The sequence below is a fragment of the Dendropsophus ebraccatus genome, chromosome 3, assembly GCF_027789765.1.
Source record: "Dendropsophus ebraccatus isolate aDenEbr1 chromosome 3, aDenEbr1.pat, whole genome shotgun sequence".
NCBI lineage: Eukaryota > Metazoa > Chordata > Amphibia > Anura > Hylidae > Dendropsophus > Dendropsophus ebraccatus.
The window spans coordinates 166,282,339-166,346,563 of record NC_091456.1 but is presented as its reverse complement, the minus strand read 5'-3'; the positions used below and the strand labels follow the sequence as shown (position 1 = coordinate 166,346,563).

The window sequence follows — 64,225 nt, the reverse complement described above, 5'->3', positions numbered from 1 at the left end:
CATCAATACACCGGTGCCGACATGGGAATGCTGGCGCCACTGTCCTTTTTTTGAATCGTGGCCTAGTTCCCGCACACGGCGCCTGTATATTCCCTTTCACCGGATGCGTGAAGCAGTGGAATCAATTCGAATCAATGGAGCCGCATCACAGAGGGGAGGGCTGATATAATATAATAAAGTTTTTTGGATACTCTTAATGCTTTGGCCCTCTACACAACCATTGCTTCACCTCTTTAGGTGATCGCCATTTATTAAAGGGTTTTCCCTTTAGAAACTACGACTTCCAGAGCTTTGTAAGTTTACAGTGGTAGTTTGACTAAAAGCTTTTTACACAAGGGAGTGATGGACACAAATACAGTTGAATTATGATGGAACCAGGTCAGTGTGCCGTTTCTCACTGGTTCTTTATTGGTGGGCCACAGGATTAGTTCTACATTGCACCCAGGTACCACAGTCTGACACTGCATCTGATCAGGTCACTACTATAGGGTCTCTTTACCTCTGAAGCTTTCCAATTACTTTATATCATCTATAGGTAGACATTGGGTTAAACTGCATTTATGTACATCCTTCAATGGTGTGTCTATTTCTCTTGGGGATTGTATTCCATCACTGATTATAGCAATGACATAGTTATTAACTCTTTGCATTCAATTAATTCTATAATAACAATAATACTCCCTTAAAGAGGTCACATAATACTGTTATATAGTTCCCAGAAATTAGCAATATGCACCACTAAATAATACAGGGTGGCTTTTGTATAACCCTAGCAAGGGATACATCTATACATTTACACAGTGTAGAATGGATGTGCATGGGACATGTAGTTCTTACCTTCGGTGAGACAAGCTGCGGAGAGAAGCAGAATGAGGAACGACTTCATGCCTGCCACGTCCACAGGACAGTCTATATGTACATATGTCTCAATACCCGTATTTAAATACTATAAGTTAATTATCAGAATAATCTACCACAAACCCATCAACTTACCAGACGGAGATAATGAGTTCCCTTCCTTCACATACTTTCCATTTCTGTATCTCTACTTTTTATATCTATGACGATGTTCTGAAAGTTGCACAAAAAATAAAAAATAAAACATGTATTTCATGATGTGTTGAATTACTAATCTCCAGAATAGTATGCCCCCCTATTTATGGTCCCCAGCATAGTATACCCTTTCATTCATGATCCCCAGCATAGCACACCCTCTCATTCATGGTCCCCAGTATAGTACACTCTCTCATTCATGGTCCCCAGCATAGTAGGCCCTCTCAATCATGGTCCCCAGCATAGTACACCCTCTCATTCATGGTCCCCAGTATAGTACACTCTCTCATTCATGGTCCCCAGCATAGTAGGCCCTCTCATTCATGGTCTCCAGCATAGTACACCCTCTCATTCATGGTCCCCAGTATAGTACACTCTCTCATTCATGGTCCCCAGCATAGTAGGCCCTCTCAATCATGGTCCCCAGCATAGTACACCCTCTCATTCATGGTCCCCAGTATAGTACACTCTCTCATTCATGGTCCCCAGCATAGTAGGCCCTCTCATTCATGGTCTCCAGCATAGTACACCCTCTCATTCATGGTCCCCAGTATAGTACACTCTCTCATTCATGGTCCCCAGCATAGTAGGCCCTCTCATTCATGGTCCCCAGCATAGTACACCATCTCATTCATGAGCCCCAGCATAGTACACCCTTTCATTTATGGTCCCCAGCATAGTACACCCTCTCATTGATGGTCCCCAGCATAGTACACCATCTCATTCATGGTCCCCAGCATAGTACACCCTCTCATTTATGGTCCCCAGCATAGTAAACCCTCTCATTCATGGTCCCCAGTATAGTACACTCTCTCATTCATGGTCCCCAGCATAGTAGGCCCTCTCATTCATGGTCCCCAGCATAGTACACCATCTCATTCATGATCCCCAGCATAGTACACCCTCTCATTCATGGTCCCCAGCATAATACACCCTCTCAATTATGGTACCCAGCATAGTACACCATCTCATTCATGGTCCCCAGCATAGTACATCCTCTCATTCATGGTCTGCAGTATAGTACACCCTCTCATTCATGGTCCCCAGCATAGAACACCCTCTCATTCATGGTCTTCAGCATAGTACACTCTCTCATTCATGGTCCTCAGCATAGTACACTCCCCATTTATGGTCCCCAGCATAGTAGGCCCTCTTATTCATGGTCCTAAGTATAGTACACCCTCCTATTCATAGTCCCCAGCATAGTACACCCTCTCATTTATGATCCCCAGCATAGTACACCCTCTCATTCATATGTCCCTAGCATAATACACCATTTATTATATTCATTTATTGTCCTCAGCAAGACCTCCCCATCGTTCCTTCTACCCTAGGTTACTTGACAAGGCAAAGTTACTGATCTTATTCCTATTCTAACACCTTTTATAAGGTGTTAGTAGGGTAGTGTAGAATGCTCGATATTGAGAAAAGATATTTGCAGGGTAGAGGAGTGAGCCAAGTCAAGTGCAGTTCAGTATCAAGAGTCACATGGGCCTACACCTTAGGGAACATACCCAATACAAGTAGTGTCCAAGGTTGAATCTCAAATAACCTTTTAGATGTTATTGACAATATCTCCTCTTCAAAATGACATGTTAGTTAAAGGCGAACTATCAGCAGGTTAGACGACTCTAACCTGCTGATAGCCCCCTTTAGCGCTGGGGACGGTAAGGAGGAAGGTATGTATCTTACTTTCCTCCTCCGCACTGGTCCTGCGCTGTTAGTCAAGGTAAACTCAGCTCCAGAGCATCCTTACAAGCAGTGCCACATCATCCAGCCCGTCCATTATCATTAGAAGGGGTGGGCCGGATGACACAGCAGTGCTCCTAACAGTGCTCCGGAGCAGAGTTTACCCAGAGTAACAGCGTGAGACTGGCACCAAGGAGGAAGATAAGACAAATACCTTCCTCCTCAGCGTACCCGACGCTATACGGGGCTATTAGCAGGTTAGATTAGTCTAATCTGCTGATAGTTCCCCTTTAAAGAGGGAAAAGTTTCCCAGTACACCATTTGTTCATATTTTTTTTCCAAAAATATGTATAAGTAAAAAAGTATATGACATAATATTTTCACAAAGAAAATTGCTTTGTTAGTGCACATGTCTTTTAGTCACCATGGAGGTCCATTAAGTGATTTGGAATGTAGTTTATAATCTCTTATTCCGATAATGATCTAACTGAATGTGTTCTGTTGGTAGAATCAGTGCCAAACAGTAATATACTATCTGCCTGCCAAGGGCCTACATGAGGATTCTGCTTTATTATTTAATCATGTGTAGTGCCCCACTAGGGGTGGTTCATTTTGCCTTTACACACCTAGATAAAACTAGTTCACTCAGGTGCCACAACTAGTGCAGTTAGTTGCTGTGCCCTACTCCAGCCACTAGGTGTCTCACTCCCCCTGTGCACAGCTACATTCATGAAGTAAGGTTTAGCCTGTTTTACACTCTTACACACTTCCTATGTAGGTAGTAGGAGTCTGACTCTAAAGAGAGAGAGACCTACAGCAGTTATGCACTGCTAAACCTACACTTGGGGTAACTGGGTAAATAGAAAATACCCTTGCCTATGCCAAGGATCCTAACTTCAGGACAGTCACCTGCTAAGAGGAAAGGAAGAGGGACTGATCTGCAGTAGAATACAGATTGCAAGTTTTCCGCTCTCTACTGACAACGCTCGACTACGTGGGAAAACTTTCAATAGTTAGCTTTACCCAGAGACAGAGGCCTGCTGCCTCACAGGGCAGACTCAGAGACTGTGTAGGCAGAAGGCGGTCAGATAACACAGATATATCTAAACATGAGTACAGGGATTGCTTCAAGATATAGTTTACACACATACCGGCAGAGTACTGCACTAACTAAGCAAGGCATCCTATTATTATTATTATTTATTTATAAAGCACATTTAATTCCAGAACGCTATACAGGCGACAGGGGTAACAAACAAGATCAAAACACATTACATGAAGGCAGATGGCAGGCTGGTACATGGGGGAAAGGACCCTGCCCGCGAGGGCTTACAATCTATAAGGTAATGGGAGAGAAACAGGAGGTAAAGTGCAGCCATTCAAGTGTGATGCAGAGTTATTGTAGGTTGTAGCCCTGTTTGAAGAGATGGGTTTTCAGGTTACTTTTGAAGGACTTGATGGTGGATGAGAGACAGATGTGTCGGGGCAGCGAGTTCCAGAGTATGGCGGAGGCTCGGGCAAAGTCTTGGAGGCGGTTGTGCGAGGTACGAACAAGGGGGGAGTGCAGACGGAGGTCACTGGAAGATCGAAGGTTGCGTGAGGTACGGTAGCGGGATATCAGGTCAGAGATGTACAGAGGGGACAGGTTGTGGACGGCCTTGAACATCATGGTCAACAATTTGGGGAGCCAGTGGAGGGATTGGCAGAGGGGAGAGGCAGAGGCAAAGCGAGGGGAAAAGTGGATTAGTCGGGCAGCAGTGTTAAGGATAGACTGGAGGGGAACAAGGGAGTTAGAAGGAAGGCCAGAGAGGAGGATGTTACAGTAGTCCAAGCGAGAGATGATGAGAGCATGTACCAGCAGTTATGTGGAGTCAGGGGTGAGAAAACGTTTGCAATACTTGAATACACTGTGTATGAGTAATACCGCCCCATATCATGTCTATAAAAGCTGAGGGTCCATTTTTACTGAAAGATTATCTGACAGATTATCTGCCAAAGATTTGAAGCCAAAGCCGGAAACAGACCATAAACAGAGATCAGGTCATAAGGGAAAGCCTGAGATTTCTCCTGTTTTCAAATCCATTCCTGGCTTTGGCTTCAAATCTTTGGCTGATAATCTGTCAGATAACACAGAGTCTGTGTAAATAGACCCTAACACAAATCAATAAAGAGGGCGCTTTCCCAAGTTATGTTACTGATACGTACATCAGCTGTCTGTGTCTGTGATTTTAAGTTGTAAGCAGAACTGCAGCTGCCAACTCTCAATTAGGAACCATCCTATCCTGGGGGAAGTTTGGCTTCATAAAGTCAGACAAAACAAAAGTTAACCTAATCATTGAGACCCATCCAGCAAAAGTTGTTTGTTGCTGCATAACAACTTTTAAGGTCTGCCAGCCTTTTCTTTGCTAATTCTGGGCAGCCTCTAGTCGGGCTGTCAGCCTGCTGCTTGTTTCCTCAAGCGTCTTTGCTGCTCTCACAAAAAAACGACAGTGTTGCAAAAAAGCCTGCCATGGACTTGTTTACATCATCTGTTTCAGTAGGGAGGGGGGAGAAGGGGGAGATGGAGAGGAAAGCTCACACACAGATTTTTTTGTCTTCAGCAGAAAGCAGCAGCTGAGAACTGAGGGAAGGAGACTGGATAGATAACACCATGTTTCCCGGAAAATAAGACATCCTCCATCCAAAAATAGGACCCCCTCTACCACCGCCGCTACCCTGTGCCACCCTCCAGCTACCCTGTGCCACCCTCCACTACCGCCGGCATACCTAATCCATGCCGCCGCCACGTCCAGGCCACAGGTCCCGCTGCACATCTGAGGTCATGTCACATCCAGGCTGCAGGTCCCGCCGCACGTGTGAGGTCACATACCCCTTTAATAGAGGCACCATTTTCTCCACCCCCTGCTATTTGTACCTGTGAATTAGGAGGCGGAGCTCCAGCTTGAGCCCCAGTGTAATGTTATTGAATGTTATTGTAATGTTATGTTATTGTAATGTTATTGGAGGAAGGCTGGAGACTTCTGTATGCTAATACACTATGTCTATGTCACTGACACAGGCTGCTGTTTTGGGTCACATGGCTGTAATGAAAGGAAGAACAGCACAGATAATCGTATAAGATAAACCATGAAACGATATCTGGTCTATCATCTCATTGTTCTGCAGTCATTAGATTACAGTTTATCTTAGAGGATTCTCTAACGGTGATGAATAATTATTCTTGAGGGTCCATTCACAGATATTTGATGTTGCCAATTTAAAGCTGCAGATTTAATGCTGTGTTCAGTCATTTGGTTACATTTTTCTCTTCAGCATAAAATCTGCGACATCTTCTGCAGATCCTGTATGTGGGAACGGACCCTAACGCACTTTTCCAACCCCACAAAATGTCTTGTTCTGAGCTCATCCTGAGTAGGAAAGGTTATACTTACCTGCCCTGATCCCACTTGACCAGTCAGGAAATTCTGACTGGTCAATCCCTGGATTAGTGCCCTGGGGGCAGTAGTCCCTTCTCCAGTGCACCAAAATTACTTATTGGCATTTGGATTAAAATTCTAATATCACAAAAATGGTGCAGAGGACTGAGGTAAGAAAACTTCATTCTCATCACCCTGTGTGCTATAGGGAGATATCAGCAGGTTAGATCATATCTGATAGTATGCTTTTAAAGTATAGTCTGTGGAGATAAAATGCACTGGACCCTTGTGGGCTTCAAGCCGGGCCTAGGGACCTGCATACCATGGTGCAAATTGTAGTATAATGGGAGTAAAGATATCTTGTGGTGCTTCTTTTGGAGCCGATTAGCACATGTTACATCAAGGATGAGACTTAAGGACTAGAGACCTACAAGTATCAATCACTCCCTTCTGTCGGCCCCCACCACTGCTTTCCGCAGCCTTCTGCCTACAGTCTCAGTGACTGCCCTGTGAGGTAGTAAGAGCACCAGGCCTTTACAACTGGGCGTAGCAGACATTTCGAGGTTCACCAGTCAGTAAGATACTTCAGCTTTCACACTATTTGTCTTACTGGGGATCAGTTCCTTGCTTTGGTAACTGTCCTGAGAATACTGGAGAAGGATCCCTGGCATGGACAAAGTGAACCCTAGAGGACAGTTACCCCTCCTGAGGGTTTAGTACTGCATCTTAGGATAGGTTACTTGCATAGAAGAATCTGTTGAGTCCCTAGTCCCTGATATGAGCCCTGGCCTGCGCCAGGCCTGGCTTTACTGCAGCAGGAACTCTCTAGTCTAGTTCTTTCTTCCCATACACTGACAAAAGACTCACTGAAAAACTTCCCACCAGGAACTAACCACCATTTTAAAGGGGACACTAAGGCTTAACCTGATTGACAGGGCTGTGTGGAGAAAGGAGAGAAAAGAAATATCATGTAGGAAAATGTGTTAAGCACCGGCACTTATGATTGGACAACTTAGTAAAACACATTAACCCTTTTTCTACCTTCAGCTGTGCTCAGTTAAGAAGACACAGATATACAGCAGAGAGTGACACCTAGTGAGGAAATACAAATAAGCACCCTTATCCCCTTTGTGTGATACCTGACAGAGGTACTTTACCCAAGTGAAATAAAACTTAGTGGACCACCTTTACCAGGACACTACAGTCCCATGAGAGTATTGGATTGCTGTTTGGAACCCTCTTACCTAATGACCTATCTGTGACAGCTGAGGAACCACTCTACCCAGCAACACCATGAGGTGTCCTCAGCTGTTGCTGTAGTTAAAGTCATTGCTAAGCTGATTTTCAAATTAGATTTTTAGTTTAGTACGGGGGAAGGGGTGGCAGAGATTCTTGATTCCAGCAAAGGCAAGCATTTTTGTCTGATAAGTTATATTACAAAGTGTCTTATATTCCTTTGGACTATTGATCTATGCAATGTTTGCTAAAACAATAGTACCTATTGAAGGACATTTCTTCTTGTAATTTTCCACAGAAGTCAGTATGACAGACTCCCCCACTGTAAAACAGTAAACTGTAATGTAATGACTGCAGACCGATAAGATGATAGACCAGATATAGTCTCATGACCTATCATTAGTTGGAGACTGCCCTGTGTGCTGAATGATCTGTGCTGTGTCCCCCTACTGTCACCAGCTCCATCTGAACAATCATGCATCCGACTGTTATACAGTAGTAGTTGAATTATGTGAATAAAATAAACTTTTGTGTTTTTATATAGAATTCTGTTATTGTGCAGAAAAAGAAGGGTATAAATCATGAGTGTATCTTTATTTCCAGTGTCTGTGGGCTTAAAATACAGAAAATGAGTTTTTATTCATTATGGTTGAACAGTCAGTGAGGCCGTAAGCTCCACATCCCTGAGCTGTTTTCAGGCTACCAACATTATAGAAGCACTGATGTGAAAATGAAAAAAAAAAAAAAATCAACAGGGGTTGTGAGATCGCAAGCAATTTTGCAATATATACTCTAATTATTATTTTTTTTTTTAAATCAATTTTATACATATGGCCACTAGGTGTCTCCCTTCCTGTCAAACTGCTCTGTGCTGATATTTGGTCTTTTCTTTGACTCAAAAAAAAGACACTAAACACAGGAAGGCTTAGTCCTTTGTGTGCTGGGACTTGGCTCGGTATTGATTGACAGCCATTCCTGAGTGTGTAAAAAGTCTTTACTGCGTGTGTAAGTGTGCATCTACTGCGCATCTACATTCAGTAGCTGAGAACTGCAGTGGTGCTCGCATTGTATGGTCAGCTCTCCTTTTAATTGCCCTCAGTTGATATACAACCTGCATGATGAACAGGTGTTTTTAATTGTGTGAGTGCACAAAGGACTGGAGCTTCCTGTGTTTTGTGGGTTTTTTTGAACAGAGAAAAGCCCAGATATCTTCATGGAGGGAGCATGAGCCACAGTTTGGCCATAGGTATAATGTTGATTTAAACATAGAGAACCTAAAGGGGTACAAAGGCAAAAATCTTTTTCTTTCCAGTCAACTGGTTTCAGAAAGTTATATACATTTGTAATTTACTTCTATTTAAAAATATCCAGTCTTCTAGTACTTCAGCTGCTGTATGTTCTGTAGGAAGTGGTGTATTCTTTCCAGTCTTACACAGTGCTCTGTGCTGCCACCTCTGTCCATGTCAGGAACTGTCCAGAGCAGTAGAGGTTTTCTATTGCAGTGCTTCTCAATTCCAGTCCTCAGGCCTCATCAACAGGTCATGTTTTGAGGATTTTCTTAGTATTTAACAGGTGATATAATTATAGTCAGTGCATCAGGTATTATCACAGCTGTTCTTTGAATGGGATAGCCTCAAAACAGGATCTGTTGGTGAGGCCTGAGGACTGGAATTGAGTAGCACTGTTCTATGGGGATTTGCTAAGTCTCTGGACAGTTCCTGACATGGACAGAGGTGGCAGCAGAGAGCACTATGTCAGACATTAAAGAAAACACCACTTCCTGCAGGACATACAGAAGCTGATAACTATGGGAGATTGAGATTTTTAAATAGAAGTAAATTACAAATCTGTATAACTTTCTGAAAAAGGTTGATTTGAAAGATTTTCGCTGGAGTACCCCTTTAAAAAAATAAAGCGAGTATACTGCAAAACTGCTTGCGATCAAAACCCCTGTTGATTCCTTCAGAATTTTTTTTTCCGTGACAGTGCCTCTTTAACCTGTTGCATGATAATATGTCACCTATGTGACGATAGAAGTCCATCACTTGCCATCTCAGTGATTCTTAGTCCAAATTAAATTTTAGGTCTCGTTCACATGGGCATGAGACTATTTTGCAGCACAAGCTATATGGCCCCTGGGTATAGAGCCCCTGTAAGTACTTTGATACCCTACAGGGATATGCTAAGCTATTACAAGCAGTTTTTACTATTTATTTGATCTAAAAAAATAAAATCTAAAATAAAATATTGATTTAGAGGTGAGCTCCTGTTTTAGTCTTTATCCACTCTATGTATTCCTCCGTTAGACGAGTATACACTGCTGCTCGATTTTTCTGTCCACAAGGATTTCTTCCAAAAGAGAGGATTCCTCTGTAGATGCCGTTACATATCAAGGGTCCGCCCGAATCTCCCTGAGAAAGGAAAAGTTACCATTTTAATAAGGATTTCATGTTTTTTTGTCCACCTTCTATCTCTGTAACACTTACTTCTGCTCTTCTGCACGCAATTACCAAAAACTGCACAATTTCGCTGCTGGACTAACACCTGCCTCCGCTTGTCTTGGCAGGTGTAATTCCAAGATGTGGAAAGAGTGGAAGTAAGTGCCAAAAAGCAGAAGGCAGGAGCCTACTCCCCAAACAACCTCTTTAAGGCTATGTTAGGGCCCTATTCCACCGGATGATTATCATTTAGATTATCGTTAAATCGTTCGAATCTAAACGATAATCGTTCGTTTGAATAGCAGTTAACGACTAACGACCGAACGAGAAATCGTTGATCGTTCAATAAGACCTGGACCTATTTTTATCGTTGCTAGTTCGCAAATCGTTCGCATTGAATAAGACATCGTTCGGTCTTTCGCAGTAGTGACAAACGCAATAGCGACGACAAGACGACCGCAAGAACGATCATAAGTAACGATTATCTTTCCATGTAAATGGGTGAACAATTTCAGGACTTTCGTAATAGCGGTCGTTTGGATCGTTTATCGTTAACGATTATACGAACGATAATCGTCCCGTGGAATAGGGCCCTTAGTCGTGTGCTTCACAGTCCGGTAAGGCTGTTAGGAGCACTTCCCGTCCCCATAACGCTAAGTTCTAGAAGCAGAGATGGATATATGAAAGGTACCATGCGTCTCCTTGTCCTAACAGCTATCTAACAGTGTCAGCAGTTTGAATTACACAAATTTATTAAATCTGAGCCACTGTTTCAACCAATCTCTCAAATACAAAAATAAAACACCTTTCCGAGCTTACCCTACAGGTGTCTTGTCCTCCGGGCCCCACACTAGTGCAGATCATGTTGTCTGTAATGTACTGATTGTCTAGGTGTCTCTCACATCGTCTTCTGTTTAGAACTGTGATGTTAACTTCCATAAGGTGGTCTGCAAATTTCTCCCTTTCGGTCCATCCCCATCCGGCCGTTTCACAGACTGTTCCTTCTATTAAGTCCTTAAATGTCTCCGGTAAGGAAAGGAACTGGACAAATTTTCCAAGCTTTGCCGTAGCATTCAACTGCAATGGAGATTATTCATAACACTTAGGGGCACATTTATCAAATATGGCGTAGAATAGAACTGGCTCAGTTGCCCCTAGCAACCAATCAGATTCCACCTTTCTTTCCTCACAGACTCTTTGGAAAATAAAAGGTGGAATCTGATTGGTTGCTAGGGGCAACTGAGCCAGTTTCACTTTACACCAGTTTGATAAATACCCCCCTAGTGTCCCTGTCCTTTAAACTATTCTTATTTTTTTATATGTCGCAGTCCCTATCAAGACTGCTTATTGCTGCTCTATGCAACCCTGGGAGTAACAGAAGTACGATAGGCAAAATGGCTACTCTGTTTACACAGCCAATAGTTATACAATCTGTGTAAAAAAGCCAGCTTGACTCTTATTTTTTGTCTCTGGACCACCTCTGGCAGCTTGAGGGGGCTGGGGCCTTTGTTCTAGAACAGCCTTCCAACTTTTGTAAAACTACAATTCCCATCATGCCTGGATAGCCAAAGGGGAGATATTCCCCTCTATGATACTCCCATTATGTGGCTGGTTTCCCATCAGGTATATCATATATGCTGTAATAATAAAGTAATATTAGATCCTATCACATGGAATGTGAAAAATACACAAAACATAAAAACATTTGACATCTTCCATCATTACTTTCATCAGCTGAATGTCATTTCTCAGGGTCCTGTCATTGTAATTCGGATGCCTGATGGATCTGGTAACATTGAATATCTGCCTTCCCTCTTCTTTCTCATTTTCATCCCTGGAATGAGCTCCAAGGATAACCATGGGGTTTGCTTCAGGCCTAAAAAAAGCAACATTTCATTACACAGAGACTAGGAAGAGAAATGGTGGTATTTTAGGTCTATAGGTAAATACCCTCTTTTTTATGCAACATGGGCCCCTCTGCCCATAATTTTTTGTGTTGGGAACTGCACCGATCAAGCACTGATCGCCACACAGCGCTATACAGAGGGTCCCGTATATAGTACCTGGGGGAAGGCTGCCCAAAATTATAGCATAGGAGCAGCAGCTATCACCAAACGGCAATCGGCAGTGATAACTGAGCCATACTTACCACTCCCTCGCTCCCCTGGTACTCCTGCTGTGCGATCTTCTAGTAACAGACGTGTTACCGTTCTGGCAGCCTCCGCTGGCATCCCGCTCCCTTCTCAGCCAATCACAGGGGGTCCTTCCAATAAAAAGATCTCATGATGTACAAAAGCTAGAAATCCAGCTTGCTACAATAGTAGTACCAGAGTGGAATAGGAACATACTGTATTCTGAGTGTGTACAGAATTCAGAGAGATTAGAAGACCTCTTAGGGTGCCTTCACACACTACGGATCCACAGCGGATTCCTGCCCTGTAATGTAATTGACATTCCTTTGCGTGTATGTTGGGAGACCGCCTCGTTAACCCCCGGCCGAGCGGAGCTTCTACATTACCTGCTCCGCAATCCGGCTTATTTAGGGGGTTCCTGGCAGCACACTGATTGGCTGAGCGGGATGTCCAGCTGGGAACCCCCAAAGCAAGCCGAATCGCAGAACAGGTAATGTATAAGCTCCATTCGGCCAGGGTTAACGGGGCGGTCCCCCGACATACACGCAGTGTCTGCCCATAGACATTACAGGGAAGGGATCTGCAGCGGAACTCGCTGCGAATTTACAGCGAAAAAATCTGCTGCGGATCCTTTATGTGTGATAGACACCTATTATCTTAAATAACTTTTGACCAGACCCCCACCGATTGCTAGATCGAGCCAGGAGAAGCATGTGTTTGAGCTCTTCTCTCCATGGCTCCCTGCTCTCCACATCTGACTGCAGAAGATGAACTTTATTGTAAATGTATTGAGCTCTTCTCTTGCAATGGAACAAATGATAGAGACAGGGGCATAGCTAGGATTCATAGCAAGAAACTGCATGCCCCCCCCCCCCCCCCATACACACATGCACTGGTGCAGTCCTGTGGCGTTCCATTCTCCCAGATCCCGGGGAGTTGGAAAAACAGAACGCAGAGGGACTGCGCTGGGTCATGTGAGAGTGCATGGGGGTAGGGGGCGGCCTCTTGTGGCTGGAGATGCAATGCTACAATGTGCCACAAGAAAGGCAGACTGCCAGTGGGTGCTGTGAGACATAGTTACCATGGAGGCAGACCATGTTATGCCACAGGGACCCTGCCTGGGCCCCCCTGCTGCATGAGCTGCATGAGCATGAGCTGCATGAGCCCCTCCCTACTGAGCCCCTGAGAAGTTGCATGGTCTGCCTCCATGGTAGCTACGCCGCTGGATAGAGAAACTTTAATACAGAACATTAGCTGTTCAAAGCAGCAACATCTTTTTAGAGTGGGACTCTAACCATCTTAACTCTGTATACTTACACTTCACAATGAGCTGCTGTTAACACCCAATTAGAATCTATCAAAGTTCCTCCACAAAAAATATCTTTATGAAATTGTATGTAAGCCATATAGGGTCTGGAATGAGGATGTGCGACTCTGCCATTTACTATTTCAGCACCTGTGAGGGATAGGATAGACATGTATTACTGATGGATGTCAGACACAAGGCCATGTTTAGGTTAGTTAAGAATTTATGTTTTTTGAATAATACTCTGAGCGTTACCTGCATTAGCATCAGACATATGAAAACTAGAAGAAGATTACATTGGGTCTCATTTCGAAGACCTGCTGCGATCCTGAGCTATAGCCGGGTGAAACGCATTGCAGTGTACTCCACTCCCTAGCCAGCCAGGAGATCTGATTCATTCGCTCCATAGACTATGACAGAGTGAATAAGTTGGATTTGATTAACAGCCTGAACATAAGTGTACTGCTAAATGCTTTACCCGGCTGTAGCTCAGGACTGCAGTGGGTATTAGGAGTGAGACCCAATGCAATCTAACTTTAAACATGTCTGACAACACTTCAAAAGTGCCTTCATCTGACACTGTTCTTGTGTACAGGTTCTTATTAAATAATTCATTAAAGGGGAACTCCGGATAAGGAAAACTTGTTTTCTATTAAAAGTACATTAAAAGTTATATAGATGTGTCTATTTAATGTATTACCATATCCGTACGGTTCTGCCACACTGGTAGCTGATTGACAACCAGGAAGTGAAGAAAAATGGCCTCTGTGCCAATTCACATTGTCTCGTGCTCCCACTGCTCTCCCACCTTAGGAGACAAATCTTCCATGCCTCTGTCTCACATTGTGTGTGTTTGCTGAGCGCAGGCTGATGATGCAGGGCATGATGTCCCAGGAGGCTTGGTTGGATCCCCCAATCCCCTGAGTGATTCACCATCTCTGACCAGCCAGAAGCAGCTGCTGCACTGATTTCTCTGATTGTGCAGAAGTGTGCATTGAAATTAGGCTGAGTTCACACATGTTGGAGTGTCATTGCAGTACTGCAGCCTATTCACAAAAATGATGCAGTAACACAAGTAAATGATGTTAAACGGCAGAGAGGATCAGAGCCTTATTGTGGGGCTCAACTTCAAAGATAAAAGATGCTTGATCATAATACATGCGTGGAAATGAAAAGAAAAAAAAATTCAAAAAGTTCTTTACTTTATTCCAATATCAGCGTTACTGGTAGAGAATACAGCGTGCTGTGTGGTGTTACAGGTAGAGAATACAGGGCGCTGTGTGTTGTTACAGGAAGAGAATACAGTGTGCTGTGTGGTGTTACAGGTAGAGAATAAGGTGTGCAGTGTGGTGTTACAGGTAGAGAATACAGTGTGCTGTGTGGTGTTACAGGTAGAGAATACAGCGTGCTGTGTGGTGTTACAGGTAGAGAATACAGCGTGCTGTGTGGTGTTACAGGTAGAGAATAAAGCGTGCTGTGTGGTATTACAGGTAGAAAATACAGTGTGCTGTGTGGTGTTACAGGTAGAGAATACAGCGTGCTGTGTGGTGTTACAGGTAGAGAATACAGTGTGCTGTGTGGTGTTACAAGTAGAGAATACAGCATGCTGTGTGATGTTACAGGTAGGGAATACAGTGTGCTGTGTGGTGTTACAGGTAGAGAATACAGTGTCCTGTGTGGTGTTACAGGTAGAGAATACAGCGTGCTGTGTGGTGTTACAGGTAGAGAATGCAGTGTGCTGTGTGGTGTTACAGGTAGAGAATACAGAGTGCTGTGTGGTGTTACAGGTAGAGAATACAGTGTGCTGTGTGGTGTTACAGGTAGAGAATACAGCGTGCTGTGTGGTGTTACAGGTAGAGAATACAGCGTGCTGTGTGGTGTTACAGCTAGAGAATACAGGGTGCTGTGTAGTGTTACAGGTAGAGAATACAACGTGCTGTGTGGTGTTACAGGTAGAGAATACAGCGTGCTGTGTGGTGTTACAGGTAGAGAATGCAGTGTGCTGTGTGGTGTTACAGGTAGAGAATACAGAGTGCTGTGTGGTGTTACAGGTAGAGAATACAGTGTGCTGTGTGGTGTTACAGGTAGAGAATACAGCGTGCTGTGTGGTGTTACAGGTAGAGAATACAGCATGCTGTGTGATGTTACAGGTAGGGAGTACAGTGTGCTGTGTGGTGTTACAGGTAGAGAATATAGCGTGCTGTGTGGTGTTACAGGTAGTAACTGTGTGCTGTGTGGGTACGTAAGACAGCAATGAAGTGATAAAGTATGATAAAGTTCAGTGAATTGCGGCCGCAGAAAGACCTGTCAGTTCACACAATGAAGCAAGCGGCTCCGGCCGCTTGCTTCATTGTGTCCTATGGGGAGTTCTGATGCGGGCATGCGCTAATGTGCCCGCATCAGAACCCTGCGGCCGGAAAGATCATTCGGCCAGTACTTAAGTACCGTCCGGGATGATCCGGGCAGAGACCGGCCATTCCGTGACCCGTCCGGGTCACGGAACCACCGGTCTGCTACGTAGTGTGAACATAGCCTAAGGCTGCATTCACATGTCTGTAGATTTTGCGGACCTATGCTGCGGCACCATGCGGCTCTGTCATTACAGTGCCGTGGAAATTCAAAGAGTTTCCCCGCTACCGGCATGACATTGAGACATCATGCCGGGCGGGGAAAGAATCCATTGCATGCATTCACCATCTATAGGTCTACAAAATCTACAGACGTGTGAATGCAGCCCAAGGCTTTATTCACAGGTCCTGTAATCTACGGATCTACATTTCTGTACTCGAGTTACTGCACATTGATGTCTATTTAGCCATTCACACGATCAGTAGATTACAAGGATGCAAACCAATCCTGGAAAAAAAAGGACATGTCCTAGTGTGGACCCACATTTTTTTGCGGATTCTCTCATAGAAATTATTGGGATCCACTATTTTCTACGGACTGTAACCTTCTGACATCCTTATTTCAGTAAAAAAAATAAGGATGAGTCAATAATCACATGTTGAAAGGTTATGTTTCTAAAAAAAAAAAAACATTTACGGAAATATGGATGCACTACAGATGGCCAATCCGTAATTTTTAGTGGATTGTATGGGTGGATAGTGGGAGGAATCCATAGACATGAAAAAAATATTGAACGTGTGCATTGGGCCTAAGAATATCAGCCAAATAACAGGTGCCATCTGTGGACAACAATACTTCAGTGTTTTTACTATCAGTACAGAGTAGGGGAATTCTTCCCTTGTTTAAGATGTCAATGATGCAGCTTTTGGATGGAATGTGTTCACCTGGATCTAGATGGTGTAGCGGTCTTTGGCACCAAGCACCCCAAGCAATAGCTTGGGGCCCCCAACATCCAGGGGGGCCCCCACACCCCGCCCTTCTCTTGTGCTCAAGACCGCTAGACAGGGCCGCTGCCCCGCTCGCTGCTGCGATCTGAACTGTAACTATGAGCACTCGTAATGAGCGCTCACAGTTACATGCAGCAGCACTGACAGGGCGGGAGCCATTGGCTCCCTTCCTGTCAGTCACTCTTGTGGCCGCAGTAAGTGTTTTCCCTGCGGTCACAAGTGGCCGCTCTGTCCTTGTGGTGCCGGTGCTCCATTGACATCACTGGAGCATCGGCGCCAGGACAAGGAGAGCGCAGCCTCTTGGGAAAACCCTTGCGGCCAGAAGAATGAAGAGGAGAGGAGACGCCCGGACCCAGGTGAGTATAAGTGTCTGTTTTATTGTGTTATATACTATATGGGAGGGGGAGCACACAGGGGCCTGTGTAACTGGGTGAGCGCACAGCGGGGGTCTATATAAATGGGGGGAGCACACAGTGGGGCTATATAATGGGGAAGACACAGGGGGGCTATATATAACTGGGGGAGCACACAGGGGGGCTATAGACTACTGGGGCTTCACAGAGGGGTCTATATACTATTTGGGTCAGCACACAGGGGGTCTATATACTACTTGGGGCAGCAGAATGGGGTCTATATACAACTGGAGGAGCACACAGGAGGTCTATATCCAAGTGGGGGAGCACACAGGGGGGCTATATACTATTTGGGGAGCACACAGGGGGTCTATATACTAGTGGGGTAGCACACAGGGGGTCTATATACTACTAGGGGAACACACAGGGGTCTATATATTACTGGTGGGGCACACAGGGGGTCTATATACTACTGGGGGAACACACAGGAGTCTATATACTACTGGTGGGGCACACAGGGAGTCTATATACTGCTGAGGCAGCACACAGGGGGTCTATATATAACAGGAGGCACACAGGGGTCTATATACTACTGGGGCAGCACACAGGGGGTCTATATACTACTGGAGGAGCACACAGAGGTCTATATACTACTGGCGGGGCACACAGGGGGTCTATATACTACTGGGGGAACACACAGAGGGTCTATATACTACTGGTGGGGCACACAGGGGGTCTATATACTACTGGGGGAAGCACACAGGGGGTCTATATATAACGGAGAGCACACAGTGGGTCTATATATAACTGGGGGAGCACACAGGGGGTCTATATATAACTGGGGGCAGCACACAAGGTGTCTATATACTGCTGGAGGAGCACACAGTGGTCTATATACTACTGGGGGAGCACACAGGGATCTATATAATACTGGTGGAGCACACAGTGGGTCTATATACTACTTGGGGAACCACACAGGGGATTTATATACTACTGGAGGAGCACACAGGAGTCTATATCCAAGTGAGGGAGCACACAGGAGGTCTATATCCAAGTGGGGGAGCACACAGGGGGGCTATATACCACTGAGGGAGCACACAGGGGAGCTATATACAAGTGGGGGAGCACACAGGGGGTCTATATACTAGTGGGGGAGCACACAGGGGGTATATGCAACTGGGGGCAGCACACGGGGTATATACGACTGGGGGAAGCACACAGGGGGTTTATATACAACTGGGACAGCACACAGGGGGTCTATATACTTTTGGGGGAGCACACGGGGGGGTTATATATAACTAGGGGAACACACAGGCGTCTATACACTACTGGGGAAAGCACACAAGGGGTATATACTACTGAGGGGAAGCACACAAGGGGTATATACTAGTGGCGGCTACGCACAAGGGGTATATACTACTGGGGGCAGCACACAGCGGTCTATTGTTGTGGAGTGCCTGTCGAGGGGGGGCCCAGACATAATAAACGAAGGCTTGGGGCCCCAGAAATGCCAAGACCGCCCCTGGGTGTAGGGCAGGGATGGGGAACCTTCGGTCCTTCAGCTGTTGCAAAATTACAATTCACTTTCGCTGTCTAGGCATGATGAGAATTGTAGTTTTGCAACAGCTGGAGGGCCAAAGGTTCCCCATGGAAAGTTAGACAAATTTCTAATGTACATTAATTATGGGAAATGCACATATACTGCTATTTTCCTTAATTTATTAGATCATGGAGTGTTAGAATTCTCTCAGAAACCAAGACGTCACGACAAAGGGTGTAATTCCTATGGAGTGTCCAGCAGGGGCGCACTATATATAGAAGTCAATGAGTACCATTGACTTCTATATATAGTGCACCCCTGCTGGACACTCTCTTGAATCAATGGATGTGTATGTAAAAATGTTATGTACACTACGTTTTGATTGAATACATTAATGGAATACTTTGGGGAGCAAGTGTCCTTGCTCCCCAAAGTATCCCATAAATGTATTTAATTAATACATTTGGAGGGCACCGAGCAGGGAGGGATAGAGGTGCCTAAACATCTACCTCCCCCTCCCTCCCTGCTCGGTGCTGGGCACATATACACAGTATTACTCCTCCCATCCTCTGCTCATAGTATAAGCAGGGGATGGGAGTAGTAGTACCTGTGCTATCCCCAGCACATCGCCGCCGCCGCCCGCGCCGCACCTCACACAAGGGGTCGCTTCATCATGCCCCTTTCTCCTCCCGGCTTCAAACGTGTAACCATCCCGGCCGCTGCTCTCTGCTCCTACATACTGGCTCCCGGTCCGCACTGCATGCTGGCCACGTCTGCCCTCCACCACCCTGCAGGGAGCACGGGGACACCAGGAAGCACCAGGAGCGCCGTGCTCCCTGCGAGGTGGGGGAGGGCTGACGTGGCCGTCATGCAGTGTAGGCATGTAGGAGCAGAGAGCGACGGCCAGCGGCGGGGAGTCAGTGGCAGGATAGTTACACGTTTGAAGCCGGGAGGAGGAGGAGGCATGATGAAGCGACCCCTTGTGTAAGGAGCAGCGCGGGCGGTGGCGGCGATGTGCTGGGGATAGCACAGATACTACTCCTCCCATGCTCTGCTCATACGTTTTGATCACTTTTTAATTATTTTTTTATATATGATGTAACAAAAAATCGGTAATCCTGGCACTTTTTTCCCTCTTTTCCTCTACGCCATTCGCCGTTAGTGATGACGCTTGTTATATTTTAATAGATCGGACAATTACGCACGCTACGGTATATTATATGTTTATTTATTTTTATATGTTTTATTTATATAATGGGAAAGGGGGGTGATTTCAACTTTTATTGGGGGAGGGGCTTTGGGGTACTTATAAAGACATTTTTATTTTCTTACACATTTTAAGTCCCCTTGGGGGACTTTTACATGCAACACTTGGATTCAACGCACTGATCATTGCTTTGCCATGGGCATAGCATTGATTAGTGTGATAGGCGCCCTGCTGATTAAAAATCTTTCTTTCAAATCAACTGGTTTCAGAAAGTTATACAGATTTGTAATTTACTTCTATTTAAAAATCTCCAGTCTTCCAGTACTTACCAGCTGCTTTATATCCTGCAAAAAGTGGTGTATTCTTTCCAGTATGACACAGTGCTCTCTGCTGCCACCTCTGTCCATGTCAGGAACTGTCCGGAGCAGAAGCAAATCCCCATAGAAAACCTCCCCTGCTCTGGACAATTCTTGACATGGACAGAGGTGGCAGCAGAGAGCACTGTGTCAGACTGGAAAGAATACACCACTTCCTGCAGGACATACAGCAGCTGATAAATACTGGAAGACTTGAGATTTTTAAATAGAAGTAAGTTACAAATCTATATAACTTTCTGAGATTTTCACTGGAGTACTTTATTCTGCAGGTCAGCACACAGTAGTGGTACACAACTTATTGTAGCTATTGTAATTTTGTATTCCTTTTTTTCCCATCACCATATCCTGACCCCAATACCTCTTTTTTTTTAATTTTATTTAAAGTGTCACTGTCATTTTTATTTGATATGTCCCATAGGCAGGGCATATGTTTAGATCAGTCAGGGTCTCAGTGCGGAGACCTTCTCCAATTCTTAATTATAGCTGGGTAAGGTGTGCTTTATTCCCCAGGTGACCAAGTGATTAAATTCATTGTAGGAAATGTATTTTATTCCTTAGGAAGTTGTGCTCATGTAAGATAGTGGTAAGATAATTTGGCCTATTTTACAAAATGCCTATCTGCTGTGTTTGCCTGGGGTGGGGTTGTATTACAGGGGTTACATTTTATTGTTATGTCTACCTTATCATGTTTCGATGTAAAATTTGGTGTTCTGGTTGCTTTGGAGACATATTGGGTCTTTTCACCAACCATTTACATCAATGGAATCAAAAAGCATGCACACAAATGCATCCATTTTTTGCATAAAGTTGATGAAAAAAAAACGGACTGCAGTGTGAACCCAACCTAATCTCTATTACATGTCAAAAAGTTCCAATAAAAATAATAAAAACAAAATAATGCAGGTCTGCAAAAAAATATCTTCAAGAGCTGTTTTGGTTACTCCATGTAATATTTATGTTTTCTGACAATTTAGGTAACTATGGTAAATGCCATATCGAAAAATAAATGGAAATAATTTTTCGACTGGAATGAGGTCACTAACACAAACTAAAATTGGTTCTTCATTGGTTCCCAGTCTGACAGTGCTCTCTGCTGCCACCTGTGTCCGAGACAGGAACTGTCCAGAGCAGGAGAGGTTTTCTATGGGAATTTGCTACTGCTCTGGACAGTTCTTGTTATGGACAGAGATGTCTGCAGAGAGCACTGTGTCAGACTGGAAAAAAACACCACTTCCTGCAGGACATACAGCAGCTGATAAGTATGGGAAGACTTCAGATTTTTAAATAGAAGTAAATTCCAAATCTATATAACACTCCAAATCTATATAGCTCTTCACTCAGCTCCCAAATTTTCAGGAAATTTGTCAAGGTGGGAATAGAGGAAATTCAAACCTAAAGCTTGAATTGCTTTCAGCATTCGTCCGACAATCTTTTTGTAGTCAGGATCATTTTGAGTTTAAAATGACATCACTTGTTTCACTGTTTGGCCGCCCGTCAGTGCAGTGACGGCTGCTGGTACATTGCTCTAGTTTAGGTGGACTAATTGGCTTTTGGTTGTGTCTTTAATTGAAAAGTCCATTGAATTTAATAGTAAAAACGTTAAAAGGATGGTGAAAAATGTTTGAGCAACTAAAAAATAGCAGCCACTGTTTGCAAAAGATGTCCGAAAGTAATTGTCGGGATCATTATTTTGACTACTGCACAGACAACGTCTATTGTTGTATACACTGTGTGCATTTGACGTCTGTCATTCCATTGACTTCAGTACATTGCATTGAAGTCAATCACATCACGGCCATAACGGACGTCTTTTCTCTTTTTTTGACGTTGTATGAACATAACCTACATTTTACTAAAATTTTGCATTTTGTGTTAAATCCGGATGTCTGGGATTTTTTTCATTTTCAGCACACCAAATGACATAGAAATTAGATGTAAATGATCAAACAGCTTTTTAGTTGCAGTGACCTGCGACCTGTGATTAATAAAATAAAAAACACCTAACTAAATACCCGCTGAATTAGCTTTGTTCCTTAAAGTGCTGTCTCAGACCCTTAGCTGAGCAGCTTGCCTGATAACCGCTCAGCATGACCTTTCACGACAAATGGTTCCAGATAGTAAATGACTAGGTGAATAGTGTAAAGTTGGAGATTCTTACCTTCAGAGATCAGCAGATAGGCTGCGGAGGAGAGCAGAACGTGGAGCAGTCTCATGGTTATCACAGTGTCTATTCGCATGTCTGGCTGTTTATCTTTAAATACTGCGAGCTCCAAAAACAATTATCTGAGCAATCTACCACAGGAATGGAAAATAAGCCCAGTAGCCATGCACGCGTCTCTTTCACGAGGCAATTGCTGTCACGTACTTTCTGGTCTTGCATAAAAGGGCTATGTGGCAACATGGTGTCAAGATCTGATCAATGTACCGCAGGTTTGCATGCAAAAAGTGCACATTTTTATTTTTGCATGTGTCTCTTACCATCTGGAACACATATTTCTCAGAAGGCTAAGCCCCCCTTAGTACATTTCTTTGAGAGGACATGACCCCTTTATTTATTTATTTATTTAAAATGGAAAAAGGGTGGTGATTTAAACTTTTATTAGGGGAGGGGATTTTTTATAAATAAAAAAAAACATTGTTTTTTTTTTTTTACACACAGCAATTAGAAGTCCCCTGGGGGACTTTTATATACACAGCCCTGATCTTCCATTAAGATCAATGCTCTGTATATAATAGAGCACTGATCCATTAGATCAGTGCTCTATTATTCTGGTCTACAGCAGACCAGATGCACTGATTGCCAAGCCCGGCCGGCTCAGTAGAAGGGATTTCCCCTCTGTGATCCCATCGCGGGGGGGAGATCGCCCCACTAGACACCAGGGACAGGGGGCCAAGGACTATTTAATGCAGCTGTCAGCTTTGACAGCTGCATTTAAATAGTTAATTAGCCGAATCGGCGAACGGCCGGGCCGGCTAATACCCGCGGTCCCCAGCTGCACATAGCAACAGGGGACAGCGGGATGCAGAGAGGGCTCACGCCGGGAGTCCTCTCTGTTTACCCTTAATGGCCGCATGACTGGTTTACTCATCATGCTTCATTAAGGGGTTAAAGAAGTCAGAGCCTGGCCTCTGGCCAGTGCACATGTCTGGTGGTTCAGCTCTTTTAATCAATTATTAAAGGAGAAGTCCGGTGAAAATTTTTATTAAAGTATTGTATTGCCCCCCAAAAGTTATACAAATCACCAATTTACGCTTATTATGGGAAATGCTTACTCAGCCTTTTAGCCTTTTACTCTTATAATGTAATCATCTACCTATATCATCATTACAATTCCACATATAAAGTTTCATTTGATTTCAATACCTCTCGTTGCATAATTTTTTGTCAATAAGTAAATTTAATAGCGTCAACATATTCCGCAGCACATTACTGCAAAATACTATTATATAGAGGGCATATAGTAATATATAACGATTCATACAAGAGGAATAAAGTAGAGTTGAGTATAACTGAAGCATGCTTGAGTCTGATTGTTCGGCAATTGAATACTGTTGCCTAAAGAAGTTGGATGCAGCCCTAGGGAGTCCAGGAAAACATGGATACAGCCTATCCCTAGGGCTGTATCAAACATCGTCAAATACTGCACCCTAGGACTGGAGCATGCTTGAGTTGTGCTCATCTCTAGAATAAAGTCATTGCTCAAAGACTTTTCTACCATCGTGTAATGACTGGACTGTGGCAGGATGCCTATGGGAAGGCCAGCATGAGAAACTTGGAAAGTTCTGGGTTGGGGGAGGGCTTAGCAAGGGGGCGACTATGGGAGGTGGTTTTGGGGTGGTGATTAAGGGGCATGGGTGTGGGAAGCCATAGGGGTTAGTGGTCAGGTATTGGTCAAGGGCAAGGTGGGGCTGATGCAGGGGGGCTGTTATGAGAAGGGTGGAGGTATAGGTATATAAGGTAAGGAAAGGGGGGTGGGATCAACCATTACCAGTTGGCAGAAGGAAAATCTGGCAACCCACCCGGGTTGTCATTATAGGAATGGTGTTTTGGAAGCGGGGGGAGAGTATTGGGGCCTGTGCATTTGAATTGGTGCAGCATGTAGGAGTTTATTGCAGCAGTGGAGAGCGTGGGGTCACAGGGAAATCACTGGTGGGCTATGGAGTTTAACCCCTTGGGGGGGAAGGAATATTTGGTGCACGCAGTTGTTTAGCTTTATGCCTCTGAGCCTGTGCGAACCGGCTGGAGGTTCAACCTGTGGGTGTGGTTAATAGTGGGTGACTGCCATGTCATTATGGGGCTTCGAGAACCACCTGGATGTTACTTATGAGGGACAGCTCTTATGTTTATATGTTTTGATGTTTTGTATTTAAAAAACTTGGCTGTGGCGGCCGATTTAAAGCCCATATGGCGTGTTGTTTTTATTGGTAGAGGAAGGATTGGGGAAGGACCCAAGTCATGTAATAAATACTGGTAGTTGTCTGTGGCATTGACTATAGGCTGCATGCGTGAGATAGGGATACTAATTTAGATAGGGTGTGGAGAATGGAAATAAATGGAGGTGTTTCTTGCTTATCAGAAAAGCATTATGATTGTTTATTCTTGATTTGTGTTTCTTAGTTTGATGGTGAGGATTCTAACTTAGCAATATCAATATTCAATATCTATCTATCTATCTCCTATCTATCTATCTCTCTATTATCTATCTATCTATCTATCTATCTATCTATCTATCTATCTATCTATCTATCTATCTATCTATCTATCTATCTATCTCCTATCTGTGTTTCTTGCTTATCAGAAAAGCATTATGATTGTTTATTCTTGATTTGTGTTTCTTAGTTTGATGGTGAGGATTCTAACTTAGCAATATCAATATTCAATATCTATCTATCTATCTCCTATCTATCTATCTATCTATCTATCTATCTATCTATCTATCTATCTATCTATCTATCTATCTCCTATCTATCTAGCTATAATTTGCCACTAAAGTGTTTGCAGCAAGGACATTTTCTATATTTAGGGGTATGTTGAAAACCTAAAAAGCATGTTAAACACAAGGAATAAGTGCCAGATTTGACTTTTTATGGTCACAATAAATCCTAAAGAATATAAGTTAAAAAGTCTTATCTACCCCAAAATTGTACCAATAAAAATACAGCTCACTGAGCGTCCAATAACTCAATTACAGCACCAAGAAGGAGAAGCCATAGAGTTATGCAGATTAAGGAACTAGGTGATGTCTCTAAGATCTGTAAGCTTTCAAGCCCTAAGCTCCTATGTGTGGCATGTAGAGGCTTTAATGGTATAAAAGCCAGATCGCAAGCAATTTCTTAACTTTGTTTGTGGCCAGTTATCGCCACTTGTTGCATACTGAGAGGGACAGAATCCTTAAACCGACAGACTTTGGTTTATCAGTGTTGTAGAGCACTATGTGTGTGGGCCATGATGTCAGCAATGACAAGCACACAGTAAGAAGTGTAGAGAGGTGAACCCCTGAACGGACAGTTATCAGAATGGAGCATAGTGATCAATTCTGTACTTTGCGTGAAATTGGACGGCACGCACAAAATGCTCTATTACACAAAGAGATATTTGGCTATACTTGGCCAATTACCGACCGTTCTGGCTGATAAACGTTTGGTGTAATAGGGCACGATGTCGGCTGATCGGGATCTTTTAACATGCTGAAACAAAACAATGTAGTCACACAGACAGGGAGCGGGGAACGAGGAGGAAGTGAGCACTGATCTGACAGCTTGGTGATCGCTTCCTCCTCCTCATCAGAATGTGCTTGCATGACATTGGGCTACAAGCCAAACATCTAACTACAGGTGTTTCATTGACCTCCTGTCATCACCCTCCAAGGCTATCATGGTGCAGAGCAAAAAGACCATGCGGGCTGGAATGGAGGTTATAGCTGGAGATTCTATTGAACACTATGAATATGGCGAGGGAGCTCCCTCTGTCTATCTGCTTGGATGCTATGATCATTAAAGACTGTAACATTATAAAGTGTTATAAAAAACATGGTTACTTTCTTCCAGAGACAGCAGCACTCTTGTCTTCTGTTTAGGTATGGATTGCAATTAAGTTCCATTCACTTCAAGGGACAGTGTCATCCCTTACTGCTGCTACTGCCAAAAATATTTCCTTCTTACCAAATCCAACCCGGGCGTTGCTTGTCGATTACTGTAGAATGTAAGTATCTTATCCTCTACATCTATGTTTCTATATATACATGTATCTATCAGTGTATCTATGAGACAGATGACAACATTCAGCCACGCTGCCGGCATAGATATAATCTGTCATATTACAATCTGGCAGATGTTACAGTATATCTGCTTCTCTTTTCCGATGATTTGGAGGAGAAGAAGCAAATATCATTGCATTATTTTATCTAGCATGTGATCTCCTTTTCCAAATAACATTATAGGAGCTGTACACCCCCTTTAATTTATGACTACTGTAATTAAAGCCAAGTTCACATGAGGCAATAGTGATGCATTTCATGTCGCTGTAAAATATATTGGTATTATTTAAATGATAAGTAATGAATGATGTATGTTGGGAAGTGAAAATAAAATAGGTAATTCCTTGAGTCATTTTGGCAGCAGAAAAAGAAATAAAGAAAGAGACAAACAACAAACAGATAGACAGACAGTAAAGGTCATTGTATCTTTCCAACCCAAGCAGTATGGCAGATCAGCAAACAGTTTGACATTACAATGCTACAGGAGAGCTTTTCCTTGTGACCACTATAAGGCTATGTTCACACTATGTATCTGTGCGGCTGTATTTTTTACGCGGCCGGAAATGTGCGGCTGAAACTACGGCCGTGGGAAAAAATAGACATGTGGTTGAAAACATACGGTTATTTACTTGGAAATCTGGTTCAACTAAAAAAAACAAATAAAATCTTTAGAAAGTGATGCAAACACCTCTGGATGCATCTGGGAAAGCAGGGAAACAGTTTACATGAATTGCTATTACCGGGGTTTGCGATCCTCTGCAGTAATGCCGATGACTCTCATGGTTAATATATTAAATTAATAAAACACATTTTCGTTGTAATAAACTCCCTTTCGTTGTTCAATAATTAAATTTAAACGAATCCATCATTTTGCAATTAAATATACTGTTAAAATAAATATATATATATATATATATAAATAAATGTATATTTATATATATATATATATATATTTATTTTTTGACAGTATATTTAATTGCACAATGATGGATTCGTTTAAATTAAATTATTGAACAACGAAACTGATTTTATTACAACAAAATTAACTAATTAATATACTAATTAACACTTTACTTTAATTAAAACATCAAATGTTTCTTCTAATTATGTTATCATAATATCATTATTAGAAGAAACATCTAGAATTATATGTGCGCTCAGCTGATTGGCTGATCGGCTGAGCGCACATATAAAGAGCCGGTCCGCAGCACAGGGACTTCATTGTGCTGCGGACCAGTGAAGAGGAGACATCGGGGTGAGTATACAGATCTCCCCACCCCCTCCCCAGCACTGCACCCATCCCAGTAAGGAAGGGGGGTCACTTAACCTCTTCCTTGCTGGGATGGGTGCAGTCTGACATCAGTCTGGCCCCCAAGGGGTTAAGGGGGATGCAATACATCCTCCCTTAACCCCTTGGGGGCCAGACTGTAAGCAGCGATCTGTAAAGATGCTGCATACTGTAAGGTGCACAACACCGCTCACAATGATGGGTGTTGTGCTCCTGTTTGTGTGTTTTTTGTTTTGTGTGTTTCTTCCTTTTTGTTTTTCATATATCGGTATCCTGTGGATTATGTCAGATTCGGTGGACTACGTCGATGACCAGCGGTTGTTTGGTGTTTTTTTTTTATAAAATGGTCAATGAGGGGAGTGGGGGTGTTTTTATTTGAATAAAAATACCAGGCTGCTTGGTTTTTAACCCGGCTGGTTATAAAAATAGGGGGGACCCTATGCGTTGTTTTTTTTTAAATAAATAATTTAAAAAAAACGCATAGGGTCCCCCCTATTTTTATAACCAGCCGGGTTAAAAACCAAGCGACAGGAGCCTGGTAACACCAGGGTGGGAAGAGCCATTGTTTTAGGCCTTCCCCAGCCTAAATGTTACCAGCCTGCTGCCGCCCCAGTCCAGGAGCGCCAATTTTGATGCTCCGGGACCACTGGCACCCGGCTCTTCCCAGTACCCCTGGTGGCATTGGGTACTGGGGTAATAATAGGGGGTTAGTGTTAGCCATTTTATACCGGCTAACACTAGGCCCCCACTTAGTAATGGATTCCGTCTATTAGACGGATTCCACTACTAAGTCTATAAAGTAAAGAAATAAAGACAAGACACAAGTGAAAATTTTTTTTTTATTCAAATAAAAACACCCCCACACCCCTCATTGACCATTTTATTTTTAAAAAAAACACAAAACAACCGCTGGTCATCGACGTAGTCCACCGAATCCGACGTAATCCACAGGATACCGATATCTGAAAAACAAAAAGGGAGAAACACAAAAAACACACAAACAGGAGCACAACACCCATCATTGTGAGCGGTGTTGTGCACCTTACAGTATGCAGCATCTTTACAGATCGCTGCTTACAGTCTGGCCCCCAAGGGGTTAAGGGATTATGTATTGCATCCCCCTTAACCCCTTGGGGGCCAGACTGATGTCAGACTGCACCCATCCCAGCAAGGAAGGGGTTAAGTGACCCCCCTTCCTTACTGGGAGGGGTGCAGTGCTGGGGAGGGGGTGGGGAGAGCTTTATACTCACCCCGATGTGTCCTCCTGACAATGAAGTCACTGTGCTGCGGACCGGCTCTTTATATGTGCGCTCAGCCGATCAGCCAATCAGCTGAGCGCACATATAATTCTAAATGTTTCTTCTAATAATGCTATTGTGATAACATAATTAGAAGAAACATTTGATGTTTTAATTAAAGTAAAGTGTTGATTAGTACAGAATGCTCTGTTTACCGGGAATATGAATTAACGGCTTAATGGAGCTTCCTGTACTAATTAATATTTAATTAATAAAACACATTTTTGTTGTAATAAAATCGGTTTCATTGTTCAATAATTTAATTCTAATGAATCCATTATTGTGCAATTAAATATACTGTCAAAAAATAAATATATATATAAATATACATTTATTTATATATATATTTATTTTAACAGTATATTTAATTGCACAATGATGGATTCGTTAGAATTAAATTATTGAACAACGAAAGGGACTTTATTACAAAGAAAATGTGTTTTATTAATTTAATATATTAACTATTAGAGGCATCGGCATTCAGCATTATTGCTGGCTATTTTTTAAGTACTCCGTACGGACCGCCTGTCAATCCACGGCCGTGAATTTGCACAGTTCCAGCCGCAAACAATGGACTTGTTCATTTTTTACGGGTCCGGTTACGATCGGGCCGTAGGCTCATACAAAGTGTGCACTGTGCAGCCATATATCGTATACTTTCCAGCGTACGCATGAACCGTAAAAATACGGCTGATGATTTACAGCCCGCAATACAGCCGCACGGATACATAGTGTGAACATAGCCTAATATCTCATCTGGAAAACTTTCATCCATTATTTTTTTTAACATTTTTGTATAACTTTGCATTACAACTTTATTAATGAAAATGTTATTTTTTTTACATTAAATAACAGCAGTAAAGGGTGACACTGTCCCTCTGTTGATACTAATGACTGTATCAGGAACTGCAAGGCCACTAAAGGAACGCTTATGTGGTGTCCCACTGTTAGTGTTTCTTTGCACCTGTCAAAAAGTTATCAGGTTAAGTGGTGGATGAGGTACTTTATAGTTTCCCCACCAGGTTCCAGTGATTGTTGTATTGTTGTTTCTATGCACAGCTGAAGCAAGTTATGGGTTAATATCTTTTATACCATGTGTTATGTGCTGACCACTAGGAGGTGCTCTTTCTTTTTCAGCCTATCCTGTCTTTGCTCTCTTACTCACCCCCTGTAAGAAGTGAGTCAGTTCAGTACAGACTAGGTATCCAGTGTGAACCGATGCAGCTAGTGACAAAGATTCCTTCTATACAAACTACCACTTACACTATGCAGGGCTAAACACCAACAAGGGAGAGTAGCCACCAAGAAACACCCTAGCTTACACCAGGAACAGGTCAAATAAGTGCAGGGCAGACTCCTCAAGAGATAGGAGCTGATCTCGGAAGGACAAAGCTACCAGTATATAATGGTCTATGCATCCTACTGTGCAGTGCAGGTAACTGGGACACCTTGCACACCTAGCTTCACCCAAATAACCACGGCTGGGCCTCATACTACCCTATTGGGACGGGTTCTACGATACCAGAGGGCAGAAGGCGGTCAGACACAGAATTGGCGTCATGGGCTATCTCAACTACTGGCCGAGTACCACACTTACACATTGCTAGCACTTGTGAACGCAGTGTTAGTGATACTGAGCCTCCCCTCATGACTATTTTAATGCATATTAGCATTAGAATAGACATTACATCTGGGGGAGCTGTCTGTGTCACTAGCACAGCAGAATTGTTTACGGTATAGTGTAGCAGAGCCAGAAGTGATTGACACTCACTGCCTGCATTGCCTGTAGCTACTATGAGAGTTCATGAACTACATGTGTAGACTTTACATGTGTAGAGAATTAGGGCAAACCAGATTCTTTGAATTAGTTGCCAAGGATTCCACTTTTCTTCCTTTTAAAAAAAAAAAAAAATTCAAAAATCATTCAACCTACAGAACAAAATACAGAAGTAAAGAACAAAATGCACCTGGAAAGGCTTGAGCAATAGGGTACATTAGTGGGACAACATCCAAAGAGCGATATAACAGGTCAGAAAGGAAGGTACATTTTACAGAACAACAATTGGCACAGCCGACAGGGCCAAGCCCCAAACTATAACAGAGAGAGAGAAAAAAGGGGGAAATAGAGAAGAGGAGAGATAAATAAAAAAAGGAGGGGGGTGCCCAGTAATACCATGTACGGAAGACGCGAGATGAGCGGTCGAAAAGCTGAGCGTGAGATCTTCCATTCACCTTATATCTTCAACTCTACGCAACCAACTGGAGATAGACGGAGGGCCAGAGTTTTTCCAGAGAGATGGGAAAAAGAGTCCTGGCTGTGTTAACCAGATGACATAGCTCAGAGTGATGATAAGTCTTTAAGGGGATATCGGACATGTGCAGGAGGAAGTATGCTGGGGTAAATAGAATATGGTAATCCTTCCAGAAGGAAAAAAAATTAGGGTAGCTCCAGAACGTGTGCAGTAGGGATGCCCTCTTCACCACAGTTCTTCCAGCACATTGACGATCTGTCAGGAAAAATTCTGTGGATGCACAAAGGGACCCAGTACCACCAGAAAGAAATTAAGGAAAAGTGGGTAGATTGGAATACCCAAGAGACCTGTGCTGGGTGTAGCTGTAAAGCTCTCCAAAATCCCAATGGGCAGAGGTCCGAGAGCTCTTTGAGAGAGTAAATGGAAAGGCAAGACTACTCATGAAGGAAGTTCTTGGCTCTGAAATTACCCACATTAGACCACCTACAAACCGTAGGGTCTTCTAAGCCAGATGGAAAAGCGGGATTGTGCATGATAGGAAATAGAGAAGAAGGGTGTGGGACTAGGAAGCCAGAGGAGAGATGCTTGAGGCATATTTATAAGGTAGGGACAATGGTGGGATGAGAGTTCAGTAAGTGAGCTGATGAGGGTAACCAGGGGGCAGCTAAAAGGGAGACAGGTGAGAGGGTTGCCTTACTGTTCACCCACAGTTTAGTTATATCCAATCTTGTACTCTGGAGAGATGGGCCGCTACATAGTAGTAGTAGATGATAGGAAGACCAACCCCAGCCTGGATCTTAGGGTGTTAAAGAATGGTTTTGGCTAAATGAGGCTGTTTATGATATACATTTTGTGAGGAGGGAGGAGAGTTGCCAGAAGTTGGACAAGGGTATACTGATGAGGAGAGTCTGAAATAAGTACAGTAGGTGAGGAAGCACACTAATCTTAAAAACAGAACAATGTTCGAACCAGGTAAATGTACCTCTGTCCCATGTGATTTTTTAAGCATGGTGGGGTGATTTGTCTTGAACAGGGTAGCAGTATGAGCAGTAAGCTGGACCCCGAGGTAGGTTAAGGAGGACTGTGCCCAGCAAAATGGGAAAGAGTACCCAAGAGTTTGAGCTGGGGTAGGGATATGTTCAGGGCTTCTGACTTTTGAAAATTAATCTAGGAATTGGCCAGGGATTGGTATTTTGCAAGTGTAGCGAGTAAGTTAGGGAGAGAGATGGAAGGATTGGTAAGAAAAAAGAGGAGGTTGTCCACGTATATGCCACAACCTTATGAATATGGCCACCTGAAGAGACACCTGAGATATCGGGATTTAGATCTGAAATCTTGGCGAGATTGGATGGTAATTCTGGCATAATGAGATATCTTTTCCCTCCTTAGGTATCACAGTAATATGGGTGTGGAGTGAGTCCCAAATGAGCACATGTGTGGTGTCCCACCACGGGTTTTTCGTGTTTCACACCTCTTTTCTATATTAAGTGGTGATACAGGTATTTCATAATTTCACCACAAGATGTCAGTGTTTTATATATATATATATATATATATATATATATATATATATATATATATGCTTCTATATAGTGCACAGCTGAAGCCAACTAAGGGTTACTCTTTCTTATGTATTATGTACTCATGTACTCTTATTGTCCAATGGAGATGCTCTTTTTTCCTAGCCTATCATTTTTCTTCTTTTTCTTTGCAGATATTCCTTTCCACCACTCACAGGGTCTCTTACATATCCCTGTAGGAAGTAGTCACTTGGTGGGAGGAAGTGTATCGTCATTTCTCCTCAGATTCTCGTGGGAAGAGGACACACAGAGCAGAGGTCCCAGCTGCAGCCAAGCCAGAGCCTGGCTGTTCTAGGATCCTTGTCCGGAACAAGTCAGTCTAGTCTATTGTGTTAAGTTAGTCAGTTTCTCTAGTCTATCCACTATATCTCCTATGCAGTGCTAGACACTAAAAGAGGAAGAAGAGTCGGTGATAACCCTAGCCCATGCCGAGAACCCCTCTACAAACTGCAGGGCAGTATCCTAAAACACAAGAGGTACTTGCCTGGATAGAACAAAGCTACCAGAAGGTCTACGTATTCTATCTCAGTACAGGTGAAACCGGGACACCCTCGGAAACTTCACCCTGGTAACCACAGCTGGGTCTTGTATCACCCTATTAGGACAGGAAGCTCGACACTCTAGGGCAGAAGGTGGTCAGACATTAGTCTAAACACGCGTACAAGTATCTCTAACGTTACGGCAGAGCACAAGTATTACATTGGTTTGGGACAAAGGAGCAGGCCTGTTGCACCCTAAGGGCATGGGCTGAGTTCTTGCCTAGCTTGTTGCCAAACTCAAAGAAGTGGAGGCGGCATTAGGCAACTGACGCTTTGGCGAAAGTCAGGAATTTAACAGAAAAGTAACTAGTTAATTTGTTACAGAGTTCCGTTAGGACTTCAGGGCGGTCTCAAATCAAGGCTTTCTCCTTGTCCTAGGTGGGGTGGGGCAAGGGAGAGGGTGAGGGAAATGGGGACTTGGTCCGGGAAAGAGATAGGGTTGATAGACACGGACAGGGCTTTGTTAAGGTATGCGTGTGAAAGGAATAGATAATCTATTTAGGTGTAGAGGTTGTGCGTGTGTGGGAAAGAAGTGTAGTCCTTATCCAGGGGATGGAGAAGCTGCCAGGCATCCATCAACTGGAAAATATGTAGGGACTGCTTAGCTCGGCGTAGAGCCCTCCTCTGGGGGTTAAGTGGAGATGCATCCCCCAGTTACCTCCCTGAACAGTCTGGCCCCCATTGCGTTCCCACTTAACCCCCTGGCAGCAGGACTGTTCTCTGTTGGATATACTTTACCCTCCTGGGCTCAGCTCATATCTTCTGTCTTCACCATCAGCTCCAGCAGTGTTTGCTCAACCTATCAGCGGTTACAACACTGTCTTGGCAGAAAACGTGAAATGAGCCCAAGGGGGTAAAGTATATCCAACAGAAAACAGTCTGGCCACCAGCTAGTTAATAGGGGATATAGTGCATCCCCACTCAACTCCCTGGGAGCCAGATTGCACCTCCCAGTTTGTTTTGGTCAAGTACAGGTACCCAAACCAGACTTTTTTTCAAGTTTGGTTGAGCCTGTTTAACCTAAACATCCATGGGTCTGCTCAGCACTTCCACTTCTCAGGAACTATAAGTATAGGATGGACCTTTATACAATAAACAACCCTTATTCAGTAAATAAGCAACATCCCTTTAACCCCTTAATGATCGAGGTAATTGGTTCCAGGATGTCCGGGTTAATTTAAGGCAATGTTCCTCCCCGCCTTCTAAGAGTCATAGCGCTTTTATTTTTCCACCTACAGAGCTAGGTTTTTTTAGTATGATATTGGTGTAAATGAAAAAATTGGATACCTTTTTTTTTTTACTGATATAAATTTTTAAAAATAAGCAAACAATAATGTTATAATTTAATAGATTTTTATAATAGGCAAGGAGGTATTTCAAAGTTTTGTTTCAGGGGGTTTATAAGGGATTTTAAAAAATATTTTTAAACTTATTTTTTTAATCACACTTTTTTTTTTTTACATATTTTACTGTATAACATGCAATCATTAGATTGCATATACTGATCTATGCTATGTCACAGCATAGCATAAATCAGTGTTATCGGCGATTTGTGCATAGAGCCTGCCTGAGAGCAGACTCTACACGCAGATCACCCATCTGACAGGATGGAGGTAAGTGTCTTACCTCCACCCGTCGGTACAAGTGATTGGGACCCCGCAGCATGGCTGTTAAGCACCTGTCACTGACTTCCTTAAACGCCGCAACTGCTATAGATCCTAGCGTTTAAGAGGTTAATGACAGGCAGCTGCCTGTCATTATCTCCGGCCCCTGGCCACATTGATGTGTGAGGAGCCACTCAGACTGCTCAGTCCTCACACACATCAAAAGCCCCTCGCTGTCAGGAACGTATATATATATGTATTAAGGGCGTGAAGGGATGAATGATGTTCAATAAGTCTGTGAATATCTTTAAAGGGGAAGTATATGAGAAATAGCTTCTGTGGTGTCCCACCACGGGTGTTGCTATTGGTTACACCCTTTGCAAAAGTCTGTACTTAAAAGAGTAAGTGGTAATGTAGCAGCACCAAAGTTTTACCACTTGATGTCGTTGTTACAAGTATTTGTGTCCAGATATTGTACAGCAGTAGGAGCTAAAGGGTTACTGTTTTCTTATGTACCACATGGATCTGTTCACCAATCACCAATAAGAGTTCTGTCTTCTTCTAACCAAACCCCTTTTCTTTACGTCTTACACACACACACTCCTCACCCACTCACAGCACAGTATACACATGCTGTAGGAGGGAAGTCACATGGGAAGAGGAAATCCAAGGGTGTTGGGGTCTAGACGTTGAGACCTAGACACAGTTGTCCCTCAAGCAACCTTACCGCACACTATGCAGTGTTAAGCTACTACTAGAGAGGACAAGTCAGGGATCATCTCAACCCACGTCGTGGATATCGTAACAGTGCAGGACAGTATCCTCAAGAAATAAAGGAACTGACAAAGTTGCTAGTAGCCCAAGCACTCTATCTTGCAGCGCGGGTGTAATCGGAGAACTCTGACCACTCTGCTCATCCCAGGTAACAAGGTCTGGGGCTCGTGTCAACCTCTAGGACGGGTCACCCGACATTGGTGGGCAATAGGTGGTGCAAAGACCAAGGAGTCAAAACACCCCCCCTTCTCCCCCTTCTGTGGGTGGCAGTGCCAATAATCCGGGGGAGTCACTACTCCACTCCGGACCACTGTGATAATTGCCCAAGGGACCCCCAAACAGCCCGGCAGGTTACTGTCCACAGGGGAAAAGGTATAGCCAGCCCAATTAAAATAAAGGGTGTGCCAGCATACCTGTGTGCCCAACCGGCACTGCCGTCACCTCGACCAACCACCACGGAGTGGCGTCACACTTCACCACCTGGCAAGTGACCACCCGCGCCTCACAGCGGGGCATCACCACACTTCCACATCTAGATTATGTAATCTAGTGGAACAGAAAGAGTGTACTTGTCTAACATAAAGAAAGTGTGGGGTAAAGAAAATCTAGTCATTATTTCTGCAGGGGTGAGCCTCAGACTTCTCCTTTAAGAAGATCCAGATCCAAACATAGCTGGAACCAAACTAAAGCTAAATTTAACTTTTTACAGATAAAATACATGAGAACAGAGCGTGCTTTCATATGTTGTAAATTAGTCAATTTGTGGTAGATTGTGTAGATAAATCCCATACAGTATTTAAACACCTACAGTCAGAGACATCTACATAGACTGTTCTACGTATCGCAGTCATGAAGCTTTTCCAGGTTGTATTTCTCTCCGCAGCGTGTCTGCTGATCTCTGAAGGTAAGAACTATGCATCCACTGTACCTGACTCCTGTATCGGGCAATAATACCATTTTACTCCTTCTACTCCTCATCCTGTTATATTTTGATTGGACATTATGGAGGTTTTCCACTTTGGACATCCTGTTCTTAGTTCACTGGTCTCTGGTGGACCTGCTGGGACCTGACATTAGTGTTCATTTTATTCTCCTTGTCTATATAACTAAATTAGGTACAGTTGTAGTATGTTACATTTTGAGGTGTATTGGGGAAAAAATGTGCACGGTATTTAGCTGTAGGAGAATTGTGCTTTTTTTATTGCAATGTATGCTTTTACCATATACAACACATGTCTACCTTCATGCAAACAGGAGCAGATTTGAGAATTATAAATGGACATGAAGCCAAGCCTAACTCCAGACCCTACATGGCTTACATAAAAATCAATGATAATATGATATGTGGAGGAATCCTGGTGACTGCAGACTGGGTGCTGACTGCTGCTCATTTCACAATGTAAGTACATGGAGATCTCATCATAGCTGGCACAAATATGGCAATGCCCAACAAAGGTAAATGACATAACACACAGGGACATAGTAACATAGTAACATAGTAAACAGGGTTGAAAGAAGACAAGAGTCCATCAGGTTCAACCTAGGAAAATCCTACTGTGTTGATCCAGGAAGGCGAAAAACCCCTATGGGGCAGAAGACAAACGCCCCACCACAGTGAGAAACTCCCCCCCCTCCCCCGACTGCAATGGCAACCAGAACAATCCCCGGACCAACGTATCACCAGAAATCTAATGCCCATAACTTGTAATATTATATTTTTCAAGAAAATCATCCAGGCCTCCCTTGAACTTATTTAATGAATCAGCCATGACAACATCATGTGGCAGAGAGTTCCACAGTCTTACCGCTCGTACAGTAAAGAACCCGCGTCGATGCTGATGATGAAATCTTCTTTCCTCTAGACGTAGAGGATGCCCCCTTGTCATTGTTACAGACCTAGGAGTAAAAAGACCACTACAAAGATCTCTGTACTGTCCATTCATATATTTGTACATTGTGATCAGATCGCCCCTAAGACGTCTTTTTTCTAGCGTAAATAACCCCAAGCGTGATAACCTGTCCTGGTACTGTAACCCACCCATTCCCTTAATGACCTTTGTTGCCCTCCTCTGCACCCGCTCTAGTTCAGCTGTGTCCTTCTTATATACCGGTGCCCATATACATGGCCTTACACCTACAGAGACCATGAGATGCTGACACGTGATTTTAAGCATATGTTTCTTCTGAAAATGTCTTATTTTTTCTCTAGGCGCAATGGTCACACAAAGGTTTTTCTTGGAATGAATTCAAGTGATTTTAAGGCTAAAGAACGAGATCGAATCCCTTACTATGTCAAGACACACGTCATCCATCCGAGTTATAATCAGACGACATACAACGATGACATCCAACTCATAAAAGTAATCTCCTAAACAATACATGATACTGTAGATGTATAGGATAGACAGACAGTTAGAGAACAGTCCATACAGCTTGTGCCGTGGCCTGGGACAGTGGGACTGGCGTTGAACCAGCTGGTGGCTTCTGGTGTTTTTGGAAGATACTTGTCATGGGGGACAGGAGTGGTAACACCCACCCCTGGATGCATGGCAACTGGATATTAGTTTGAACTTATGTGAGGTGCGGAGTGTAGGTGCAGCAGCAGAGATGACAGAGTCCCACTTGAAACAGTATTCAACTTTACTAGAATTAATCTTCAGTGAAATACAAAACAATAGTGCTCAAGTACTTGGTGCAAAAATCGATAGCAACAGTAGTAGCTTGAAGAAAAGAAATAGATAGGAACGCATAGCTGCGGTGGTGACTAGCTCTGGAACTAAACTCTACACGTCCCTGCTGTGTAATAGTAGCTGAAATATATGTACTGGATGGCTAGCTAAGTGCCATGTCCAGTGTTGCAGGTACTGATGTTGGACCTGCTGGTGGGTTTGGTGTTTTGGAGCCTCGCTCTGAACTGCTCTGATTTCTGCTGCTAATTAGGATATTTAAATGCAGCTGTCAAACATGAGAGCTGCATTTAAATGGACTACTTTGCCTACCATTCACCATGCGGGAACAAAAATGTTATAATTTAATAGAGTGGACAATTCCGCATGCTACGATATGTAATATATATATATATATATATATTTTTTTTTTTTTTTACATATTTTTATTTTATAATGGGAAAGGAGGTATTTTAAAACTTTTATTTTGGGGGGTTTATAAGGGTTTTTTATTTTATGTTTTTAAACTTTTGTTTTTTCAATTACACATTTTTTTTTACACTTATATTTTGCGACAAAAAATATTAAACTGTCTAGCCAGATAGAAACAGTCCTAATTGCGCCACAATCCTAGTAGTGGTGCTGCATGGGGGTATGACTGGACCTGTCATCCACATAAAAAACTGAAATTAGAGCTAAGTCACTGGTCAGGTGATCTAAGTGCAACCACCGGCGCAACTCACTATAAACAAGGTACACTTATTTCATTAGAATGAATGTATAAATTATGTATGTTACAAAGTATCGCACAAGCATGCCAGTATACTGAAAAATATTCAATACAAGGTCCATGCACTGGGATCTCGCTAATCCGTCTGACCGTGGTACCACAAATCACAGCTCGCCCCCTCCAGCATAGGACTGCACCTAGGTGCTCATACCTGGGTTACTGGAGCAAGTACTAGGAAATTAGGTCCAGTGGAGACAGTCCGCAGCGAGACATGGTAGGAGATGGTTCCTCAATATCGATGTATTTACATAGGGCACTGGACACAGTAGTTAATGTGGATATTCCACCAGAACTCAAGTCCAGGGACAGGCAGTGTGGTGGACGGCATGTGGGCATGCTCCGGCCGGCAGCGCGCACCAAAAAAACTTCCTCCCATAGATCTTGTGACGTCACAGACAAATAGTAAGGAGGTCGTAGGAGACCAAAAAAACTCTGACGCGTTTCAGAAAATAGTTTGTTTTCCTGACGATGGAAATAGTGAGTTGCGCCGCTGGTTGCACTTAGATCACCTAACCTGTGACTTAGTGGCTCTAATAAGTGTTGAGAAGTGTTCGAAGAAATCCTTGTACTCACGTATGGATAAGTCTAGTTATCTCACCTAACCGCCTTCTGCCCCACAGAGTCGGGTGACCCGACCTGGTCTCTGCTCTGGGTGGAACTGGCTTGTAGTGTCCCTCCTACAAAGCTGAGCGCTTGCCAGTAGAGAGTGGCTTTCTGGCACTGTGCTCCTATTCAGTTGTTCTGTCCTTGGCATAGGCAAGGGTTGAGATCTCCCTTGGCTCCAGTTTCCCTAGGAATTTGGTCTAGCAGTCCATAGTGGTCAGCTAATGTCTAGAACAGCTATACCCACTTCCTGCCTGGCCTGTAGCAAGGCACTAAAAAACTGACTAAGGGGCCTAGTCCATGGAGCGATAATCGGCCGAGCCGTCCTGATTTTGCTGATTATAGCTCCGTGGAATAGAGACAACGATCGTGTCATAGAGATAAACGATCGTTTATTTAGGTTCAAACCTAAAACCATCTTGCTCGGACCGCGCATGGCTGCGTGTAATAGTGCTGTGAAGTCGGTGCCCGATGATTTCAAAAGCACCATACATTACCTAGCATGTTGCAGGTCTTCTCCTGCCCCTCTTCTCCCGGTCAAAGCACGCAGCAGCAGCTTCGGAGCGGCCGGGACCGCCATGGCTAGTGATTGGCTGAGTGGTCTGCTAGCTCAGACAGGCCGCACCAAAGCTGTTGCTGCGCGCGGGACAGGGAGGAAGAAGGAGCGCAGGAGAAGCCCTGCAACATGTGTAGGTAATGTATGGTGTTTAAAACAAGGACTGCAAGGACATCGGTAACAATGTCCCTGCAGCCCTCGCTAAATGGGCCGTGGAATAGGCCCAGTAAACGATCATGGATCTAGCAGATCGGCGCTCGTTTACATTATTGATCAGGCCCCCATCGACCCATGGAATTGGACCCTAAAGAAAGTGGTTACTGAAAAGGGAAGTGTAAGGGTTGCTAGACCTAAGTGTTAACTGCAGCTGTGCTGTGTGAGAGTGACATTTAGTGGTTGGAGTGAGGAACAGCGGCTAACCTTTCCTATCCTGTGATACTAGAGTGATACAGTTTTACCAAGGTGTAAGAAGAGAAAATAAAAGACGTAGTGGGACACTACATAAGGAATAAAAAGGGCTTTTTAAAGTGAATGTACCACTTTTGTTTGTTAAATAAAAATTATACTTATTTAAAAAAAAAAAAAAAAAAAAAAGCGAATGTACCATCAGGTACATTCGCTTTGAGGTTTGCATATGAATAGAACAGCGCTGGAAAGCCAGTGCCTCTGTCCTTTTTATTGAGCTGCTGCCCGGTCCCCACGCATGGCGCCAGTCTGTTACGGAGCACCGGCCCGAGCTGAAGCATTGGGGCCTGTGCTCCGGAATAAACAGTTTTAAAAAAATGGCAAAAGACCCTCTTTTATCCTGCATGTATACTATAGTAAGCAAGTAACCTATAATAAGAAGATAAAGAGGGATTGGTTGTGTTGGATTACAACATGCCTGATCATTTGGTCCCATGAGAGATACAGTACAATGCCAGAGGTGTCTAAATCCCTAGTCCCAATGAAATAAGCAAACACATAGAATTTCCACCTTGTTTGTAGGGCAGGTGGGAAAAATAGTTTATATATGAATATGAAATCTCATCTTATTGTTAGGCTTGGTGGCCAGGTTAAAAACTGCAGTATTTCAGAATAGGGATGAGCGGACCAAAAGTCCGACGGCATCTTCGCTCCATTACTATGCCTGCGATGCCTACGATCCCGGGTGCATAGTTGTGCTCCTGGGAATCTGCGGGCAGGATCTTCCAGGGAATGTGTCTTGAATTCCCTGGAAGATTCTGCCCGCAGATTCCCGGGAGCGCAACCATGCACCCGGGATCGCAGGCATCGCACTGGAGTGAGCGGCTTTCGGACCGAAAGTCCGAAAGTTCCGCTCATCTCTATTTCAGAACTTCATTACAAAATAAATAATAAAAAAACAAAACAAAACATGTTTTACATAAAACTTAATTTAAACAATAGGTTATTTTCCAATTACACATTCCCTTTAAGACATTTATAGGCAGCTCTGGTTACCGTCACATCTGTCAGTACCAAAAAACCCTGAAACTTTTACTAATCTCTGTTACAGTTGTCTCGTCCAGCAAAGCTTGATTTTAAAGTGAAACCTCTTCCATTACCAAAGGCATTTAAAGATGTGGATGCAAAAACAGTCTGTCAAACAGCGGGATGGGGAGAGACGAAGGAAAACAAAAATGCTAAACATCTCATGGAAGTCAGTGTCTCAACCATAAGCAGAGAAGAATGCCGGAAACGTTTGACTGTTCAGATGGAAATCACAGAAAACAAGATTTGCACCAGTGTGGGACCTAAAGGACAGGACACCTGTAAAGTAAGTTTGGAGAAATGGTTTATTCAGATATTCAGAAGATCAGAAGCTACACCGAGGCAGATATAATAATGCAAATGTGCCAGAATACAGGCGTCACACATACACACGTCACTTAAAATCTTAGGTGTAGTCCATTGTGATGTGGACTATACGACTTAACCTATTAACAGCTTTTACTGGTCAACTAGTTATAGGAACAATAAAGGCAGGGGCGTAACTAGAATTGACTGGGCCCCATAGCTAACTTCTGATTGTCCCCCTCCCCCCCCCCCCCCTTAACCATATTACCATATTTAGCAATGTCTCACTGTAACTGACCAAATCCTGTATACCGAGACCAGTATGCAAGGGGCAACTATTACCATCACACCATGACCACTAACATTACCACCATATTGTTACCAACCAAATCCAGTATACTAAGACGAATACTACAAACAGTACCGATTTACACGGGACAAATATTATCACCACATACTGACTAATATCACCACATAGTGAATAATGCTACCACTGCTACGGAATAAAATCCACAGTACATAGTCTACAGTCCAATATCACCAGTGACCATATAGCAGTGTAGTGTCCCAGCAAAGGTGGGCCACTAATGATGCGTTTAAGCAGAGAGATTTATCTGACAGATCTTTGAAGCCAAAGCCAGAAACAGACTATAAACAGAGAACAGTTCATAAAGGAAAGACTAAGATTTCTCCTCTTTTCAAAACCATTTCTGGCTTTGGCTTTAAAAATCTGTCAGATAAATCTCTCTGTGTAAATGCACCATAAGGGTACGTTCACACGTACCAGCTCCGCAGCAGATTTTCTGCTGCAGATCCGCAGCAGATTTCATCTAAATAACTGAACAAAGCATCAAATCTGCACCATCAGATCTGCTGCAGATCTGCTGTGGATCCTATACGTGTGAACGCACCCTAAGGGGGACATTTATGAAGTCCGGCGTTTTTTACGCCGGACTTATAAATGTCGATTGAAACTTAGAGCCTAGGCCTGAATACCCTACTTGCCCAAAAGGTAAAACTTAACTTTTAATTATTGCTATAAAATATACATAAAGAAGGAAAATGTGATTATTGTGTATATACAGTGCTAGTAAAAATAGATACACACTGCTGAGTATATGATGAGATAATGAATTCAGAACAGTAATTTTTCACTGGGTCTTGCAACCACTTATGAGGTTCAGGTTTATAACACTCTGGGAGGTATGTGACCTTTGCAGTTGTTATGCTGATTCATACTGTATGTGCTAGTGACACATGACTGATCTGTTGTTCATTCACTTTGAAAAAATTTTTTTCCACTCTTTTTTATGTGGTTATAAATAGTAGCAAGGCGTTGTGACTCTTACGGAGGGGATTGGAAACACGATACGTAACTGTCTTGTGTTTAATTACTTATAGTTATCGAGTCAGAAATAGTGCACTTGGAATGAGTGTCACTGTATTCTATAAATGATGTAAGCGGCTTGGTAACTGTAGCGCTGATTCTCCTGCTACCAGTTATACATATACCGCTTACGATCACTTTGGATGCGGGACCAGGCTGTGAGATATGGGGGGAGGGCTTGGACCGCTGTGTCCGCTCTTTGCCTATATTCCACCCCGTAGTCAGCAAGGCTGGGTGCCCGTTATCATGGGTATCGCTACTTATAGTTTGACTCCAGTTAACTGTGACGGTACTGAGATGGCACTAAGATGCTTGCGCTATTGTGCTCTAACGGCGAATGTACAATCGCTCGCTATCTGATAGTCACAGTACACTACGGCAGATGCTGATTCAGATGCTGCCGCTGGAGTACTAACCGCTCACAACGGCGGTGTTAACCACTCACTACAGCGGGTACTACTGGGTGAGTGGTACTAAGTATCCAATTCTCTCCGTGTCACAATTGCTACTTCATGTCTGAAGGTTCACATACTCTTCACATAATCTACTCAGTTCAGTGTGATGCTATATTAAAATTGCCTTAGCCATCCTGCTACTACTGACTAGTTTCGTCGGCTGCGCCGACTTTTTCAAACTTTTTCATACTTTGAAAAAGTCGGCGCAGCCGACGAAACTAGTCAGTAGTAGCAGGATGGCTAAGGCAATTTTAATATAGCATCACACTGAACTGAGTAGATTATGTGAAGAGTATGTGAACCTTCAGACATGAAGTAGCAATTGTGACACGGAGAGAATTGGATACTTAGTACCACTCACCCAGTAGTACCCGCTGTAGTGAGTGGTTAACACCGCCGTTGTGAGCGGTTAGTACTCCAGCGGCAGCATCTGAATCAGCATCTGCCGTAGTGTACTGTGACTATCAGATAGCGAGCGATTGTACATTCGCCGTTAGAGCACAATAGCGCAAGCATCTTAGTGCCATCTCAGTACCGTCACAGTTAACTGGAGTCAAACTATAAGTAGCGATACCCATGATAACGGGCACCCAGCCTTGCTGACTACGGGGTGGAATATAGGCAAAGAGCGGACACAGCGGTCCAAGCCCTCCCCCCATATCTCACAGCCTGGTCCCGCATCCAAAGTGATCGTAAGCGGTATATGTATAACTGGTAGCAGGAGAATCAGCGCTACAGTTACCAAGCCGCTTACATCATTTATAGAATACAGTGACACTCATTCCAAGTGCACTATTTCTGACTCGATAACTATAAGTAATTAAACACAAGACAGTTACGTATCGTGTTTCCAATCCCCTCCGTAAGAGTCACAACGCCTTGCTACTATTTATAACCACATAAAAAAGAGTGGAAAACAATTTTTTCAAAGTGAATGAACAACAGATCAGTCATGTGTCACTAGCACATACAGTATGAATCAGCATAACAACTGCAAAGGTCACATACCTCCCAGAGTGTTATAAACCTGAACCTCATAAGTGGTTGCAAGACCCAGTGAAAAATTACTGTTCTGAATTCATTATCTCATCATATACTCAGCAGTGTGTATCTATTTTTACTAGCACTGTATATACACAATAATCACATTTTCCTTCTTTATGTATATTTTATAGCAATAATTAAAAGTTAAGTTTTACCTTTTGGGCAAGTAGGGTATTCAGGCCTAGGCTCTAAGTTTCAATTGTTAACCAATACCTCCCTTAAGGTTGGGATCACCTACCCCAATCAAGGACTTATAAATGTCCCCGCATCTCCGGTGCTACGGAGATTTATGTAGAGGCCCGTGCGCGTCGGTGCGCACAGCCGAAAACCTACACCACCTGAAAAGTGGATTAGGTTTTCGGCATATCTTTGCACTGCAAAAATGATAAATTGCGTGGACTCTGAGTCCGCGCCCCCCGTAGCGCTCCCTCCCCACCCCCTCCCCGCCCCCCGGTGTAATCGGCGGAAAGTGCTGATATGCAAATATTTTAAAAAAATACGCAAATCTGCACTTTCCGCCGAAAATCATCCGTACACCGGATGATACATGTCTCCCCAAGTCTTTATTGCACCTGAGCAAAGTAACTCACTCAGGTACTTACAGTGGGATGAAGTCAAGATGTACTGTGTGTTTTCCCCACTAGGTGTCGCTGATGTACTTAATGTCTGTCTTATATTGAGCACAGTTGACGGAGGTATTGGGTTAACTGATTTTGTATCATAATGTTACAGGTGCAGTCATGTTTCCATCCCTTTTCTATCCTCTATTCTCTCTTCTCTTTTGCACACTCACAGCCCCACCAATTACAAGGGAGTTTAGTTTTCCCTATAGGAAGGAGGAAAGGAAGGAGGTTAGTTCCTTGGTGAGGGTTCTGTAGTTTCACTAACTACACAGAGAGCAACACAGAAACAGTTCCTGCTGCAGTAAAGCCAGGGACGTTATTCTGGTTAAGCTACTGAACTCTGTCTATCATTCTGCACCTACACACCAGGTTATCCAAATCTGTGAAAGCAGTGCCCGTGGGTGGGTACCAACGCCACTCCAGGCTACGGTGACAAGTGCCCAAGTGACCCTACACCCACCTAGCAGTCATAACACAGCCAAAGCTACCCCAGCCAACGGCAACCCATATATAAGCTCTACACAGGTTCTGACTTACAAGGGGCATCTTCTTTGAGTGCATCATAGGGGGTGTCTTCTCCAATTAGAGTAGCTCACTTTTCCTTTTCTTCTCCATTCAGCCTGGGCCATCATGAAGACTTCTCAGCCACAAATCATAGGATCTTCCAGACAAACATTTTAGGCTCCTTACTCATGCACCATTATCCTCCACATCTATTTGCTCCATCTGTTTCCTCATATAGTAGTTAGTCCCCTCTGTATCCATATAGTAGCTGGATCGTTGTGTACCCCATATAGTAGTCAGACCCTTCTGTGCCCCCCATATAGTAGTTAGGCCCCTCTGTGCCCCTATACAGTAGACATACACCCTGATGTGCATCTGTATAGTAGTTAGGCCTCCCTGTGCAGGTAGACTCCTCTTGTAGGTAGTATCACCATGTAGCTATTTCTCCCATAGGTTGTGTCCCTAGTAGGTAAGCATCCTCCTGTAAGTTACTTCCCTGGTAGTTACCTTCCCCCTATGTAGTACCAGTTATCTTCTACAAAAGTCTTGGATTGATTATACCTGACTGGAACAGTCTCTGAGATAGTTTTGGCTATAGTGACTAGGTTCAAGAGACTAGGGGGCTACCAGAAGGGACCTGTCTAATAGTACTGTACTCTGCCAGGCTGACTCTAGTGAGACTTTTGTAGAAGATAACTGGTACTTTGAATATACCGCCTCTTGCAGTAAGAGATCACAGAGTTCCAGATCCAGGAATATGGGCCCCAGGCTAGGACATCTGAGTGGAGCAAATGCCTTGAGAATACCCAAGGCAATTGAGCAAGGTTCAGTAAGGTACCTCTTTGGTTTAGTAGCCAACATGTTTGGGATAGTCCTTTTCAGCTGAAGGACTTCCTGGTGAAGCGGTAAAGAGAGCTGGTCACCCCACACCCTTTAGTGGTAGTGCTGTATGCTGGGGTAGCTGTGTGGTGTTGTGGCTGCTGCGTGGGTGTAGGGTCACTTGGGCACTTGTCACGGTGCCCAGGAGTGGTGTTGGAACCCACCCCCGAACAAACAGGCACTGCGCTTGAGGTTTGGGTAGCCCAAGTGTCAACTGGTGTACAAGTCCAGGTGCAATAAAGAACAGACCAGAGTCCAATGACTTAACCAGAAGAACTTCCATTTACTTATAATCTTCAGTGCAATACAGGATAATAACAAAACTTTGGCATGCAGGTGCAGGCAGGAGGTAGTTACAGTAGACTTTACGAAGTGAGAGTAAGGTGTAGTAGAGGAGCGTCTTGAGGGCCCTGCCCAATGTAGTAGTGTACTCTGCCGGGATAGCATAGTTAAGAATAAAAGTGAGAGAAAAAGAAGATACTTGTACTCATTTATAGATACTTTTGATCTGACCGCCTTTTGCCCTATAGTGTCGGGTTACCCGTCCTGCTCGGGTAGTATGAGGTCCCTGGTCCCTGTGCTGGGTTGAGTAGACTTTCCAAGACTTCCTAGAATAGCAGTGCGTTACAGTAGCATACATAGGCTTTCACGCTGCTTTGTTTTACTGGGGTTAGTAGCTAACTTCAGGTATACTGCTCTGTGTGTTGCTGAAGGTATCCCTGGCGTGGACAAGGTTTTCTTTAGAGGACGTCATTCCCTCCTAAGGCTTCTAGCGGTGCATGCTAGCAGTAGTTAACAGAAGGAAAAACGCAGCTTGCTCAGGTCTCTGTCTCTCTCCAATGACTCAACTAGTAGAAGACACTCCCACCAGGAACTAGCTCCTTTTTATAGGGGTTTCCTAGCTAGTGGGTAATTGGTGGGGCTGTGTGTGTTAGAGAGGATAAAGAGGATAGGCAGAAAAGTGAGGGAAACAAGCCTACACCTGTGACTGGAGAAAACATAACATGTGACAGAAAACTGTTAACCATGAGATCTTCAGCTGTGCATTGTACAGTACATCCAATAAATACCACAGTGACCCCTAAATCAACTGCTTCACTCCAAGTGTTGGATTCACAGCAACACTTTATTGCTTCTCTATAATGTCCTCCATGCTACTGCTGCTTTAAGGATATATTATAAAGATGTTGGGGAGCAGAATGCCCTCTACTGTCTTTGCATTATACAGAAGACATCATGGCAGCTAGTCTACAACCTGTCTGGAGCTGAGCTCAGGGAAACGGACAACTAAAGATAGAGTCTGAAGAGAGGAAACAGAAGCAGTGTCATTACTGTATATATATGTAATGGGTTATTCTGATATTAATATTATAGACAATTTGGAGGAGATTTATCAAACATGGTGTAAAGTAAGGCTGGCTCAGTTGCCCCTAGCAACCAATCAGATTCCATCTTTTAATTTCCAAAGTGTCTGTGAGGAATGAAAGGTGGAATCTGATTGGTTGCTAGGGGCAACTGGGCCAGTTTCACTTTACACCATGTTTGATAAATCTCCTCCTTTAATTACAATGCAGAAATGGGGCTGGATATTGGAAAAAGTAATTAATAAATTATCTTTATTTAAACAGGGCGATTCAGGCGGACCCTTGATATGTGATGGTGACCTTAGAGGAATCCTGTCTTATAGAGATTATCCTTGTGGAGAAGCTAATGGAGCAGCTGTGTATACTCTTCTAACCAAGGAATATGGAGACTGGATCAAAAGTATCACAGCAAATAAGCCCTAAAGCATCTCTACTTATAGCTTGCTTTTTCTTGTATTACTTCCTTTTATATTGATAAAGTCTACACTGACTGCAAATACGTTTTTGAAAAGTTCACGCTAGATCGGTTCCTTCAAAACACTGGACAATTGTGTGCAATGGAGAAAAATATTACCCAATCTTTCTTAGTTACTCCTTTAGGTAGGTACCATCAGCTACAGTGTATGCTCTACGTTCCCAAAATACTTTTGATAAAGATGTCCTGATTCACATTAAAAAATACTTTTAATCATTGGTGGACAGTGTCGGGGCTTCTCAGCTGTTAAGTCCCCTCTCCCAGCCCCAGAGCCAGAGCTGTAATCCTAAGGGCTCGTTCACACAGAGCAAAAGCAGCTGCTGAAATTTCAGCCGTTAAAATAGGTGCAGAGCTAATTTCCATTGTGTTGAATGGAAATTCTGCTCTGCAGTTCACACGGTGGAATTTCCGCACTGAACTAATCCGCTTTCCACCAGAAGAATGAACATGTTCATTCTTCCGCTAACGGAAGCCTATACAAACCAATGGGGCTCTGATTTTCTGTTTCAGCGCGGAATACGCGCGTATTCAGCGCGGAATACAAGCGTAATACAAGCGGAAATTATGCGCTGAATCAGCGCGGAAATGGAGAAAAAAGGGGGGGAGGAGGATTCTAGTATATATTCTGGTATAGTCTAGTTTACTCGCCAAATACTCGATGAATTTCAGCACTGAATGCATGCAGATTCAGCGCGGATTCCTCGAGTATTCCGTGCTGAATGTGACAAGAGCGGATTACGAGCTGAACACTTTCCTAGCGGAATACGCAGGGATCCTGCTTACATTCTGCTTATATTCTGCTCGGAATTCAGCGTCAGTTGATTTCAGGCGGAAATATTTCCTTGCGTAATCCGCCCCTTTTGCTCCGTGTGAACGTAGCCTAATGCAGCAAGCGCTGGACTGGGAGAAGCCCCGCCTTGGTGACACTGTCCACTAATGATTAAAAGTATTATTTTCACCTAAAGGACACATTTGTTAAAGATATTGTGGGAACATCCAGCAGACACAGTAGCTGAGGGTGCCAAGAAGGCGCCTACCTGAAGAGGGTAACAGTTTTACCTTAGACATGTAAAAACACCAGAATAATAGCACATACAAGTTAACATCAGGCAAAACATGGGATGGCCACCTAACTTCTTCAAGCACACAGAATACCATGCAGTTGTAAGGATCAACTATATCCTGGGTCTTAATTTTTTCAGGTGATGAGATTCTGGTTGAGGCTGGTTATTCTATAATTCTTTGCACTTTCGCTCAAATTGCAGGGACTGAAAAAAAATTGCTAAAGCAAACATACCCTCTAAGAAACATAATAGAGTTATATAGATTTATATATATATATATATATATATATATACAACAAAATCGCAATTGAAGACAGCGTCTTTTAGAATATCAAAAAAGTTTCTTCTTTTATTTTATTTTAGCCATATGCGTACAAAAATATCAGACAACGTTTCGGCCCTTCAAAAATACATACTGAGCCTTTCTCAAGTATATTACAACAAAGTGCAAACAGAAGTTTTATATATCAAGTGACCAATCACCACCAACATACAATTAAGAAAGTGCCAATCATAGGAGACTAGGGGCGGGGGCATTCACCGGTTAACCAAATCTTCACAGTTATATCCAACTGTGAAGATTTGGTTAACCGGTGAATGCCCCCGCCCCTAGTCTCCTATGATTGGCACTTTCTTAATTGTATGTTGGTGGTGATTGGTCACTTGATATATAAAACTTCTGTTTGCACTTTGTTGTAATATACTTGAGAAAGGCTCAGTATGTATTTTTGAAGGGCCGAAACGTTGTCTGATATTTTTGTACGCATATGGCTAAAATAAAATAAAAGAAGAAACTTTTTTGATATTCTAAAAGACGCTGTCTTCAATTGCGATTTTGTTGTGGATAAAGTACTGGGAACGAGCCAACCTGGTGGAGGACTGTGCGTCTATATGGGAATACCGCTGCTTTCACCTGGGAGATATATATATATATATATATATATTGTGACAATCTGCTGGGTCTGAGACGGTTGGCACACTATAAACTTCAGTCCAGTCAGTGCTGTATGCTTTAAACTGACCACAGTCAGATTTATTGTCCGTTCAAGGAAAAACGTAAGACATAGACAACACTTTGCAAATAAAATAAAACCTAGGCCGTCTAGCCACTGACTAACACCACAGCTTCCCTGGCTGTCACTTCTGAGCCCACTGCTCAACGTTACCAGTTCCACTGGTCTTACCAAGACCACTGCCTGTGTTCTCCCACCCTGGGAACCATCAACTGGGAAGCTCTGAGGTCTCTAATAGAGCTCCACCAGGTGGGTTTCAGAGCCTCATCAGCTCTAAGGTTGGAGTGGAGTATATGGACCAGGAGCTCCACCTGAACCACAATCCCAACTCCAGAGGCACAGTACTGCCTCTCAAAGCCCCACCATGCCACAATATTTATTCCTTTTTAAAAATCCAAAGTCTTTCAGTACTTATCAGCTGCTGTATGTCCTACAGGAAGTGGTGTTTTCTTTGCAGTCTGGCATGGTGATCTTTGACAGTTCCTGACATGGACAGAGGTGGCAGCAGAGAGCACTGTGTCTGACTGGAAAGAATACACCACTTCCTGCAAGACATACAGCAACTGATAAGTACTGGAAGGCTTGAGATTTTTAAACAGAAGTAAATAACAAATCTGTATAACTTTCTGGCACAAGTTGATTTGAAAGGAAAACATCTTTTGCTGGAGTATCATGCATTAGATTGCATATACTGATCAATGCTAGGCCATTGTATATCATTAAAGTGTAACTGTCTTTTTTGTGTCTGCAGAAATCAGTAGTATAAGTGATTTCAAGATACTCTATAATAGGTTTTATGAGGCAAAAAAGCCTCTTTCTGTACTCAAAAAGCAATTTCCAACCCCCCCCCCCCCCCCCCCCCCCCCCCCACGTCTTATCTGTGCATTATCAGGCAAATTTGTCTACATTACAGAGAAGCCTGTGAAGTCGGGTTCTGCTGTGTCCATTATTTCCCTATGGAGGGGGGAGGGGCCGAGGGAGATGAGTGAGCAGGAAGAGGAGACATAAGGGTCAGCTGTTTGTAGACTGTCTGGGCACCTAAAATGCTGGATTCAGAGGTAAGAAAGGTCAGTGCTTATCTAGGAACTTGCTGAGAGAAGATTGCAGGGTGTTGTGCTGTGCAGGACTGCTCCGTGCTCACTCACTCCTCTCAGCCCCTCCTCTCTTCATAGCCACATAAAGGACACAGAAATCCTGCTTCTTCTGAAGTCAGGGGGGACCTAGGAAAACTGCTTTTTCATTACAGAAGGACACTCTTTTGCTCGATAAAACCTATTACAGAGTTTCCTAAAATCGCTTGTACTATAGATATTTATTGTTTTCAGAAAAATGACCCTGAAATGACAGTTTTGCTTTAATCAATATTATGAGAAGATCACTTATCTGACATGACGTAGGTAAGTATTATACCCCCAGGGAAAGGGATTTGGACCCCCACAGTTGGACCCGCTCAGTCTCTATTGATTGTGGCTTTTGACAGAGTTAATGGCAGGCAGCCTTATAATTGCGGATGCCTGTCATTATCCCCGGCTCCTAACACTAATGTGTGCTGGGCTGCTCACAGTAAAGCAGCCCCACACACATTAAAACTCCTTCACAATCAGGAATATATACACACGATCCTATATATATATATGCATGAGGCGTTCCCTGTGTGAGACTATGAAGGCCCATTGTTCTTTGATACAGTCCTGACACCGGCATTCGACAGCAGGGGTAGGGAACCTTGGCTCTCCAGCTGTTACAAAACTACAACTCCCATCATGCTTGGACAGCCAAAGCTTTAGCTTTGTTCGTCCAGGAATGATGGGAGTTGTAGTTTTCCCACAGCTGGAAAGCTAAGTTCCCTACCTTTGCTCTAGAGCTAGTTACATTTATGTATCAAAGTGTATCAAACTGTGAAGCCAATAATATTTACACAGCTATCCATTGTCTAAAATGTTGAGTCTTTTCTTTTGTATTATTTCTATGCATGCCCAATGCTGGTCGTCTGATAACCAGATACTATAACCATAACTGTATTTTGAATAAACGTAGTAGTAGTAACGCAGACGCCACCGATGTTGTGTGTTCCTGTCGGTCGACATGAGATTTCTCCTAGAAGGATATAATTTAATAAAAGGTAATTTTACAACTCTAACACTTGAAACCTAGTGTCACAGTCCCAGCTAATGTCGGACAATACCCACTGAACATTGCACAGGAGCTGGCATTAGGGAAAGATATAAACCAATTATTGGATCTTATTGTAACTACAAAAAGTACCAAGGGGAGAAGAAAAGTTCATATGGCCAAACTCCTATATATAGGCTTGTGCAGGATTAGGGTATGTGCACACTGAGGAATAGGTGAGGAATTTGAAGAAGAATCCGCTCTTAATTACAGCTCGAAATTCTTCCCTTAAAATATGAACAGAGCAATGTCCCATTGTGTTCAATGGGATTTCCGCTCTGTTGTTCACATGGCAGAATTTTCTAGTAAAATTTCCTGGTGTGGATCCACTTTGAGGGTATGTGCACACTACAGAATCCCGACAGAACACCATCCGCGGATTCCGTAGCTTGCAGCCGTGCGCGTCTCCGCTGCTCCCATAGACTTCATTCTATGGTTTGACAGATTCCGCCGCCCGCCTGAAGAATGAACCCGCTAATTCATTGTGCGGATGGCGGAATCTGGCAAACCATTAAATGAAGTCTTTGGGACCAGTGGAGACGCAGGTGGCCACCAACCTCTGCGAGCAGAGGAATCCACGGAGGGTGTTCCATCGGGATTCCGTAGTGTGCACATACTCTTACATGTCAATTCTTTGGGTGGATTCCGCTAGAAGAATCCATTCTGTCAGAGGTCTAGTCTGTCAGAGCTAAATAGGAATTTCAAGTAGAAATGATACACTTGAGAGTTCAGGTGCTTACAATAGGTGAGCAGGGTGAGGAGGGAGGACTGGGCCTTGGCTTAACTGGACGCAGCCAAGGACTTCGACTCCAAAGGGTGGCAGTACCTATTTGAAATATTTCATAGATTCAAAATTGGTCATACATTTATTAAATGGATATCATTATATTAGTGCCCGAAAGCACGTATAATGGTGAATGGTGTGTATTCTTCCTATTTCTCCTTTTCCATTTCTCGGATGTCCAATAATGTTACCCCTTGTGTTTGCCCGGGCTATAGAGCCTTTAGCTCTCAAAATCTGGAAATATTCCCTTTATAATAATGTTTTTATTTGTACAGCGGCAACGGATTCTGCAGCACTTTTCGTAGTAAACATAGTCCCCATTAGGGCTCACAATCTAAATTGACCTATCTGTATGTTTTAGGTGTGGGAGGAAACCAAAGTACCCGGAGAAAACACACACAAATATGAAGAGAACATACAAACTCTTTGCAGATGTTGCCCTTGGTGGGATTTGAATCCAAGATTCCAGCACTGCAAGGCTACAGCCTTTATAGAGATACAGTAAAAGCGGCACTGTCAGCAGGTTCAGCCAAATGAACCTGCTCATATGCCGCAAAAGATCTCTACCTGGTAATGAATCCTCTCTTTTCCCCCTGCAATACAAAGACACAATGTTAGAGATTCCCATGTGATTCCACCACAATTAGAACCTCCGTTCTGGATTCAACATGGGATTAGTAAACTGGAAGATATATGTAGATGTCCAAATTTCTGTTCTTTCCAGTTGCAGGAGAAAAGTGAGCTGGCCAGAGGATCTATATATAGGTACCTTCAACTGCGACATGCTTTCCAATTACAGTTTCTGGGCCCTAATCTTTATTTTTCACAATACCCTCTTATTGACATATTAAAATCACAAGGTCCCAGGGGTCTGATATCTGCTCTATATTCATTTCTTATCCAAGCGAAACTGAAATCCAATACGCCAAAGGTAGAGGACAGGTGGCTGCAATCTCTTGGGGATATAGTGGAACAGGAATGGTCTGATATCCTAACATCTCATTTATATGTTACCCCGGCAGTCAATAAAAGACTGACCCAGCTTCTTATGAGGGTATGTGCACACTGCGGAAATCACGCGGATAACGCGTCTCGCCCCCCGCGCGCGCTCCCACTTGAATTTCCGCTGGTCCTATAGACTCCATTCTATGGTCAGGCAGATTTCGTTGTCCGTCCAAAGAATGGACAGGTTCATTCTTCGGGCGAATGGTGGAATACACCTGACCATAGAATGGAGTCTATAGAACAGGCAGAGAGTGAAGCGGGAGCACACAGGGACAAGCGGCGGAATCTGCTGCAAGATATCCAAGTGATTTCCGTAGTGTGCACATACCCTTATAGATCAAAGCTTTCTTACACCTATTTGTATGCATAAAATGGGCAGATACCAGTCAAGTGAATGCTATAGATGTAGACATCCCAAATTGGATTTTTGGCATATGATTTGGGAATGCCTCATAATATCTGAATTCTGGCAGAAGATTACCACCCAGTTATATTAAATACTGGGAATCGCAGTACTATGCCATCCCAAACAGTGCTTGCTGGGTCACCTGGGTGAGGAAACTTGGCCTCATTATTGGCCTCATTATTGGCCTCATGACCTCATTATCCGCTCCGGGCAGTTTAACCCGTTAAATGCCGCTGTCAAACCATGACAGCGGCATCTAACGGGTCCCGATGGATCCCAGTCCGGGGTCCCGATGTCTCCATGGTGATCCCGGGGTCCTAATAAAGGTCCCCGGGGTCACCATGGAGATGCCTCATGCTGACAGGGGTGGCTGTGGCTATTGCCTGTCAGCATGAGGCATGATACAATACACTGCAGTACATCAGGTACTGCATTGTATTGTATCAGTGATCGAAGTATTTTACACTAGTGTACAGTAATGTACACTAGTGTAAAAGTTAAAAATAAGTGAAAAAAAAGTGTGCACCAAACACAACACAGTCCCCCCCCCAGCCCCCCCCCCCCAATAATAAAGATGCATTACATTCCCTATACCAAATAAAACGTAACATAAAAGTGATCAAAAACACAAATCCTATACATATTTGGTATCGCCATGTCCGTAAAGACCCAATCTATAAAACTATATCAATAATTATATCGCACTACACACGCTGTAAAAAAAAAAAATACGTCATAAAAGAGATCAAAAAGTCATATACATATAAAACTTGGTATCAATAGAAACTACAGATCTTCCCGCAAAAAATAAGCCCAAAACCAGCTCTGTTGCATCAAGATGAGAACGCTATGGATCTTGCAATGTGGCGACAGTTTTTGTGGAGTTTTTGCTAGGAAGATAGTTTCTATTGCGCCAAAGTGATAATAGTTAAAAAAACCTATACAAATGTGGTATCGCCGTAACCGTAACGACCCAGAGAATACATGTATTATGTTATTAGTGACCGCCGATACGGATTTTTACGGCGATCACTAATGGGCTCTATTCTGCTGCCATCAGCTCTTTATGGCGATGGTGCAGAATAGTGCATCGGCGCCGGTAATGCCTGCAGCCCCCTCCTCTCAGCTACCGGAGGTAGCTGAGGGGTTGGGGCAGAGTGTGGGGTCAGTCCCGGCAAGTCCCCTCACCGGCGATCGCCGTTATTACGAGTATAACGGCGGCCACCGGTAACAGACATTGCCAGCGCAGCTGAACGCTTTCATCTCTTCTCACCGTGAATCCACAGTGAGAGGAGATGAGAACATGTCCCCCCCTGTCCCCAGAATTAACCCTAGTGACCTGGTCACTGACCCTTCCCTCCCAGGGCGGCCATCTGATCCAAGATGGCCGCCGCCATCTCTGTGAACAGACTCTGTTCACAGTGATGGATTCCTAAAAATGATCAAAGCTTCATTCTCTCCACCACCGGAGGTGGCTGAGAGCATGGGGCAATGATCGGTGACCACCCGGTGTGGTCCCAGTACAAGTGATCAGCGGTATATACTATATACCACTGATCGCTTGTTCCAAATGGTGCCGGCACTTTTTTACGCCTGTCACCAAAGTCAAGTGCCCTGGATTACCCGTAACCACCCTGGATTACCCGTAACCACCCTGGATTACTTGTAACCACCCCAGATTACCTGTAACCACCCCAGATTGCCCGTCACCACCCCAGATTGCCCGTAACCACGCCAGATTGCCTGTAACCACCCTATATTGCCTGTAATCTCCCCAGATTGTCCGTAATCTCCCCAGATTGCTCGTATCCACCCCAGATTGCCCGTATCCACCCCAGATAGCCCAGAACCATCCCAGACAGCCCCTAACCATCCCAGACAGCCCATAACAACCCCAGATTGCCCGTCACCACCCCAGATTGCCCGTCACTACCCCAGACTGCCTGTTACTACCCCCGATTGCCTGTCATTACCCCAGATTTCCCGTAATCTCCCCAGATTGCCCGTAATCTCCCCAGATTGCCCGTATCCCCCCAGATAGCCCATAACCATTCCAGACAGCCCGTAACCACCACAGATTGCCCGTAACCACCCCAGATTGCCACAGACTGCCTGTAACTACCCCAAATTGCCTATTACCACCCCAGATTGCTCACAACCACCCCAGATTGCTCGCAACCAGCCCAGATTGCCCGTCACCACCCCAGATTTCCCGTCACCAACCCAGATTGCCCGTTGCAACCCCAGATAGTCAGTGAACACCACCAGATTGCCCGTCACCACCCCAGATAGCCAGTGAACACCCCCAGATTGCCCATCACCACCCCAGATAGCCAGTAACCACCCCTAGATAGCCAGTAAACACCCCAAGATTGCCCATAACCACCCCATATAGCCAGTAAACACCCCAACACCACCCCGTTACAAATTTTGGGGTGCTTTTTCTCCCCTGTTCCTAGTGAAATTGAGAAATTTCAAACCAAACAAACATGTTATTGGAAAAATTCTATTTTTTTTTCATTTTTATGGTCTAGTTTTGAATACTTTCCTCCAATACCTGTGGGGTCAAAATGCTCACCACACCCCAAGATGAATTCCTTGAGGGTGTACTTTCCTAAATGGGGTGACTTTTGGAGGGGGGTTATTCTGCTGACACTACAGGGGCTCTGCAAACGCACCTGGCGCTCAGAAACTTCTTCAGCAAAACTGAACTGGAAATGCTAATTGGCGCTCCTTCCCTTCTGAGGCCCGCTGTGTGCCCACACAGTGGTTTATGCCCACATATGGGGTACCGTTCTACTCAGGAGTACCTGCGTTACATATATTGGGGTGAGTTTTCTCCCCTGTTCCTCGTGAAATTGAGAAATTTCAAACTAAACAAACATATTATTGGAAAAATTAAATTTTTTCATTTTTACTGTCTTCTTTTGAATACTTTCCTCTAATACCTGTGGGGTGAAAATGGTCACCACACCCCAAGATGCATTCTTTGAGGGGTGTACTTTCCAAAATGGGGTGACTTTTGGGGGGGTTCAGCAAAATCTGAACTGGAAATGCTAATAGGCGCTCCTTCCCTTCTGAGCCCAGCTGTGTGCCCATACAGTGGTTTACGCCCACATATGGGGTACCATTGTACTCAGGAGAACCTGCGTTACAAAATTTGGGGTGCATTTTCTCTCATGTTTATTATGAAAATGATATACTTTAATCTTAACAAATATATTATTGGAAAATTTCTATTTTCCATTTTTTTCCGGCCTAATTGTGAATACTTTCCTCCAGCCCCTGTAGGGTTAAAATGCTCATTATACCCCTAGATTAATTCTTTAAGGTGTCTAGTTTCCAAAATGGGGTCACTTATGGGGGTTTCCAGTATACAAGCCTCCTAAATCAACTTAAAAAAATAACTGGTCCCTAAAAAAATCAGTTTTGGAAATTTCATGAAAATTTGATAATTTGCTGATACATTTCTAAGCCCCGTAACACCCTAAGGCCAGGTTCAGACTATGTAAGTGTGCGGCTGTATTTGCGGCTGTAATTGTGCGGCGGTATTTTTGGTGGTTCATGCGAACGCTGGAAAGTATAGGATATACGGCTGCACAGTGCACACTATGTATGAATCTACGGCCCGATCGTAAACGGACCCGTAAAAAATGAACAAGACCATTGTTTGCGGCTGAATATGCGGCCCCGAATTGACAGGCGGTCCGTACGGAGTACTTCAAAAATAGCCGGCAATGATGCCGAATGCCGATGCCTCTAATAGTTAATATATTAAATTACTAAAACACATTTTCTTTGTAATAAAGACACTTTCGTTGTTCAATAATTTATTTCTAACGAATCCATCATTTTGCAATTAAATATACTGTTAAAATAAATAGATATATAAATAAATGTATATTTATCTATATATTTATTTTTTGACAGTATATTTAATTGCACAATGATGGATTCGTTAGAATTAAATTATTGAACACCGAAACTGAATTTATTTCCACGAAAATGTGTTTTATTAATTAAATATTAATTAGTACAGGAAGCTCCATAAGCCGTTAATTCATATTCCCAGCAATAGAGCTTTCTGTACTAATCATCACTTTACTTTAATTAAAACATCAAATGTTTCTTCTAATTATGTTATGACAATAGCATTATTAGAAGAAACATTTAGAATTATATGTGCGTTCAGCTGATTGGCTGATCGGTTGAGCGCACATATAATGAGCCGGTCCGCAGTACAGTGACTTCATTGTGCTGCGGACCAGCGAAGAGACAACATCGGGGTGAGTATAGAGCTCTCCCCACCCCCTCCCCAGCACTGCACCCCTCCCAGCAAGGAAGCGGGGTCACTTAACCCCTTCCTTGCTGGGATGGGTGCAGTCTGGCATCAGTCTGGCCCCCAAGGGGTTAAGGGGGATGCAATACCTCCTCCCTTAACCCCTTGGGGGCCAGACTGTAAGCAGCGATCTGTAAAGATGCTGCATACTGTAAGGAGCACAACACCGCTCACAATGATGGGTGTTGTGCTCCTGTTTGTGTTTTTTTGTGTGTTTCTCCCTTTTTGTTTTTCAGATATCGGTATCCTGGGGATTACGTCGGATTCCATGGACTACGTCGATGACCAGCGGTTGTTGTTTTTTTTTTTTTTATAAAATGGTCAATGAGGGGTGTGGGGGTGTTTTTATTTGAATAAAAAATTTTTTTAACTTGTGTCTTGTCTTTATTTCTTTACTTTATAGACTTAGTAGTGGAAGCCGTCTAATAGACAGAATCCATTACTAATTTGGGGCCTAGTGTTAGCCGGTATACAATGGCTAACACTAACCCCCTATTATTACCCCAGTACCCAATGCCACCAGGGGTACTGGGAAGAGCCGGGTGCCAGTGGTCCCGGAGCGTCAAAATTGGCGCAGGCTGGTAACATTTAGGCTGGGGAGGGCCTAAACCAATGGCTCTTCCCACCCTGGTGTTACCAGGCTGCTGTCGTTTGGTTTTTAACCCGGCTGGTTATAAAAATAGGGGGGACCCTATGCGTTTTTTTAAATTATTTATTTATTTAAAAAAAAAACGCCGCCCGGTCCAGGAGCGCCAATTTTGACGCTCCGGGACCACTGGCACCCGGCTCTTCCCAGTACCCCTGGTGGCATTGGGTACTGGGGTAATAATGGGGGGTTAGTGTTAGCCATTTTATACCGGCTAACACTAGGCCCCAACTTAGTAATGGATTCCGTCTATTAGACGGCTTCCACTACTAAGTCTATAAAGTAAAGAAATAAAGACAAGACACAAGTTAAAAACATTTTTTATTCAAATAAAAACACCCCCACACCCCTCATTGACCATTTTATTTAAAAAAAAAAAACAACAACCGCTGGTCATCGACGTAGTCCATGGAATCCGACGTAATCCCCAGGATACCGATATCTGAAAAACAAAAAGGGAGAAACACACAAAAAAAACACAAACAGGAGCACAACACCCATCATTGTGAGCGGTGTTGTGCTCCTTACAGTATGCAGCATCTTTACAGATCGCTGCTTACAGTCTGGCCCCCAAGGGGTTAAGGGAGGATGTATTGCATCCGCCTTAACCCCTTGGGGGCCAGACTGATGCCAGACTGCACCCATCCCAGCAAGGAAGGGGTTAAGTGACCCCCCTTCCTTGATGGGAGGGGTGCAGTGCTGGGGAGGGGGTGGGGAGAGCTCTATACTCACCCCGATGTTGTCTCTTCGCTGGTCCGCAGCACAATGAAGTGACTGTACTGCGGACCCGCTGATTATATGTGCTCTCAGCCGATCAGCCAATCAGCTGAACGCACATATAATTCTAAATGTTTCTTCTAATAATGCTATTGTGATAACATAATTAGAAGAAACATTTGATGTTTTAATTAAAGTTAAGTGATGATTAGTACAGAATGCTCTATTGCCGGGAATATGAATTAACGGCTTATGGAGCTTCCTGTACTAATTAATATTTAATTAATAAAACACATTTTCGTTGAAATAAATACAGTTTCTTTGTTCAATAATTTAATTCTAACGAATCCATCATTGTGCAATTAAATATACTGTCAAAAAATAAATATATATATAAATATACATTTATTTATATATATATTTATTTTAACAGTATATTTAATTGCAAAATGATGGAATCGTTTACATTTAATTATTGAACAATGAAAGGGACTTTATTACAAAGAAAATGTGTTTTAGTAATTCAATATATTAACCATGAGAGGCATCGGCATACTGCAGAGGATCGCAAACCCCGGTAATAGCGATTCATGTAAACTGTTTCCCTGCCTTCCCAGATGCATCCAGAGGTGTTTGCATCACTTTCTTAAGATTTTATTTGGTATTTTTAGTTGAACCAGATTTCCAAGTAAATGACCGTATGTTTTGAGCCGCATGTCTATTTTTCCCCACGGCCGCAGTTTCACCCGCACATTTACAGCCGCAAAAAAAATACAGCCGCACAGTAACATAGTGTGAACCTAGCCTAAAAAAGTGAAATATGTTTACGAAATGAAGCCAGAATAAAGAGGACATATTGTTAATGTGGCTTACTAACAAATTTTTGTCATGTGCCTTTTTTTTTTTTTTAGAAGCAAAGAATTTCAAAGTTCGTAAAGTGCAAAATTTTCAAATTTTTCATTATATTTTGATGTTTTTCACAAAAAACTCACAAGACAGTGACCAAATTTTGCCACTAACATAAAGTACCATATGTTACGAAAAAACTATCTCAGAATCGCTAGCATACGTTAAAGCATCACTGAGCTATAAGCGCATAAAGTGAGACAGGTCAGATTTTGAAAAATGAGCCTGGTCATTAAGGCCCAAACAGGCTTGGTCCCTAAGGTGTACTGGCATCCATGTAGACTACTGGTGTGCCTGCGCTTGCCTCGTTGTTGCTGGGCCTTAACTGGCATCTATGTAGACTACTGGTGTGCCTGCCCTTGCCTCGTTGTTGCTGGGCCTTAACTGGCATCCATGTAGACTACTGGTGTGCCTGCCCTTGCCTCGTTGTTGCTGGGCCTTAACTGGCATCCATGTAGACTACTGGTGTGCCTGCCCTTGCCTCGTTGGTGCTGGGCCTTAACTGGCATCCATGTAAACTACTGGTTTTCCTGTCGTTGTTCTTTGTGTCCTCACTGCCATGCTCTGACGTCACACTACGTCTGCAGAGGAGCGGCACTGATTGCCCGGGCGCCTGCCGATCGCGCCCCCACCAACCAGCCAGCTATTTTATTTTTTTACTCTTACTCTACTGTGTCAGGCCGAATTTTTGTGAGGTTCCACGCCTGCCTCATCTAAAGGCTGGTAATGGCTACTTTATGTTTTTTTATTTTCTAACCTTCAATTTAAATTTTAAAATCAAATCGACTTCAATTCAAGTGCAATTTTGCAGGGCTGTCTGGTCATCTATTGTATCTCCAAGATACACGCCACTGTTCAAAGGAACAGACAGTGATAATGGTGGATCCTAATTTAGCATCCTTGTGTTATCCATTTCGAACCATATAATCTGTGGATGTCAACTTGCGGGGGTTCTCTGCCGTCCTTTTATTTTTTAGCTCGGGGCCTCTTAAGAAGACTGTATTGTTATTCTTCGCCCCTACCTCCAAAGAGGTGCCTATCACGCACAACTGCATGAAGGTGTGAGGCTAAATCTAGCCATAATCCGGCTATTTTAGTTTTAGGCGCAGCAGCACTGCCGTGTGTAAGCGCCAACAGGCGGTGCTCAAACTGCTGAACAGCACCTTCTACCTTCCTTGGATGTTTTAGCCGTTTTGAAGGCAGGATTGACCAGGTCTTTTTAATACACAGGTTACCGCACTTGCCGTCTCTTAGAGACTCTTTAAAGGATTGAAAGTGTATTTGATCAAATTCCGTGGCCTCTTAAGCAGACTGTATTGTTCTCTGTGTCCTCACTGCCATGCTCTGACGTCACACAATGTCTACGGTGGAGCGGAACTGGTTGCCGGGGGCCCGCCGATCGCGCCCCAGCCAACCAGCCAGCTGTTTTATTTCAGTTTTTTTGGTCTAGCCATGGTTGGGGCCTCACCACCCCCGGTTGAGAGGCATCAGGTGTACCCTTGATGGTGACTGACAGCTGGCCTAGCCAGTTAGCTGTCAGCACCTGGGTTCGTGTGTAATTAGCAGTGAGCTAGGTTGCATGTGACAAGGGGCTGAACCTGGTGGCGGCTCTGCAACTCGGCAGCCTCACACATGTACCATACCTAGCCCACGTCTTCAACCTAATGTTGCTGCGGTTCCTTAAAACTTACCCCAATGTGGCTGACTTGCTCAACAAGGTGCACCGCATCTGTGTGCATTTCCGCAAGTCAACTGGCATCCATGTTGACTACTGGTGTGCCTGCCCTTGCCTCCATGTTGGCCACTGCTTGGTCTTAACTGGCATCCATGTTGACTTCTGGTGTGCCTGTCCTTGCCTCCATGTTGGCTACTGCTGGGCCTTAACTGGCATCCATGTTGACTACTGCTGGGCCTGCCCTTGCACCCTTGTTGCTGGGCCTTAACTGGCATCCATGTTGACTACTGCTGGGCCTTAACTGACATCCATGTTGGCTACTGCTGGGCCTTAACTGGCATCCATGTTGACTACTGCTGGGCCTTAACTGGCATCCATGTTGACTACTGCAGGGCCTTAACTGGCATCAATGTTAACTACTGCTGGGCCTTAACTGGCATCCATGTTGACTACTGGTTTTGGACAACACAGATTACTGGGTGTTCACTCTCCTGGACCCTTGGTAGAAATCGAACTTTTCCACTGTCATTCCTGCCGAGGAACGCAGTATGAGAGTGAATCAATATCAACAGGCCCTGGTACAGAAGCTGAAAATGTACTTCCCATCTGACACCACTAGCGCCAGAAGATGTAGTTCTGTGGGCCAAAGAGCAGGGGAGA

General features: G+C 43.6%; 3 protein-coding genes across 3 annotated transcripts in view; 1 reads left to right on the top strand and 2 right to left on the bottom strand.

The window, feature by feature from the left end:
* LOC138787447 (granzyme A-like) overlaps nt 1-897 on the bottom strand; it is a 10,166-nt gene extending 9,269 nt beyond the window's left edge. The window contains exon 1 of the mRNA XM_069964745.1: nt 838-897. Within this exon, the coding sequence (XP_069820846.1) occupies nt 838-886 (49 nt within the window). The 5' untranslated portion in view covers nt 887-897. The remainder of the gene's footprint in view (nt 1-837) is intronic.
* An 8,351-nt stretch (nt 898-9,248) lies between these two features.
* On the bottom strand, nt 9,249-22,379 carry LOC138787446 (granzyme A-like). Its single transcript, XM_069964744.1, has 5 exons — nt 22,262-22,379; nt 13,282-13,420; nt 11,558-11,708; nt 10,652-10,909; nt 9,249-9,805 (listed from the first exon to the last, which is right to left on the bottom strand). The coding sequence occupies exons 1-5, from the start codon at nt 22,338-22,340 to the stop codon at nt 9,647-9,649; spliced, it is 786 nt and encodes a 261-aa protein (XP_069820845.1). The 5' UTR covers nt 22,341-22,379; the 3' UTR covers nt 9,249-9,646.
* Nucleotides 22,380-36,513: 14,134 nt separating this feature from the next.
* Nucleotides 36,514-50,172, top strand: LOC138786563 (granzyme A-like). The gene is made up of 4 exons (XM_069963547.1): nt 36,514-36,599; nt 36,950-37,094; nt 41,856-42,087; nt 48,628-50,172. Exons 1-4 carry the CDS (start codon nt 36,545-36,547, stop codon nt 48,784-48,786), a joined length of 591 nt encoding a protein of 196 aa, XP_069819648.1. The 5' UTR covers nt 36,514-36,544; the 3' UTR covers nt 48,787-50,172.
* The last annotated feature ends 14,053 nt before the right edge of the window (nt 50,173-64,225 follow it).

Coding starts and splice junctions, on each gene's coding strand:
- LOC138786563 (XM_069963547.1), top strand. CDS start 36,545: ATGAAGCTTTTCCAGGTTGTATTTCTCTCCGCAGCGTGTCTGCTGATC. Junction 36,600..36,949: donor GTGTCTGCTGATCTCTGAAG/GTAAGAACTATG, acceptor TCATGCAAACAG/GAGCAGATTTGAGAATTATA. Junction 42,088..48,627: donor AAGGACAGGACACCTGTAAA/GTAAGTTTGGAG, acceptor TTATTTAAACAG/GGCGATTCAGGCGGACCCTT.
- LOC138787446 (XM_069964744.1), bottom strand. CDS start 22,340: ATGCGAATAGACACTGTGATAACCATGAGACTGCTCCACGTTCTGCTC. Junction 13,421..22,261: donor CTATCTGCTGATCTCTGAAG/GTAAGAATCTCC, acceptor TATCCCTCACAG/GTGCTGAAATAGTAAATGGC. Junction 11,709..13,281: donor ACAGCAGCTCATTGTGAAGT/GTAAGTATACAG, acceptor TGCTTTTTTTAG/GCCTGAAGCAAACCCCATGG.